The 71229-nt window shown below is 42.9% G+C and overlaps 3 protein-coding genes and 1 long non-coding RNA gene across 7 annotated transcripts in view; 2 read left to right on the top strand and 2 right to left on the bottom strand.

Moving 5' to 3' along the window:
• Positions 1-1640, bottom strand: part of TNFAIP6 (TNF alpha induced protein 6) — an 18169-nt gene extending 16529 nt beyond the window's left edge. Inside the window, exon 1 of the mRNA XM_073304731.1 lies at positions 1459-1640. Coding sequence (XP_073160832.1) covers positions 1459-1552 — 94 coding nt within the window. The 5' untranslated portion in view covers positions 1553-1640. The remainder of the gene's footprint in view (positions 1-1458) is intronic.
• Positions 1641-26969: 25329 nt separating this feature from the next.
• On the bottom strand, positions 26970-52702 carry LOC140895538 (uncharacterized). Its single transcript, XR_012154248.1, has 6 exons — positions 52559-52702; positions 51577-51670; positions 43071-43152; positions 40313-40453; positions 40063-40149; positions 26970-27545 (listed from the first exon to the last, which is right to left on the bottom strand). It is a non-coding gene; the product is annotated as an uncharacterized LOC140895538 (long non-coding RNA).
• NMI (N-myc and STAT interactor) lies at positions 29650-48623 on the top strand. 4 transcript variants are annotated; one of them, XM_073305449.2, is made up of 10 exons: positions 29650-29912; positions 37658-37708; positions 39386-39463; positions 39631-39789; positions 42066-42173; positions 43269-43431; positions 44612-44718; positions 44840-45029; positions 45654-45760; positions 47273-48623. In XM_073305449.2, exons 2-10 carry the CDS (start codon positions 37664-37666, stop codon positions 47471-47473), a joined length of 1158 nt encoding a protein of 385 aa, XP_073161550.2. In that variant the 5' UTR covers positions 29650-29912; positions 37658-37663; the 3' UTR covers positions 47474-48623. The 4 variants fall into 4 exon arrangements, with proteins under 4 accessions (XP_073161550.2, XP_073161551.2, XP_073161547.2 ...); XM_073305450.2 differs by lacking the exon at positions 29650-29912 and adding an exon at positions 30029-30216; XM_073305446.2 differs by lacking the exon at positions 29650-29912 and adding an exon at positions 30263-32186.
• A 34-nt stretch (positions 52703-52736) lies between the features above and the next one.
• Positions 52737-64282, top strand: RBM43 (RNA binding motif protein 43). The gene is made up of 4 exons (XM_073305451.2): positions 52737-52884; positions 60538-60736; positions 61207-61301; positions 61384-64282. The coding sequence occupies exons 1-4, from the start codon at positions 52864-52866 to the stop codon at positions 62137-62139; spliced, it is 1071 nt and encodes a 356-aa protein (XP_073161552.1). The 5' UTR covers positions 52737-52863; the 3' UTR covers positions 62140-64282.
• The last annotated feature ends 6947 nt before the right edge of the window (positions 64283-71229 follow it).

Below are 71229 nucleotides of genomic sequence, written 5' to 3'. Positions count from 1 at the left end.
AAGTGGTGCTGACACCAGTGTTTTTGGTTTAATAGAGGGAAGAGTAGTAATCCATGGTGCCCTGATTCAGTCCAGTTAACACCTTGCTTCTTCCTTTTAAAGAGAAAGGAAGCAAAACTAGAAGGAGACTAAAGCACTCCATTTCCACTCAATCCATACAAAAGGCAGCTGCTGAGATTATTTTTGTCCTTACCCTAAAGGCTCTTCACAGCCATCTGAGCCTACTTACCCTGGTGTCTTATCATGTCACCTCTCCACCACTGGTCAGCCAGCAGTGCCAGTCTTAACTGCTTCTCACACAAATGTCTGATAAGTTGTCCCTTAGGCATAGTATACCCTCCTTTTGGTGACCATAGAGACACTACCCTCTCCTCCTTCATAGCCCTCCTTCTCTGTGATATCTCAAATACATTTAAGAAAGAGTGGCTATGCTCAGGACTTGGTGGGGAGGGGAAGTACTTAAAAATGAGTATTTGTATAGAAAAGATTAGTGAGCGAGAGAGAGAGAGAATGAATGTTTCCGTTCCCCCACCCATATTTCATATATCACTTGTCATTTAGTTTTCAAGTTTTTTTTTAGGGAAGGGACTAGATTTACCTATGTGTATGTTTAGCACCTAATAAAGTGGTCCAGATCTTAAATCTGGCCACTATGCAATGACTAATAATAAACATGAATTAAACTAACTAGAAATCTTTTAAAGAGATCATAATGTACTGTAAAAGATAAAATAGTGTATAACTATTACTCCATAAATCAGCCATTTCAGACACACATTTGCTTGGTCGTTCTTTATGTTAATGTGTTTTGAATTAGTGTTCTTTCCATTGCATTTGAAAATGTATGATTTTAAGAAGCCCTTTTACCCATATATGAAAGAATAGACTGCTGCCACAGTATTTGTACATACTTCATTCTTTCATAATTATTCCCCACAACTGCTTGATGATGCCAGCAAACCATAAGAAAAACCAGTACACACTTTCCAAGAATTTTTACTGAAAATGTAGGAAGTATTATATCTGTGGGGAGAGCTATTACCTCAGCATTCTTTAGTTTCACATGTAGGACACCATGTATTTGTTTTATGTTCATGCAAAAACTAGTGTGCTCCTTTTACAGCTCTTTCCTTTTACACTTTCATATTTTTCCTTCATTAAAAGAATTGTCATTTAATACTCAGTTTTTATTTCAGCTCATGCTTTCACATAATACACTCAACTTACATAGTTCATGGATTCTTTTCCTGGGTAGCCTTTAGTTAGAAAATAAGTGTGAAAACATTAAGAAAATTAGGCAAAAATAGTAATTACTCAGGTAAAATTCCTATTGATTTCAATGCAAGATTTTGCCCTTATTGATGTACAGTACATTTTTATATCATTTTAAATAACTGGTTCTTTCCGCAGCAAAGTGAATGAATAAAAATGAAAAGAATGAATGCATATTGTTCTTACCTAACCAAATAGAGTTATGCAGTACTCCATTCTTGAATCCCCAACTTTGAGCTTCGTTCCACAACAAGACAAAGAAGAAAATTAACACGATCATCTCTTCTGTCTGAGCTATTAGATTGTAAATGCTCTCCGTTGAAGCAGTCAGGGTAACCTCTGCTAGCAGCTGCCTAAATTCTGTTGGAGCATCTGGTAACCTGATCTTAAATAGTACGTTTCCATGTGAGGTCAGCAAGCCTGCTCCAATTGAACTTTCTGTAGTATTGTTACAGAATTAAATGTGATGTCGGAGTTGGTTGGTCTGACTCATTTTATGGCTCCCTTGCTGATGTGTCTGCTCCTCAATGTATCCATAACTACCAAAGCACATGTGAAAACTTATGTGCCAAAATTTTCTTTAGCGCTCACGCTCTTCAAATATATTCCTGCCTGTGCTAAAACTAAGGAGCAAATCTAACAGGGGATGATGATTTTACTCACACAATACATTTTCTGTTGTCATTTAAACATTCTAAAAGTCTGGTCTGGTGGAATTTCTCGGGGACCCGACTGGGAAAAAGCAGTAGTACAGGTAATGCTTTGCCTTAGATTTAATAATTTTATTAAGACGTTGAAGTAAAAACAAAACAGTACAGAGTTCAAGCATAGACGTTTCTGGGGATCAGGGAATAAGGTAAAGATTATCAAGGGGTGTGAAATTTGGTTTAGGAATGGGTGGCGTAAGGAATACATAATCTGCAATCTCCCTGATTGGGCGTAAAAGTTTAACGGGTCAAAGTACAGACATTGAGATATGGGGGTATGTTCAGGTGTGGAGTATAATGAGTGGATATGATGATGAGGATCGATTTACCCTCATTTGGTGGGATTTAATGTTCAGTGAGTTTATGGTTCCAGTTCATATGGTCCAATGGAACAAGTCTCTCAGTCCCTTTCCCATAGTTGATGAATGATGTCGTACCGGCTCACACCTCCTGGTACAGTCGGTGGCCGGTGATGTGTTCGATGTAGATGTTCCTGGACCATCAGATGGTTTCGAGACCATGAGGTGCCATATGAGCTGTGCGTAGCGTCGATCGATCTCAGAGGTCCACACCACATGCTCGTTGCAGGGGTCCCAAGTGCCCAGGACTCAGACGATCAGGGCATCCATCTGCACCTCGTAGCCCTTCGCTCTCAGGGTGTCGGCCAGAGGGGTATATTTTTCCAGCTTTTGAGCTCGGGCTTCACGGAAGGCCGGGGTCCTGTTCTCAAAGGAGACCGTGACGTCGACGAGGATGATCTTTTTCTGGCCTTGTTGGTGACTACCATGTCAGGTCACAGCGGGCTGTCAGTACCGGGGATGGTGCAGTTCACGGCGACCTCCCCCAGGAGCAGCGTGATGGCTTTCACCAGGTGGTTCTGGATGGCATTATGGCGCAGCTGCCAGGCTCTGGAGTGGGGCTTGCAGCTGCACAGGACGTGCGGCAGGGTCTCGTTGGAGTAGCCGCACTTCCTGCAACGCTTGTCTCAGTTCCCGTGGCGGACAGCTCCTTTGAGCAGGACGCAGTTGAGTCAGGCACAGTGGATGAACCGCCAGTTGGCAAAATGGGTGAAGCAGCCCCCAGCGAGGAAGTGGTTGCTGGCGTCCCACTTGCTGGTCAGTTCGAAGGCTTTGGTCTGGTTTATGCTTCAGGGTTTCCATGTACAGTGAGTAGATGGCTGCCTTCAGGGTCCTCTCCAGCATGCCCCTGGCGCTCGGGGTGACAATGGTGTTGTCGTCGGATCTGATCTGCAGCACCAGGACTCCCAGCTCCTGGTGCTCCTTGCACCACTCCGAGCGGCAGCTGATGTGCTTCCCCAGGCAACGGGTGGTATTGCGAGTGCGGGACCACAGTGAAGTGATGTCATGCCCATCCCGTCCGAATTCGCTATCCAGGGAACCGCTCAGGAAGGTGGCGGGGTCTTGGTTGGAGGAGGCTCTGCTGATCTGCTTCTTTGGTGCGTCATGAAAGGTGTTTGCCGCGATGTTCCTTACCATGGTGTCGGGACATGTCAGCGGGCGGAAGGCATGGGTGATCACCGCAATGTCACACAGGTCGCCCATGCTGGGGACATTGGCACCGCCATGCCTGTGGGCGATGTAGACCAGCTTGTTGCTGGCTCTCTGGGGAAGGAACAGCCACTTCAGCACCAGCTGCTGAATGATCTTGTCTGCCTTGTTGAGGGGTACCTTTGCCACGGCGGATCTCCTTAGTACGAACGAGTTGCAGGGTATCAGGAAGGTGTTCAGGGCGTTTATCTTCTGCCACGGTGCTAGCAGGAAGGTGTCGATCTTGGCGGCATCCTGCAAGATCTCCTGGATGGTGTCCTCAGGTGTCTGCCAGACATGGAAACCCGTCGGCGTGCCGAGGTGCTGGTATGCCTGCCCCTCTGCCAGGGGGATGATGGGCTCACCCTGGATCTGGAACCCCGTCGTCTGCACTGAGTCCCTTTTGCTGCTGTCGATGTGGAGAGCTGCGCACTTCTTTGCATTGAAGCGGAGCCCCATCCAGTTGGTAGCTTGACTGGTGACATCTAGCATATGTTGGAGATTCTCTGGGTCGTCTGCGGTCAGGACCAGGTCATCCGTGTAAGCCAGGATGCTCACCCTCTCACCGTGGAGGTTGAAGCCATCTGTGCCACTGGAGATCACTTGCAGCAACGGCTCCATGGTGAGGTTAAAGGTGATGGGGCTGAGGGGACAGCCCTGCTTAACTCCGCTCCGGATAGGTATCTCAGCAGTCTCCCCTTCAACCTAGCGAATGGTGGTGCTGCATCCCTTGTACACCTCTCGGATCACATGAAGGAAGTTCTCTGGCATCCCATACTCCTGGAGTGTGGCAAAGATGTGGTGGTGGGGCATGGAACCAAAGATGTTAGCCAGGTCGAGCCACACTACTGTGCACTGCCTCCGCGCCCTTCTGGCTGTTTCAATGGTGGTTTGGAGGACAAAGTTGTGTTCATAGCAGCCCTCGCAGGACATGAAGCCTTTCTGGATGGAGCTGATGGCTCCCCCGCTCACCAACCAGTCTGTGATCCTTGACGCCAGGCAGCTGGCATAGAGCTTGTACATTATGGAACAGAGGGAGATGGGCCTCTAGTTGCAGGGGTCATCCCGCTTTCCATTCTTGTATACCAGTACCGTCATGGCTTTCTTCCAGGAGCTGGGAGTCCAGCAGAATCGCTTGCACTGGTTGAAGAGCGTGGCGAGGACCAGGCAGCAGGGATCTTGCTTTTTCAGGAGGCTGTAGGGGATGCAGTCTTTCCTAGGAGCTGTGTTTTTTGTTTTTGAGAGTCTGGCCATCACTTCCTTGGGCATATAGTCAGTTTCCAGGACACCTGCTTCATTAACACGGGGCAGGGGGTGGAGGCACTTTGGGCGCTGCGTGTCATTCCGGGCTATGTGGTCGAATACATCCTTGAAGTAGCTGTAGAGATGCTCAGATGGGATCATGCAGTAGGTGGAGGGCCTGTCTAGGATCTCCCTCATGGCCTTGGAGCGGTTTGCCCGGTACAGCTTTTGGATCCTTGAAGCTGCTGCTGGATCGTAGTGGTGACTGGCATCTCTACTTCTGGCTCCCCTGGTGGTGGTGGTGTGGTTTGGAGCAGGCTTTCTGTGGACAGGCAGGGTATTCTCCTGGTTCGAACTTCTCCTGGGAGCGATTTCCGCAGACAGTTCTTGGGTAAGTCTGTCTACGAGGAGGCCGAAGTCGTCAAAGGAAGCTGCCACTTGTAGCTCCTCAGTCCAGGCAGTCTGCCATGGAGTGGCAGCCCTCACCATCGGCTGCTGGCCCTCATGGACCTCGACCTTGTCTGGTGCAGGCTCAAAGCCTGTGTGATCGGCCTGCCGTCTATCTCGTGGGTCAGGATTCCCTTCAGTTGGGTGCTGGGGCGGGATCTCTGGTGGGATGCTGGCGTTGCTAGTGGTCGGAGAGACGCGGTCTGGCTCGGGCGTTGCTGGGACACCGCTGGTCCTTCTATGAGTGGCTGCTGCTTGGGCGGTTGCTGCTGGAGCGTGAAATCTCCCGTAGGCAGTGTCCTGCAGAATGGACTTGGGGGCCGCACTGGGCCATCTGGCGATGAAGGCCTGGTGCTTTGGTGTGGCTGCAGGGCTGGTTCCTCCAGTAACTTCTGGAGTTTGTAGGGCAATCTGGGGCATGGTGTTGGCTCCTCTGGTGGCTGGAGCTCGCAGGATGGTCTGAGGCTTGGCACTGGGTCCTCTGGCTGCTGGAGATCGTAGGGTCTGAGATGTGGCTCTGGCGGTTGGAGTTTGCAGGACGGTCTGAGGGGCAGTGCTGGCTCTTCTGGCAACAGGATCTTGAGCAGCTATGTGCGGTGGGGCGCTGATCCTTCTGGGGACGGTGACGTGCTGGACAGGTGGCAAGGTAGCACTGAGTCGTCTCAGTATGGAGATTTGCTTGGCGACATGAGAGGGTGAGTCGGGCCTCCTGCTGGTGAGGACCTGGGTGATGTTCCCTGAGGCAGCAGGTACCGTCTGGTTCACAGAATCCCGTTCCACTGGCCTGGAGACGGGGGCAGGCTTCTTGATGGTAGCTTGCAAGGTCACTTTTCTTTGTTGAGGCTCAGGAGCAGCGGGCCGGCGTGCAGCAGGAGGGCTGGGAGCCGGGGCAGGAGACTGTGTTGTTCCCTTGAGGCGTTTCCTGCAGGCGACTTGGTGCATCTTGTATTGCTTCTGTCATAAATATAAAGGGAAGGGTAAACCCCTTTGAAATTCCTCCTGGCCAGGGGAAAGCTCCTCTCACCTGTAAAGGGTTAAGAAGCTAAAGGTAACCTCGCTGGCACCTGACCAAAATGACCAATGAGGAGACAAGATACTTTCAAAAGCTGGGAGGAGGGAGAGAAACAAAGGGTCTGTGTCTGTCTATATGCTGGTCTTTGTTGGGGATAGACCAGGAATGGAGTCTTAGAACTTTTAGTAAGTAATCTAGCTAGGTATGTGTTAGATTATGATTTCTTTAAATGGCTGAGAAAAGAATTGTGCTGAATAGAATGACTATTTCTGTCTGTGTATTTTTTTTGTAACTTAAGGTTTTGCCTAGAGGGGTTCTCTATGTTTTTGAATCTAATTACCCTGTAAGATATCTACCATCCTGATTTTACAGGGGGGATTTCTTTATTTCTATTTACTTCTATTTTTATTAAAAGTCTTCTTGTAAGAAACTGAATGCTTTTTCATTGTTCTCAGATCCAAGGGTTTGGGTCTGTGGTCACCTATGCAAATTGGTGAGGCTTTTTATCCAACATTTCCCAGGAAAGGGGGGGTGCAAGTGTTGGGAGGATTATTCATTGTTCTTAAGATCCAAGGGTCTGGGTCTGTAGTCACCTAGGCAAATTGGTGAGGCTTTTTACCAAACCTTGTCCAGGAAGTGGGGTGCAAGGTTTTGGGAAGTATTTTGGGGGGAAGGATGCGTCCAAACAGCTCTTCCCCAGTAACCAGTATTAGTTTGGTGGTGGTAGCGGCCAGTCCAAGGACAACGGGTGGAATATTTTGTACCTTGGGGAAGTTTTGACCTAAGCTGGTAAAGATAAGCTTAGGAGGTTTTTCATGCAGATCCCCACATCTGTACCCTAGAGTTCAGAGTGGGGGAGGAACCTTGACAGCTTCTGTGTCTCAAAGGGCAGGCTGCAGAGGGCACAGCTAAAGGCGACCCTGCTTGCTGTGGCATCTCTTCAGGTGTCTGGTGACACCACCGGGAAGGTGGAAGCTTCGGGGCGGAGAGCAATGGGGCAGATGAGCATGTCCGCAGCGAGGGGGTACTGCGGGTAGATGGTGTCCTCATTACCTTGCAGTGGGGGCGTTCCAGCAGCATCAGTGGTATCGCTGGCTGGTTCATCCTGGTGTGGGTGGGTGGGGTCGAGCGGTCCGGCTGGGTGGGCATCCGGCAGGGTCCTGGGGTCCCTCTGGGTGGTTTCTGAGGCTGGGCAGGCATCTGGCGAGGCGCTGGTGACGCTCTGGGTGGTCTCTGGAGAGATGCTGGTCCTATCTATGGAGATTCCTCTCTTGATGGTGTGTAGAGCAGTGAGAGCACCACCAGCGTCAGGGACCTGGGCAGCTGCGGGGGTGGGAGGTGGTCACCTCAGAGCATCTCACAGCTGTAGAGTGCGGGGGCTATCCATTGGCAGCTGGTGTTGCTGGAGAGTGGGGGGGCTCTCCGTCGGCAGCTGCTGTAAGGCGGGGGGGCTATCCCTCAGTGGCTGGTGCTGCTGGGGAGCGGGGGAATGTTCCTTCTGGTTGTGATGTCCTGACAGGCCGGCCTCAGGATGCAGGATCTTACTGGAACAGCATCTCGGAGGGGGTCCTTCGAGCAGCCACCATTCCTCCCCTTCGTGCTGCTGGTGTGCAATGTCCTGGAGGCACCTAGGATCTTCTTTGTAGTCATTGTCCAAGAGACTTTCTGTGGAGCAGCAGCGGTGGTACACAGTGCAGCTGGGGATGTCTCAGGAGCAGAGAGAGGATTTCCTTCTAAAGTAGCAGCAGCAGAATACATCTTCAAAGCAGCATCAATTTTAGACTAAATAACCCCACATAATATGTTTAATTCAGGATAAACCAGGTCCTCCCCCAGGGTCAGCATAAAACTAGAAGTGTCAAAATGTGAGGAATGAAGCTCTAACCACACCTTAGAATCTGATTCATGGCATGGTAGCTGTCTGGCTGTCTCCCTACTGGCTGCAGGGTGAGTGCTGCATAAGCAGCTGCTCCTTGTGAGCAGGACTACATTGGAATAAAAAGGGGAAAAAATGATAGTGTGGAAAAATTTTTCTACCCTACCCATGCTCTTGAAGAGCCTAAGGTGGAGTCCAGTCTCCTTTGGTGGCACAAGAGACTTATGCATATTGTTTTGATAACACCCTTGAGTCTGGAGTCAGAAGTTACAGCTAAAGATCAGATGTGTTCATTTGCCATGACCTCAGAAGTTAATGAAAACCAGCAATGACAAGAAAAGGGTCGAGAACTAACTTCACACTCAGGCTGGTTTTTGACATAAATCTCTGTTACATTAAGGGAAGAAAAGATTCTTAAATGCCATTGAATCCTCATCAGCTGGCACAGAGGGGTTAATACACATATCATATTACAAACATACATGCAGGGGTGCTGGAACAATTTTTATAGTGGAGGTGCTCATGATGGAAACCATGGAAACCATATATTTGGTGTTTGTTATTACTAGTTCAAGCCAGGGGGTGTGGCAGCACCCTCTGCACCCTTTGTTCCAGTACCACTGCACATATGCATGAACCTAGTCACCCTGCTCCCCCCAACACACACACACCTGCCAAGCAGGATTGGGAGTGTTAGGGGAGCAGAAAGGAGTGGGGAACTCCCTTCTCTTTTAGCAGAGGATGGAGAGATGCACCACCCCACCCACATTAACCCCTGAATCTATTCCTATTATATTCGGTGACAAAAAACTCCATTAAAGCAGAGTTAAGATTACTTGGTGGTATGTTGACCCCTTGGATATTTTTAGTAAAAGTCAGGGACAGGTCACAGGAAATAAAAATTCACGGCAGCCCGTGACCTGTCCCTGATTTTAATTAAAAATGGGATAGGTGGGTTCAGCACCCACTGCTGCTGGGGCTCCTGGGTCCCCCACCGCTGCGGTGTGTGGGAGCTCCAGGGTGCCCCTGCCCTGGGGCTGGGTGACTGCATCAGGTCCTGCCTCCCACAACTGTTCTGGGTCCCCCCCACCAGGTTGAGGACTAGGAGCTGTGAGAGTAGGGCTAGCTGGGAGCTCCAGCCCCAGGGCAGAAAATGTCAGCGGTCAATAGAAGTCACGGATTCCATGACTTCTGTGACATAATCATAGCCTTAATCATAGCATGCAGCATACCTCATCCAATGCATCAAATGCCCCAACAACAACTATGTGGGTGAAACCAGACAATCACTGTACTCTTGAATGAACTCACACAAAAATGATGAGACAGAAACATGATCGCTTTTCACAAAGTGATTATTCCATAGCTGATCTTTCAATACTGGTACTTAACAGAAACCTGCACAACACCTTCAAAAGATGAGCCTGGAAACAAATTCATAACTCTGCTTGACACCAAAAACCATGGACTCAAGGGGGACACTGATTTTATGGCTCATTACAACAGTTTGTAACATACCACATTGCCTGCTGCCCTTAACTGCCCACTTCAAACCCTTTATGCATAACAATGAAATCCTCAATTGCCCAACTCATTTCATGTGACTGCCTTCAACATGTGTTACCCCTTATGATTAACAATTTGTCCCAACTTGTAGTTGAGCTCAGGCCATCTGCAATACAGACCTATATTGGTAGAAGTACGTTGCTCGAGGGTGTAAAAAATCCACACCCTGAGTGACAGTTATACTGACCTAACCCCCCCCTCCGCCCCCTTCCCCCCCCAGCGTACACAGTGTTATAACAGAAGAGCATCTCCCATTGACATAGTTACTGCTTCTCCCATCAGCATAGTTAGTGGTGTCTTCACTAAAGCACTACAGTGCAGCTGCACCACTGTGGTGCTGTACGTGAAGACAAGCCCTCAGATATTCTGGTTTCCTTTCCCAGACCTGAAGAAGAGTTCTGTGTTGGTCAAACAGTTGTACCTGCCACCTACAGAAATGTGTCCCATAAAATACATCTCACAGACTTTGTCTCCCTGGCACCAACACAGCTTCCACACGGCTAAGAACTTTTATACAACACATCTGAGAATCTAAGTTTTTGAATCAGACACATCACAACTTCTTTACCAAATAAGGTTACTCTTTCCAAGCGTCAGTATTTGAGACTCAGATGTCAGGTCCCCTGGGACATGCTGACTGTGGAGGTGATATTCTACGCATTATATGTAGCGTGGGAATGGAGAAAACAGTACTATGTTAATTACTTTGCAGCACCTCTTATTGGCTTACGGAGATTGCAAGGCCTGTTTGTCTGATTAGGCCTGTGATGTATTGGTTGCATGGGATGGGGACCTAGAAACACTAGAGGTGGAAGGAGGAACTGTAGGAGGGTGCTGCTAATGTGAACGTGCTTCGCCGACACAAGGAGCATAGTGTGGACATGCACCTGTGGTTTAATTACAGCGGAGGCTATACATCAACGTAAATTAAGTTTGTACTGTTGACAAGCCCTAAGAGAATGTGTTGGAGGCAGTGAGTAAGAGAGGAGTGGGAAGAGTGGGTAGAGAATTCAGACTAGGAATTTTTTGATGTAAGTAAAACTATATTACTGTAAAACAGAGCGGGAAAGACAAATCTACTAACAACAGAAGAGGGAGGAATTTAAAACAAATAACGATTATATGTTGAGAGAAATCTATTTTATTTTGTATTAGCTTGTAAAAGGCAAGCAGAAAACCTTTTTTCATTACTCTTCTACTCTGCCAATGGGTGAATAGAGTGAAATTTGTTTTTCATGAACAAAAATGTCAAGCTGGGACAATTTGAATCAGTGAGATTTTATTTAAAAATAAAAATAGTTCATTGAAATTTTTAACTAATTGAAATGCACAGCAAAATTCTTCTTTGCAAGAAGCCTAAGAATCACCCAAAGCAAAAGTGTCTGCATCTCGAATGAATCAGACTTGGCAGGCCTACATGAAAGTAATACAATTGGCCAATAAACCTGACAATACATTAGATTTGGGATTTTCTTGGGTCTACTGGTTGTGTTGAAAGGTATCAGTTTGTGTGGAAATTTTGTGATGTGGATAAGAGGCCAAACAACTTTTTCTGCTTACAACTTTAACTAGCGTGATCCTATTTCCCTAGAGGCTAAAAGGTAAATATACTTTACCAATACCAAGTTTTGGTAATTTATATAATATTTTTAAATGTATTTAAACAGATAGTTGAATTAAGTTCTGAACAAATTTCATAATTTTTTCAAAAAGAAAAGGAGTACTTGTGGCATTTTATGAGCTCACGAAAGCTCATGCTCAAATAAATGTGTTATTCTCTAAGGTGCCACAAGTCCTCCTTTTCTTTCTGCGAATACAGACTAACACGGCTGCTACTCTGAAACCTGTCATAATTTTCAGTTCTGTCTATGTTCCTGATAGAACAGTTTAAGAATAAGGATTAAAACTATTTGTTTTTATTTTCATTGTTTATTGTATCCGTGTCTAATTTATCCATCGCAGAGTATATTGCTCGTTTTTTAAGGTTTCATTTTAAACAGTACCCTCCTTTGTTTTCTATGACCCTCATCCAACTCCCACTGAAGTCAATAGCAGTTTTATTAGTGACTTCAATGAGATTAGAATCAGCTCCTCTATGTATAATGGTGTTTTAGTTTAAAACTAACTTATGAAAAGAGAATAAACCAAAAGCATTTTGGATTATGAAGAGCAGATGTTAGGAGAGGATAATGGATTCACTTACTAAAAAAACTGAACATTTGCCAAGGTAAGATATTTGTTAACAGGCAACATAGTAATTACAAATAAAATGGACCTATTCCAGTAGGACCTTTTTAATGCAGGCATACAATTCAGCAAGTGTCTCATGAACATTTTTCTCCATTTACATTTTGTGAAATAAACACATGTCCAAAATACAAATAGTATTTACACTATAATCCAGAAGAATGGGTAAGAACCTTGAAAACATGTGTGTTCCAAAGCAAGCAAATCCAAATTTCTTAAAGCAAAAAACCTGAGGGGAGCCACTGCAAGGCAAAGTAAACTGGAAGCAATATATCAGTATGTCCACTTACATATCCGGTTGCAAAGTTAATCTATACAATAGAGTAGAAATACTTTAATATTTTGGCGCAGATTCTGATCACATTTACATTTGAGTAAGTCCACAGTTACTCATTTCAATAGCTCAGTTATCTCCATTGGAATTACTGTGAATTTATATAATTGAAAATAAATTAGAGCAGAATCTGACTTTGTTTTTGCCATATATTCAATATAGAACTTATATATAAGTAAAACCTTGGTTTAGTGGTAACTTTTTAGAGACACACATGCATTAAAATAATTGCAATACCTTTTATTTACTGAATGTAGTCCCTTGCTTCCCAAAGCGCTTTACAAACTTAATCTGATGTACAAACTATACACAGGGATCATGAAATTCACCATCTTTGGGAAGGAACAGTACACAACAACACTAGCAAAAATTAATGTGGATAGGAAGAGAAGATTAGTGCAGCCAAATGAATCTGTAGGGAGAAGTTAGGGAGACAATGTAATTACCTGAGCTGGAAGTTACTGGATATCAAGGCTAACTAACCAACTCTTGCAAAATGTTGAGGACTTCACTTTCTGCTCAGTAAATCATTGTTAATTTCCATTTATAGACAAGGTGAGTTCTCTTTAATCAGCCTCTCAAATGGCATGAAAGCAATTTCCTGCCCCATGTAATAATTTATTTCTTTGTCAAAGAAATCGAGAAAGATGCAGCTTAGAAAAAAATGTATTAAACATCTACCAAAGTCTTCTGTGCTGTCAGAAGTTAAAACTGGACATATGCACTAAATTGCTAGAGGGCAACATATGGTCAACTCTCCTGTATGGATGTGAGAGCTGGACACTTAAAGACTCGGAACATTCTAAATTTGATGTTATAAAACAGTGGTTCCCAAACTTGTTCTGCTGCTTGTGCAGGGAAAGCCCCTGGCGGGCCGGGCCGGTTTGTTTACCTGGTGCGTCCGCAGGTTCGGCTGATCGCGGCTCCCACTGGCTGTGGTTCACCACTCCAGGCCAATGGGAGCTGCTGGTTGGCACAGCTTGTCCATCGCAGAGCAACTCACTTCCCACATTCACACTATCAACAAGATCTCAGACAAAGGAGAGTGGAAGTTTTACAATTATGTCAGGACTGGAAAGGGTGGAAGGTGTTGCTTGAGAACCTCTGCATTGCAGTCATCACTTGAAGAAGAAATTGTAAGAATTCTGACATGTCAGGCAAGCTATTGCACAACAGTGGTGCCCTTTCAGGTGTCAAACACACTCCTCCTGCGTATAATGTGGTTAGCTATTATCAAGACCTCTGTGTTTTTAAGGGGTTGAAAAATGTAGCTCTCAAATGTACCAAGCTGCATTATATTTCTGCAGCTGATAAGACTAAAGACATGTCCTACTTCGCAGGCAAATTGTTTGGCTCTGAGAACAAATCATGCCAACCAAAATGCTAAGTTTCATTCATCCATGTAGGCATTTATACTGTGCTTACTACCATGGTATGTAGAAGATGATCTATAATGGCTACAAACTACTATTGAACAAAACAACATAACTCTGGTTTTAATGCTGCTACGTCAGCTTGATTCACTGTAAGGAGAGACAATTATAGACTGTTTGTTGGGTCTTATACAACAGGGTAGTTGGTCATTTAAAAGGGTAGTTGGTCTCAATCAGAAATCTTCAGACTGTAAATGTTCCTCTAATGGTATTAGCCACAGGGCCAAACCAGAGTCTCATCAAATTAACACAGCCTGTGGTGTTTCAAAAGTCTGCAAATCATCATTTCTGTCACATTTACCCAACAAGATTTTTTAATTCTACTCAAAGGGTTAGAAGAATCCATGTGATGCTTTGTAGTAAATGTGTCCAAAAAGTGCACATGACTTGGCAAAACTTACTTACATGAAGTACTTACAAGACAATAATTTATATTATGCACTGCGTGCCGAATAAAATATCCCTTTACGTATATCATATTAAAAGGATTACACATGCTTTTTATTAACTTAGTATAATGCTACAAAAGAGAGCAGTAATTTGGAACATTTTCCAAATTTCACTACCTATCTGCAGAACTATGTTACTCACTGGATTTTCACTGTTTCTAACAAAATTTAATGAAATTCAGTGATAAATTTCCAATATTCAACCCCAAAAATCTATGTTTTCTCCTAAAGTTTCTGGGGTTAAGCTCAGAATCAATTGCTCAGAAAGAACTTGACTGAGAAATATGGGGTTAAATTCCATGCAACTCTTTGAAATTGTACAGGAGTTACTGGATAAAGTAAGTCTGTAGGAGTAGGGCAGAATACAGAATACCTAATGACATAAAGGGCCAGATTCTCATGTGGGAAATATTGACATAGTTGTACTAAAGTCAAGAGATCTGTGCTGACAGAGGCCAGCTGAGGATCTGGCCCAGTGTTTTCTCTGGATCCTGAGGAACATTTATCCCATTTCAAAGTTTGTCCAAGTTCTTGTTCATTTAGTCTATATCTTAAATTGTGCCATGAAAGGCCAAAAGATCTGTTACACATTGAAATAAGTGGCAGTTTGATTTAACTTAAAGATTTTGATCTTTATGTGTCAGTTCACAAGTTAAATGCATTTTCAGTTAAAATACATAATGGGGTGAAATCTTGTAGTACACAGTCAAAGCTTCAACTGAAGCTCTTGTTGGAGTATCATACCCTCATCAGCTGTGCTGGGTGCTCCTTTGCCATAGCAGCGAACATGGCCCAGAGTATTTCCAAACAAACCTAACAACACATGCACTGCTTTAGGGCTAAATTCTAAGCTCAGACACACACCTACAATTCTATTAAAATCAATACATATCCAACCGCAAGATTTTTCTACATATCTGCAGAAGTTCATAGATTGACAGGGCAGATGCTGATGTCACTTACATCAGTGCAAATCACTTCAGTGATGTTGCATCAGTGCAAAACTGGCGTAAAAGTTATCAGAGGTAGGCTACAGTGATCATTCTGCAATATGTACTCAACTTTTGGGAAAAAGTGCTCTGTAATATAAGTGCACTTAATTACAGTATGATGGGAAAGCAAGAGTGCTACAAAAAAACCCCCACACCAGATTATTTAAGTTTATAAAAACATGCAATTGTCTGGAATGTATGCTTTCTTTAATGTATGAAGTAGTCATGCAAGTTATGCATGCTCACAGAGGACAGAATATAGTTCACAGTGAGTAATTACTGATGCAGAAATGTAGGAATCTTTTCCCTTTCCCATAGTTTACATCCTGTAATGGGGTGGCATGCACCTCTCACGAGCACCTCCTGCTGGTGGAATGCATGTGCCTGCACACTCATTCTGTGGTAACCTCTGTTGGTGTTTTTTCAATCAGGTTTTCAATGACTCAGCCCTCCAGCCAAGTCTCACACACAGTCTGTATGGGAAACAAACAGATCCCTTCCAGGGCATACAGTCCAACAGGGGCCTATCTCTGTAGCCCGCCCCAGGCTCAGTCTTTAAAGAGTCCCAGCCCTGGTATGGGGCCATACCCCCAGGGCTTCCTCCCTGGAAACCCTGGCTTCCTGAAGCCTTCCTTTGGCTCAGGCCTTAATCAGTCCTACAGCCCCTTCTGGGATAGCTTCAAATAGATCCTCAACTCTGGTATAGGGCCATGCCCCCAGGGCTTCCTCCATAGAATCATAGAATATCAGGGTTGGAAGGGATCTCAGGAGGTCATCTAGTCCAACCCCCTGCTCAAAGCAGGACCAATCCCCAATTAAATCATCCCAGCCAGGGCTTTGTCAAGCCTGACCTTAAAAACTTCTAAGGAAGGAGATTCTACCACCTCCCTAGGTAATGCATTCCAGTGTTTCACCACCCTCCTAGTGAAGAAGTTTTTCCTAATATCCAACCTAAACCTCCCCCACTGCAACTTGAGACCATTACTCCTTGTCCTGTCCTCTTCTACCACGGAGAATAGTCTAGAACCATCCTCTCTGGAACCACCTCTCAGGTAGTTGAAAGCAGCTATCAAATCCCCTCTCATTCTTCTCTTCTGCAGACTAAATAATCCCAGTTCCCTCAGCCTCTCCTCATAAGTCATGTGTTCTAGACCCCTAATCATTTTTGTTGCCCTTCGCTGGACTCTCTCCAATTTATCCACTTTATCCAATTTTATCTCCCTGGAGACTCTTCACCTTTTTTGGGCCTTTCTGGCCCCACCTCTCCAGCTAGGCCACTTAACAGTTCAGATCCCCTTCCAGGGGAGGTGTATCACAGTTCAATATTTAGGCCACATCCCCAGTGGCTAAATGGGGGGACGGACCCAGGCCTGCCCAAAGACCCTACTAATTGCAGCCTCCTGCTACACCCCTTTAAACTGTGTTGTTGCTACAATTCCCTGGAGCACTTCCCCACAGCCTCTAGAACCTTCAGAAATGCTTACTCCTTGCCATAGGGCTGAAGGCTTGTACTCAGTCCCAGCAGCCAGCAACTCTCTCTTGCTCCTGCAGTCCCTGCCAGCAAGTGTTTGCCTCAGTCCCAGCAGCCAGCCAGGAGCACTTTCTCTGCTCCCCCAGTCTCTGCCAGCAACTGCTCTGTCCATGGTCCTGTAGGTCCTTCAGCCAGCCAGGAACACCAGTCATACTCCTCTGGCTCCAGGCAGCAACAGATTGTCTCTACTACTGTAGCTCCTTTTATGTGGCTCTCCTGGGCCCTTATTGGCTGCTCCCTGTAGCCTCTCTCTCCAACCAGTTGCTTCCCTCTGCAGCCACTCTCGGCAGCTTGGAGGACTTCTCTACTGCTCCTTTCTGGGATGGGGTGTAGTAGGTCCCTGAGGCTTCCAGCAGGAAGCCTCTGGGCCAAGTGTACCCCACACATCCCTATGCCAATTATTTGACTATTCAGTTTTTATGGCACCATAAACCAGAATGACACCACCCCCACCAAATCTTAAAACAGAACAAACTAAAACAAAAATGCCCCTTTCCCAAACCCAATATTTAAGCAGAAAATAGAGAAAAGAAAACAATACATTTTCATTGAAATGTTGCACAATTTTATAACATTACTGGCATAGTGTAAGACATAATGGTAAGTAGTTGTGTCTCTATTGTTCTGTTTTTTAAAATTATAGTGTGCTTTTAAAGTTATAACTGGGCCTTCAAAACAGCTTGTTTTAATTTTCTATGCTTTTTGTCATTTCAGTATTTATTTGATTTAACATAATATTGTAAGCTCTTTGGGGCAAGGACTGTCTGTTTGTTCTGTCTTTGTACAGTGATGAGCACAATAGGGTCCTGGTCTTTAACTAGGACTCCTAAGCACTATGATAATACATATAATATAAATCTAGGTTATATTTCGAGGGACAAAAAGAACAGGAGTAGTTGTGGCACCTTAGAGACTAACAAATTTATTTGAGCAGAAGCTTTCGTGGGCTACAGCCCACTTCATTGGATGCTTAGAATGGAACATATTGTAAGAAGATATATATATATATAGATATAGATATATATATACATACAGAGAACATGAAAAGGTGGAAGTAGCCACACAACTGTAAGATGCTAATTAATTAAGATGAGCAATTATCAGCAGGAGAAAAAAACTTTTGTAGTGATAATCAAGATGGCCCATTTAGACAGTTGACAAGAAGGTGTGAGGATACTTAACTTAAGGAAATAGATTCAATATGTGTAATGACCCAGCCACTCCCAGTCTCTATTCAAATCCAAGTTAATGGTATCTAGTTTGCATATTAATTCAAGCTCAGCAGTTTCTCGTTGGAGTCTGTTTTTGAAGCTTTTCTGTTGCAAAATTGCCACCTTTAAGTCTGTTACTGAGTGACCAGAGAGGTTGAAGTGTTCTCCTACTGCTTTTTGAATGTTATGATTCCTGATGTCAGATTTATGTCCATTTATTCTTTTGCATAGAGACTGTCCTGTCTGACCAATGTACGTGGTGGAGGGGCATTGCTGGCACATGATGGCATATATCACATTGGTAGATGTGCAGTGAACGAGCCCCTGATGGCATGGCTAATGTGATTAGGTCTTATGATGGCGTGGTATCACTTGAATAAATATGTGGAAAAACTTGGCATCGGGCTTTGTTGCAATGATAGGTCCCTGGGTTAGTGTTTTTGTTGTGTGGTGTGTGGTTGCTGCAGAGTATTTGCTTCAGGTTGGGGAGCTGTCTGCAAGTGAGGACTGGTCTGTCTCCCAAGATCTGTGAGAGTGAGGGATCATTTTTCAGGATAGGTTGTAGATCTTTTATGATGTTCTGGAGAGGTTTTAGTTGGGGCCTGAAGGTGACAGTTAGTGGCGTTTTGTTATTTTCTTTGTTGGGTCTGTCCTGTAGTAGGTGACTTCTGGGTACTCTTCTGGCTCTGTCAATCTGTTTTTTCACTTCAGCAGATGGGTATTGTAGTTGGACAGTAGAAGCTATATAAAGAACTGATCCAACACCCCTTGAAGTCAATAGACTCCCATTGATTTCAGTGGACATTGGATCAGGTCCTAAGTAATTATGTTCATTAGAGAGAGTGGTGAGGCCATTAAACTCACATTTTGCTGTGTTAGGTCTCTAACTTGAAGCCAGAACTCCAGAAGTATACAACGAGTGCCTGAATGACTTTTTTTTAAACTTGTATTTCATGCTTCTACTTGTCCATTCCAACATTTTGTTTGCCTATCTGACAAAAGATACAAAGAGTACTAAGGGCCAACTTTTAAATGTATTTATCAACCTAAAGATGCGACGGGTATCTACTGGGATTTTCAAAAGTGCCAGCTGCAATTTTAGATTCCTAAATACTTTTAAAAATCTGATCCTTGAACTTTTGTGGTTCTGTCTCTTCCTGTGGACTATTCCTATTTACTATACACATTCTGCATTCTTGTCTTGTCCTCAGTCTTATATTCCCAAACATGTCTGAACTCAAAAATCATGAGCTATTGCCTACACTTTTTTTCTCATTTTCTCTATGTCTTTGTAACTGATCCTTTCCCTTATTATATGATTCACCTCATTTTGTTTTGTATATAAGATCATGTATCCCACAGATAGGACTTTCCAGTTACAGACTAGCGAAGAGCCTGTGGTAAACCAACTGCTGCTTTCCCTGCCTTGAATCACACTTTCACAGTACTGTTACAATCCGCCTTTGGTTTCCCAACCACTTACTTTATTAGCTAAGGACAGTGCCTCCCATCCCATAAATATTAATCATAGGCATTAGTTTTCCTTCTAGTGATAACCCAGATTCCTTTTTGAAGTCCAAAGCGATGAATACTGTGATTATATGTTCAGTGGAGTCATCGCAGCAGACTTGGCTTAAGATCTCCCTATTGGCCTGGAACACTCATTTCCATTTCCCACCACATATTCATTTCCTTCTTCACCCTCCTCCTGTCTGTCTTAACTCCCACCTAGAGAATAACAGATTTCTCAGACATTATTAAGTCCATAACAACTCAATATTTTTATCAGCTTTGAGTGTGTATGTGTGCCTTATGAGTTTATTCCACGTAGTGTCAGACACTGGTGTCAGATTGACTGCTTGCTGCCTTGCTCATTCCAGGTCTCCACTTTACTTCCTTTCTTAAAGAGTTGTTATGTTAGCTAATATTCAGTTCCTTGGAACATCTACCTTGTTTTTCAGAAATACTTCTTTTTTTAGACTAGAACTGTCCTATCCCTCCTAAGTTATTTTGGTTTACACAACACACGTTTTTGTGTGACTGCTAAAGCCCTAGCTTTGTTTCTTTCCTTCCATGGAAGCACTGTTTCCATTTTCTGGCATTTTATCTCCAGTTTTCTTCACTAACACTGGAAAAGAGAAAGCAGTTAATATTACTGCTATATTCTGGCCCTGTATTTAGCTCTCACTGTTTTCCCTTTGTGACTTGATTGCTGACTGGATCTCCTCCTCTTTGTGTGTTTTAAGGGAATTTTGCTTGGTATTGTTGAGATCATTGGCAGACTGTGTCTTTTCAAATCATATTTTTATAGTATTTCTTATTTTTCCATATTTTTAACTTTTGTTCATTAAAAGCAACTCTGCCTATCTTAAATCCAGCTTTATACAGTATTCATCAACAAACTGCCTACATTCCTCCCATGCTTCTGTGGTCTCTCTGTTTTCTTTGCCAGCTCCCAGTTTTGTGCCTTCTTTCATGCCACCCATTTTGCTTCAACAGCCTCCTAGTAAACAATTACTACATGCAAAAATATCATCTTCAAAAAGATTCTGAAGACAGTGAAGTAAATAGGGTTCTGAGCATTTGAGAGACAGAGAAATCTAGTAAAGTGAACAGTGTTGAATGAATCATCCTTCCTTGGAAGCTAAATTTCACATAAATCCTACTCACTGAATATTACTTCATGCTGAACATAATCCCACAGACTGATGCAAGATATTTGTTGCCAACCCATTGGGAAAAAGAATTACTGGGAAATATTTGTAGAAACAGAGATTCAAATTTTTTTAAACTTAAATAAATGATCTTGGGCTGAGAATAACACTGTGACACTTGTATCATATAATTTTGTGACAGATCAATATTAGTTTGTCAATCACTCATATTTAAGACAAAACAGGACATAAAGTTGCGAGAATTATAGGAAAATGCAAGCCATTTCTGTAAGGGCAAAGTGAGATGGATTAATAAAAATACCTCCAGCCACGACCCTTAACATGCAAAAACATAGATAAAAGATTACTCTTGGGGTTAGGGATTTTTTTTTTTTTTTTTTTTTTTTTTTTAGAAATAAGATGTAAAAATGAGCAGGGGGCCAACTATTGAGTGCATATACATCTTCAAAAAAAACAAAACAACTCTGTTCCAAAATACTACAGGAAAAAGCAGGAACCAAAGTTGTTCATCTAAAGCAGTAAATACAATTGTGAATGGTTTCAGAGTAACAGCCGTGTTAGTCTGTATTCGCAAAAAGAAAAGGAGTACTTGTGGCACCTTAGAGACTAACCAATTTATTTGAGCATGAGCTGTAGCTCACGAAAGCTCATGCTCAAATAAATTGGTTAGTCTCTAAGGTGCCACAATTACTCCTTTTCTTTTTACAATTGTGAATGGATTTGAGAAACAGTCAGTGGAGTCTTCCCTATCCTCCTTGGCAAATCCATCAAAGGAAATATCTTTATGTAGAAGGTACTGGAGTGGGGGCACAGTTCAAAAGTAGTAACTGAAGACTCCAAAGGCCCCTGAGCCTCTGACCCTTATGTCAAGAAGCCTGTCTACACTGCAATTAGATATCCGCAGCCAGGGCTGGCCCTACCATGAGGTGAACTGAGGCGGCCACCTCAGGTGCCAGACTGTGGGGGGGGGGCACCATTAGGACTCAGAGTGTAGAAAATTGTGTCTGTTGCTGGTGCATATGTATTCTCTCTGCTCTAGATGCACAGAGATGGTGGAGTGTTGTGCTGGAGGAAGGAGGGCACAAGAGACATAACAGGCAGGCAGGAGAAAAGGTGAGAGGGAATAACAGAAAGCAGCAGGAGCTGCAGGGAGAGAGAGGAGAAGGAGCCTCTTATGTACCTCTCTATTACCCCCAGGAGCCTAGACTGATTAACACCAACTTCTCGGGGAGCTTCCTGTTTCCTGCTGCTTACCTGAACCTGCTTGAGGAGAACAGGCAGTCAACTGAAGTAGTAGGAGCCAGTTAGGCCCTTAAGACGCTGATATCTTCCTTCACTCAAGCCCTGCTACCAGCCTGCTTATTTGTCCCCTTCATCTGAGTGTTGAGAGCCACTATAGCTGGTACAGAACAGCAGTCATGAGCGAAAGAAGAAAATGCCCCTCAGGGGCAGCATTCAGAAAAAGAAAGAAAGCAAAGGAAGCTTTTCTATCTAAGCAGCAAGGAGCTCTCCTGAGATACATAGACACAAATGTTCACAGTGAGCCTTCCGGCCCCAGTGAGGATGTGAGTGGTGAGGAAATGCCTGATCTTCCAGTTAGTCAGAATGAAGGTGACCTGGCAGCTACTGGAGCATCCATATCTCCATCTCAAATGAATGTAACCATGCACATTCCTGAAGAAAAGTGTAGATCAGAGAAGAGTGTGGTGGAGGCACAAGAAACAGCTCCTGCTGAGTTTAGTTTCTTAAGTCTAGATGATCCAGGACTGTGAACCCATTTGAGCAGTAGCCTGAGGGACTTCCTTGTCCTGCATGGGCCACAGCAAGTGAAAAACTTCATGTTCCCCAAAGACAGTGAAAATAGAAGTTTCCATCCAACACATTACTGGCGTGAAATCCCCAGTGGTGACAAAGTGGAGAGGCCATGGCTTATGTACTCAAAAACCCAGAATGCTTCATACTGTTTTTGTTGCGGACTCTTCTAGTCTAATGTTCCAGCCACATTGGGTTCTACGGGAACAAAGGACTAGAAAAATCTGGCTAGAAATCTGGCATGCCATGAGAAGGCAGCAAATCACCAGAGAGCATTCCATAGGTGGAAAGAGCTTGAGATGAGACTAAGGTTAAAGGCCAACATAGATGATCAGCATCAAGAGAAGATTGCATCAGAGTCTCTTTACTGGCAAAATGTTCTGAAAAGGCTCATTGCCATTGTGAGAATGCTTGCTACCCAAAACCTAGCACTGTGTGACACTTCAGATCAGCTGTATGTGCCAAACAATGGAAACTTCCTTAAAATTGTGGAGCTGATGGCTGAGTTTGATGCTGTACTCCAGGAGCATCTAAGAAGAGTCACCACCCAAGAAATGTACACACACCTCTACCTTGGAAAAACAATTCAAAATGAGATCATACAGTTACCGGCAACAAAAGTCAAATAGAAGATTGTGGCAGATCTGAAGTCAGCAAGATATCACTCTGTTATTCTGGACTGCACACGTGACATCAGCCATACGGAACAAATGACTTTAATGGTGCATTTTATAACAACAGAACCTAGTAAAAATGCCCCTGCAATGGCGACTGTCAGAGAGCATTTTCTAGAATTTATTGACACTGATGATACTACAGGAGCTGGTATGACAAATGTGCTTCTTAAAAAGCTGGAAGATACAGGAATTGCGATAGCTGACATGAGAGGTCAGGGCTACAATAATGGTGCCAACATGAGAGGAAAGAACAGAGGAGCGCAGACGGATCCAAGAGTTCAACCCTCAAGTTTTTTTTGTCCCATGCAGTTCTCATTCATTGAACTTGGTGGTCTGTGATGCAGCATCAGCTTCTAGTGAGGCTGCTGAATTTTTTAATGTAACTAAGAGCATTTATGGTTTTTTTCTGCCTCAACTCATTGATGGCAAATTTTGAAGCAACATCTGGGAACATCCTCTCTGACACTGAAACCACTGAGTGCCACACGATGGGAAAGTCAAGTGGAGGCAATAAAGCCTATCAAACACCAAATTGGGAAGATAGATGATGCCATAGTTACTGTATGGAGCATAACACTGTGAGAGGAACTGTTCATGGGAGAACAGTGGCAGAGGGAAATGGAATCACCAGAAACATACATAACTTCAAATTTCTGTGTGGCTTAGTGTTGTGGCATGACATACTGTTTGAAATAAATGTTGTAAGCAAGAGACTCCAAGGTGTTGACCTTGATATATCAGGAGCAATGGAACAACTGGACAAAGCAAAGTCATACCTACAGTCTTACCGGTCAGATGCGGGACTCCAAAACATTCTGAAGAATGCACAGAAGTTGGCAGAGGAACTTCCCACTAAAGCTATTTTCCCACCCATTCAAGAATACAAGAATCACCGAAGAAGAAGACATTTTGATTACAAGGCACGGGAATATCCCATAAGAGACCCCAAACAATTCAAAGTTGAATTCTTTAACCAGGTGCTAGATTGTGCAATACAGTCAGTTGAAGAAAGTTTCATGCAGCTCAAGGAACACAGCAGTATATTTGGGATGTTGTATGATATTCCAAAACTCCTCACTATACCTGAAGAAGACCTACATTAGCAATGCAGGGCACTAGAGACAGTGTTGACACATGATGACATGTGTGATATTGATGCGAGTGATTTAGGTGATGAGCTGAAAGCCCCTTCAAGATACATTTCAGCAGGATCAACTCCAAAGGCTGTTCCGAAATATATGTGCACAAATAAGATGACCACCCTCTTTCCAAATGCTTTTGTTGCTCTGAGCATACTTCTAACACTTCCTGTAACAGTTGCCAGTGGAGAATGCAGCTTCTCCAAGCTGAAGTTAATAAAAACACATCTACCCTCCACAATGACACAGGAGAGGCTGGTCGGCCTTGCAACCATCTCAATAGAGCATTAGCTGGCCCAGACTGTGGACCTTCAGCAGGAAGCAGTTCAAATCTTTACAACCAAGAAGGCACGGAAAGCACCACTTTGATTATTCAAACAGATAAAAATGCCAGTGTTTACTATGCAGACAAGAAAAGTTACATTTGCTGTTCAGGTGTTTGAAAGTTAAATGTTACTTAAAATTTTTGAACAAGGCATTTTAAGTTGTTAGTTCTCCTTTATTGGGGTAGGTAGCAGAGCAGTACGATGAGAGGAGTAGAACAGGAAGAAAGCAGAATTGAGACCTTTCAAGGTTTTGGCCCAAGCGAGGGGGTATAGGGGCATCATTTGAGCTCCCCATCTTAGGTGCCGAAATGTTGTGGGCTGGCTCTGCCCGCAGCTGGCCCATGCCAGCTGACTCAGGCTCACAGGGCTTGGACTAAGAGGCTCTTTAACTGCAGTGTAGACATTCAGGCTCAGGCTGGAGCACAGGCTCTAGAACTCTGCCAGGTGGGAGGATCCCAGAGCTCAGGCTGCAGCCCGAGCCTGAATGTCTACACTGCAATTAAACAGCCCTGCATGCCATAGCCCCGCAAGTCCCAGGCAGCTGGCCTGGGCAAGGCTCGCATGTCTGATTGCAGTGTAGACAGGCTTCTTGATGAACGGGTCAGGGGAAAAGAGAGAAGCTAGGAAGAAAGAACAACCTGTGATACATGCTTAGAGACCAGAGTCTGGGTTATGTGACTTGGGACCTGTCAAAAGGGTCAAGAAGAAAAAGAAAAACTGGAGAGAGAAGCTGTGCTCTCTAGAAATGCAAGTTCTCACTTTTGCATTGTAACTGGCCCAAAAGGATACCTGTGTAGACTGTGGACTTTGGAGTCTACAGTCGTGGAGTTTAAGACTAGCTAAGATATGCATATCATTTTTAAAATCAATTTTTTTCTTTTCTTGCTAAACTTTGCTTTTAATGAAACCAAATGAGTCTTACATAGTTTTTGGGGTAAAATGGACTGTGTTACATTTCTGAAGGGAAAACCGCTTTCTGACTTCTTGTGAGAGGCAATTTGGAGAAAACAGAACCTATCCTGGAGCACTTGGTTGAGACAATATCCTAAGAAGTGGACAATGGATGCAGCCAGCAGAGGCACAAGGAAATCCTGCTGACTATAAAATTTGGCAGGAGCAGGAGACCAAAAGCAAATATTTTTATAATTATAGCTTTAGAATCCTATAATTCAGGATTTAAACTAGTTCCAAGAGGCGAAGCATGCACTTCAGAGTTCTAAATTACATACAGTGACTGCTGTAGCCCTGTAACTGCAGGCTGGGGACAATGCAGTCCAGCGGTGGGTTTTTTAAACTCGTGATTTCAAACAACAAGCAAATTCTCTCCATTTAGCAAGAAAGACAAAAGCACAAGCAACCTCTGGGTCGGAGCTCATTTTTTAAAAAAAAGTATGGATATTTATATGCACATTAGACGTAGCTCTTGAGCTCACTGTAATTTGCTAATGCAGCCCCCAGTGTGTGTTTTGTTCTTCCATCTAGAAACTAAATAACTAATACTAAGAAACTACAGAAACTTTCTGTGAAAACAGTGTTTCTTTGTGTGGCTCACAGATTTGTCCGATATGTAGCCAAAGAACCAGGATTTGGCTCAGACGTAACATTGCATCTCTTAAATTCTATTTACTTCATTGTTTTCTTTTTAGTGGCTATGCTGGGGCGGCTGGACTAACTCACAGCCGTTCCACACAGTAAGGTTCCGAGACCTTAGTCCCAGGGGAACTGAAACATTCCAAAACTGTTAGGACATATTTTGTAAGCTTTCCTGTAAATAATGCAAATCAGTATTGACTGTTTAATTCATAACCATTTTGGGGTGAAAAATGGATCCTTCCAATCATGCTCTGTAGTATAGGAGAGAGGTATCTGGCACCTAAGTACAGCTAGATTCTCCCACTCAGATATATTTCTCTCGTCTGGCAAGAATTAAAGTGAAAAAGGATAAATTGAAGATGAATATCAGAAAACTTTACTTCTCCAAAACTGCCCTGGGATCTTTAATTACTGTTGTGATGGGTTTCCCCCAGGTGCCACCTGGAACTGGGGTACCACTGAGCCCTCTAACCCACCAGCCTGCGATCCCTCTCACACTGTGCTGCTGTGATAAGCTGCAGACATGCTCCCAGTTTTACACTTCCACCAGCATACATGCAGGCAGGGACACACCCAGCTGCAGTTACATGCAGGCTCTCTGACCAGCCATTGCATGTGAACCAACAATAGAAAGGCTACAGCCAAAATAACTCCCAGGTTTCCAGCCTAGGACCCCAGAGCAGAACCATCCTGCCCAAACCAGTCTGAATTTATTATCCAGTTCACCTCCCCCTCAATGTGGAGAGGAATATACAACAGTCCCTCTGAGCTAAGATTCCCACACACTTCACTCCAAACTCACTGATTCAGATAAAGCAAAAACAAGTTTATTAACTACAAGAGTTTAAGTGATTATAAGTGATAGCAAACAGATCAAAGCAGATTACCTAGTAAATAAACAAAAACACAAGCTAAGCTTAATATACTAGATAGATTGGATATGAATTAGCAGATTTTCACCCTAATTGATGGTACAGGCAGGCTACAGATTTTTAAGGGGCAAGCTGCACTTGCTTTACAGCTTAGAATCCCCAGGTCTTTTATACACAGGCTAAAAATCCCTTTAGCCTGGGTCCAACACTTCCACCAGTTCAGTCTTTGTTCCCCAGGTATTTCCAGGAGTCTCCTTGTGTGGGGAGTGAAGAACAATAGATGATGTCACTCTCTGCCTTATATAGCTTTAGCATATGGCAAGAACCCTTTGTTTCAAAACTTGGTTCCCAGACTGGTTTATGGAAAATACTGACATCCCAAAATGGAGTCCAGAATCATGTGGCCTGGTCACATGTCCTTGCAGTGTTATAGCTGCCATTGCTTACAGGCTGTGCAAAATGCCCACAGGTAGGTTAAGCTATTCCACAGACCATTGTCTTTGCTGATGGGCCATCAGCCACATCCGGCTTCTTCATTGTTGTTCCTGAAAGGCTGGCTGTGGGTGTTTTCCAGAGTAAGCCCATCTGAAATACAGATCCCTAAGCAATGTTCATAGCTTCAGATACAAAAATGATACATGCCTACAAACAGGATAATCAGATTCAGCAAATCATAACTTTTTCAATGACACCTCACAATTTATCTTGTACAAAATATATCATAACTATGCCATAATCCTAACATAATAATATCACTGTGAAGAATATGGGGTGCAGTGTTTCAACTGTGATCCAGATCCTGAGCTGTGGTCAAGCTGTATTGGGCACAGCTCAGTGGTAGGGGGTCCTTTTAAGCACTTACAAGCACCTTTGAGCCCCTGCCCCCCTGATCCTGGAGCTGTCCAGCAAAAGGAAGGGCCAACACCCATCTGAAATATCTAATATTTCTTTAGGTCTTTCCCACCTCTAATTTTTAGATATATCAAGAGGGTTCATCATGCTGAAGAACCAATTCAGCATCAATCCAGGCTTCTCAGAGAAATTTTCAGATTTTCATAGGTCTTTGTATCTAAGCTACATTTTATCACCTCAAAAAGAAAAGGAGTACTTGTGGCACCTTAGAGACTAACCAATTTATTTGAGCATGAGCTTTCGTGAGCTACAGCTCACTTCCCTTTATCTATGTAAGGTTCTTTCCAGAGTCACACGTAACAGCTCCATTTATAATTTACAAGTTATATTTTCAAAAGAGTGGATTGACTATGCACTATAGGTTAAATCCACTCACTATACACAGAGCCCAGGTAAACATTCTTTGTGCAGGGAACTACACAGGACTTGGGGGAAAGAATCTGCTCCCACCCTATGGGGGGAAGGGGAAGGGGAGAGAGAACATGCAGCCTCTCCCACAGCCACATGCCATGGCCTATAATTCTTGCTGCAAACCAAGCAGGTCACTCTCCCTTGAATGCTCCATTACAATATATGCTAACTACTTATGCTAAAAAATCTCTTTCACCATGCATTTTGCTGTGATGCTGGGAGTACCTTTCTGAGCCCTGAGGAAGAGCTGTGTGTGCATAGGTGCCAATTTTCTTCTTTCTGGGTGGGTGCTCCCCCCCCAGTTTCTGCCCTGAGGCCCCACCCTCCTCCCACTGCTTCCCACCCCATTCCCTCCCCCTAGCGCCTCCTGCCCACTGGTGCTGCCAAACAGCTTTTTGGTGGGGCCCGCCGAGCAGCTGATCACTGGGTGGCTGGTGGGTGCTGAGCCCTGGAGCACCCATGCAGTTAGTGCCTATGTCTGTGTGGATCAAAAGTTTGTCTCTCTCACCAACAGAAGCTGGTCCAATAAAAGACATATCACCCACCTTAACTCTCTAATATCCTGGGACCAACACGGCTACAACTACACTGCATACCTCTTTGCTGTGTGGCAATTAGCTCTGCATAGCCATGGACCTTCTACTGCATTGCTCCATTCTCAGTCTACTCCCAATCTTAGGGTTTGTGTAGTCTACAGGTTATGCCAGCATAATTTATGTTGTTCAGGGGTGTGAGTAAGTACCCCCTTCTCCCAAGTGACGTAAGTTACACTGATCTAAGTGCTGGTGTGGACAGTGCGAGGTCTGCAGAGCTTCTCCCATTGACAGTATCACCTCTGGCAGAGGTGGTTTTATTATGCCAATGGGAAAGCTCTCTCCTGTCGGCATAGAGCATCTAGAAGCAGTGGCACTTTAGCCATTGGGCCCACATGGCCCACGCCCAGGGCCCCGGCCAATGGGGGGGGCCCCTGAAAAATGGGTGCCCCTGTGCCTCAACCTGCTCTGCCCACCCGGCACTTCTGCCAGGGAGTGAGGTTGGGGCGCTTGGGCTTGCCCCTCTCCGTCTGCCTGGCGCTCCTGCCAGGGCGTGAGGTCAGGGCACGGGGTCTTGCCCCGCTCCCTGGCAGAAGCGCTGGGTGGGGAGAGCAGGTTATGGTGCAGGGGTGGCAATTTTTCCAGGGCCAGGGGCACTGGGCACAGGCCATGTTGGCCCAGTGGCTAATTCACCACTGCGCCTGTGCACGGCCTGGGTAAAACAGGGGCACCCCGACCAGCGCGGCGGCTTCCCGCTGGAGTTTGTTTCCGGAGCGCGGTACAAGGCTCCCGGGGGCAGGGCGGAGAGTCATTCCCCAAGGCGCCGGGGCAGGGGTGGGGACGCTGACGGCTGAGAGAGCCCAGCCCCTGCATTCCCCCTGGGCTGGCGCGCTCGGGCTGGGCGGAGGGGAGGCGGCATTGCGGGCAGCCTGCCCCTGGAAACACCTCCCCGGCGCGTCATTGCCGGGAACGGGAGACCAGCTGCGGCCGCTAGTGCAGCTGCCTGCTCGTCGGCGACTCCGCAGGCCCGGGGCTGGAGCGCGCCGGGGGACCCGATCCACGCACAGCAGCGCCGGTCTGGCCGGCCCCCGCCCCTGTAAGTGCAGCCTGGGCGCGCCGCGCCGCAGCCGCCCCCTCCCTGGCCCCCGGCCTCCGCTCCGAAAAGCGAAACTGAAAGTGAGCGCCCAGTGCGATGGCAGCCGGGAGCAGGTGGGGGCGGGCTCTGCCGGTGCCTGGGGGACCGGCCAGGGGCCTGCAGCGCCTGCCTCGTCTGGTTTCGGTTCTCTCAAAGAGCTGGGTCTTCATGGGCCAGCGTCTAAGGCCAGGGAAGGATGCGAGCGCAAATTCCAAGCTGGCTTCCTAAGGGCGGGTCGTAAAGGCGCACGCACACCGAGGATTAGGTATGATGCTGCCGCTCTGAAAAACACCTCTGGGTTATTGACCATACACATGATGGTAAAGGATCACTGTCACCAAGGTTTTAAAGAATAGCACAAGTTACTTTGTCCTTGGGATCAATGGCCCTTTAGGCACCATTTTGTTTTGCTATAAAGAGAGTTTGGTGCCTTGTAAAGCGCAAATATAAAGAAAACAACACACATTTTCTTCATTATAAAGTATTCTTGTTTATGTGCTTTTCAGAGACTTGGTGGGATAATATGCATGACTGGAATATTGGTATAGAAGGGTACAGCTTGCTCAGGAAGGACAGGCAGGGGAAAAAGGGAGGAGGTGTTGCCTTATATATTAAAAATGTATACACTTGGACTGAGGTTGAGATGGAAATAGGAGACAGACTTTTGGAAGTCTCTGGGGGTAAGGATAAAAGGGGTAAAAAACAAGGGTGATGTCATGGTAGGGATCTACTACAGACCACCGAACCAGGAAGAAGAGGTGGATGAGAATTTTTTTAAAACAACTAACAAAATCATACAAAGCACAAGACTTGGTGGTGATGGGGACTTCAACTACTCAGACATCTGTTGGGAAAATAACAGAGCAGGGCACAGATTATCCAAAAAGTTCTTGGAATGTGCCAGAGACAATTTTTTATTTCAGAAGGTTGAGAAAGCTACTAGGGGAGAGGCTGTTCTAGATTTGATTTTGACAAATAGGGATGAACTAGTTGAGAATTTGAAAGTGCAAGGCAGCTTGCATGAAAGTGATCATGAAATGGTAGAGTTCACGATTCTAAGGAATGGTAGGAGGGAGAACAGCAAAATAAAGACAATGGATTTCAAGAAGGCAGAGTTTAGCAAACTCAGGGAGTTGATAGGTAAGATCCCATGGGAAGCAAGTCTAAGGGGAAAAACAATTGAAGACAGTTGTCTTTTTTTCAAAGGGACATTATTAAGGGCACAAGAACAAACTATCCCACTGCATAGGAAAGATAGGAAGTATGGCAAGAAACCACCCTGGCTTAACCAGGAGATTTTCAATGATCTAAAACTCAAAAAAGAGTCCTACAAAAAGTGGAAACTCGGTCAAATTACAAAGGATGAATATATGTAGGGACAAAATTAGAAAGGCCAGGGCACAAAACGAGATCAAACTAGCTAGAGACATAAAGGGTAACAAGAAAACATTCTACAAATACATTAGAAGCAAGAGGAAGACCAAGGACAAGGTAGGCTCATTACTCAATGAGGGGGAAAAAACAATAACAGAAAATGTGGAAATGGCATAGGTGCTTAATGAATTCTTTGTTTCCGTTTTCACCAAGAAGGTTGGTGGTGATTGGATGTCTAACATAATGAATGCCAGTGAAAATGAGGTAGGATCAGAGGCTAAAATAGGGAAAGAACAAGCTAAAAATTACTTAGACAAATTAGATGTCTTCAAGTCACCATGGCCTGATGAAATGCAGACTCAAGGAGCAGACTGAGGAGATATCTGAGCCATTAGCGATTATCTTTGAAAAGTCATGGAAGATGGGAGAGATTCCAGAAGACTGAAAAATGGCACTATACAGTACAGACCCATTTATGCACGGATGTTGGGAGTCAAGCCGTCACAACCGCCTGTTAACAGACCATGGGTGAAGAGGGCCATGCTGAAACAAGTGTCTATGATTCACTTAGAAAAAAATGTCATTATTTTCTGCTCTTTCTGGCTTGCATTTTTTTTCCTTTCTTATGAAATCTGTTATTGCCGCAGATGAATGATTTCGATATTTTCCATATTTTGCTCCTCCATAAGTCTTACAACAATTTCTACAGCACTAAGGGCTTCTGTGGGTGAAATTTTGACATTTTCAATGACATCCTCGCCATCACTTTCGCGGTCTGACGTAGCCTTGCAGCCCATTAATATTTCTTCCTCGGACAGAAATTCAGAAGTCGGGCAATCTTCATCCATCTCCAGCCACTCGGTAATGATTTCCGGCGACGTATCCAAACTAAGCCTTTCCTGAGCAAACCCCATGCGCATGGCTTTGTCTATTGTGGGTTTTGCTGAATAGCGCACATGTTTTTGCTTAAGCCCTGTGGCAGAATCGATATTTTGTACAAAGCCAGTCAGTTTAGATTCGTTTTTTAGACATCCTGTGAGAGTCGATTCGGCAATCCCAATATCTTTTGAAATTTTGGCCTGGGTTTCTCCGCTATTTACTCAATCTATTGCAGCTAGTTTTTCTTCTACAGTGTAGGAATGCTGACGCTTGCCCTCTGTCATTATATTAGGCCTACGGTTAAAATTTTCTAATGTCGTAGATGTATTATTATATAACTACTATATATTATATCTCTCTCTAGCATGACGATGACTAAGAGTGCATGATACGTCTTTACCAATAGCGGTAAAGACGTACAACACATTTCCGTTCTGCACTTCCTGTCGATTTCTATGCCAGTGAGTTAGTGAGCCCAGCTGTAGCGCTACATAGCAAGTTCCTGTACCGCCTGTTAACGAGTCTTGTGTGTTAAACAGGTAGCACTGGGAGGTATGGTGCTACCACGCGTTAAGCGGATTCGCGTGTAAACGGGTCTGTACTGTATTTGTCCACCTATAAAAAGGGAAATAAGGCTAATACGGGAAATTACAGACCAGTCAGCTTAACTTCTGTTCCTGTAAAGATAATGAGCAAATAATTAAGCAACCAATTTGCAAACATCTAGAAGATACTAAGGTGATAAGTAACAGTCAGCATGGATTTGTCAAGAACAAATTGTGTCAAACCAACCTGAGCTTTCTTTGACAGGGTAACAAGCCTTGTGAATTGGGAGAAAGCAGTAGATGTGGTATATCTTGACTTTAGTAAAGCTTTTGATACTGTTTCGCATGACCTTCTCATAAACAAACTAGGGAAATGCAACCTAGATGGAATTACTATAAGGTGGGTGCAAAACTGGTTGGAAAACTGTTCTGAGAGCGTAGTTATCAGTGGTTCACAGTCATGCTGGAAGGGCACAATGAGTGGGGTCCCCTGGGGATCAGTTCTGGGTCCGGTTCTGTTCAATATCTTCATCAATGATTTAGATAATGGAGTACAGAGTTCACTTAAGTTTGCCGATCATACCAAACTGGAAGAGGTTGCAAGTGCTTTGGAGGATAGGATTAAAAATTCAAAATGATCTGGACAAACTGGAGAAATGGTCTGAAGTAAATAGCATGAAATTCAATAAGGACAAATACAAAGTACTCCATTTAGGAAGGAACAATCAGTTGCACACATGCAAAATGGGAAATTACTGCCTAGGAAGGAGTACTGTGGAAAGGGATCTAGGGGTCATAGTGGACCACAAGCTAAATATGAGTCAACAGTGTAACACTGTTACAAAAAAAGTGAACATCATTCTGGGATCTATTAGCAGGAGTGTTGTAAGCAAGACACAAGAAGTAATTTTTCCGCTCTACTCTGCACTGATTAGGCCTCAACTGGAGTATTATGCCAGTTCTGGGCATCACATTTCAGGAAAGATGTGGACAAATTGGAGAAAGTCCTGAGAAGAGCAGCAAAAATTATTAGAGGTCTAGAAAACATGACCTATGAGGGAAGATTGAAAAAATTGGGTTTGTTTAGTCTGGAAAAGAGAAGACTGAGAGGGGATATGATAACTATGTTCAAGTACCTAAAAGGTTGTTACAAGGAGGAGGGAGAAAAATTGTTCTTCTTAACCGCTGAGGATAGGACAAGAAGCAATGGGCTTAAATTGTAGCCAAGGAGGTTTAGACACTGGAATAAATTGCCTAGGGAAGTTGTGGAATCTCCATCATTGGAGATTTTTAAGAACAGGTTAGACAAAAACCTGTCAGGGATGGCCTAGATCAATGATGGACAATCTGCGGCCCATGGGCCACACACAGCCCGTCAGGGTAATCTGCTGGCAGGCCGCAAGACAGTTTGTTTACATTGACTGTCTGCAGGCACGGCTTCCTGCAGCACCCATTGGCCATGGTTCACCATTCCCAGCCAGTGGGAGCTGCGGGAAGTGGCACGGCCTCAGGGATGTGCTGGCCGCCACTTTCCGCAGCTCCCATTGGCTGGGAATGGTGAACCGCGGCCACGCCTGCGGGTGGTCAATGTAAACACTGTCTCGCAGCCCACCAGTGGATTATCTTGATGGGCCATTTTACTTAATCCTGCTGTGAGTGCAGGGGACTGGATTAGATGACCTCTCAAGGTCCCTTCCAGTCCTATGATTCTTTGATTATTTGGTATGTTACATATAGCAGATTTTTGTGTGGATAATATTATTACTGTTACTTCTTTTGGATGGCACTCGAAGTGTTCTAGGTGCTTTCCAAGCAGAAGCAGTGGTGCTAACTTGTGATTTTATTGCAAGGCTTACAAAAGTTTTACTTTAAGCCCCACCTCCTAGAGAAAAGTCAATGTGTGAGAATTGCAGCTTTGATTAAAATAAAACCAGAAAATGCCGTGCAACTTTCTAGCTCTCATGGTTGCAGAGAAAAGCTTGAAAATGTAACCCAAGTATGCTTGAAAGCTTGGAAGCCAGGAATCACATAAAACTAACCCTTTTTGGGGAAAAAATCCGATACATTTTAAACCTGCCTCATGACTTTTTTGGAACATTTGGGGTTGGCAGTACTGCAGAAGGGAAGGTGTGGTCCTGGCACAACAAGATAAACACACAAATATTAACATATAACAGATAACAAACATATGTGTGTTATAACAAACATCCTGATCCTGCTAGTGCACTACTCACATGTAATTAAGCAAGTGCATAAAATATTTGAAAGATAAGGGGACAACTCTGAAAACCGTTTGTAGCCCCCCGCCCTACCCTGTCCTGACATCACATGTGCACAAGTGGATCCTTGCTCTTATATGGAACTTCACTACCTCCAGGATAAACATTTTCCAGTGTGTTCATTACTATGTTTATGATCATCCTAATATTATTGTAATATTAAATATAATAGAACAGGGGTCGGCAACCTATGGCACGCGTGCCAAAGACAGCACGCGAGCCGATTTTTAATGGCACGCTGCTGCCTGCTGGGTCCCAGCCGCCGGCCCCGCTCAGCCCGCTGCCGAACCCAGGCTGGGACCCCAGCAGGCAGCAGCGTGCCATTAAAAATCCTGCCCGCCCCGGCCCGCTCTTCTCCGCCCCAGCCCTTCCCCGCAGGGGCAGGGTGAAGAAGCTTGGTCCTGCTGATTGCTGCTGCAGGGCAGGCAAGCTCCCCCCTCCCCCACCTCTTCCCCCAGCGTGCTGGGTTCCTGTCCCTCCTCCTCTCCCTCCCTGCCACTGATCAGCTGATGGCCCTTGCGAGGAGGGGGAGAAGCAGAGCCGCAGCGCGCTCAAAGCAGAGCCGCAGCGCGCTCGCTGCTCCGGGGAGGAGGCGGAGAAGAGGTGGGGGGCCTTGGGGAAGGGGAGTGGAATCAGGGCATACCCCCTCCAGCTCCCTGCCGTGAGCTGCTCTGGGCAGGGGGCTGGGACCACCCCCATGACCCTAGCCCACACCCCCAGCCCTCTGCCCTGACTCCTGCACCCCCCTCACACACCCCTAGTCTTGACTCCAGCACCCCCCACACCCCATGCCCTGACTCCTGCACCCCCTCACATGGCCCAAGCCCTCTGCCCTGACTCCTGAACCCCCCTACACACACCCAGCCCTCTGCCCTGCACTCCCAATACACCCCAGCCTCCTGCCCTGACCCCTGCACCCCCCCAGAACCCCAGCCTTGACTCCAGCACCCCCACACATACCCAGCCCCCCCACACCCCATGCCCTGACTCCTGCACCCTCCACATTCTCACCCCCACCCTGAGCACCAAAAGGGAGCTGCTGCACCCCTTGCACCAAATGGGAGTTGTCCAGGTAAGCACTCCATACCCAAACCTCCTGCCCCAACCCTGAGCCTCCTCTCTCATTCTAGCTCCTGGCCAGACCCTACACCCCAACCCTAGCCTGCTCCTTCACCCCCAGCCCTGTGCTCAGTGCACTCCCACCCTCAGCTCAGTGCAGAGAGAGAGGAAGAGAATGGGCTAGAACCAGGGAGAAGGTAGGTACCCACTCTATGTGGGCAGGGCTGGGATCCCAGACCGGCAGCGGGCTGAGCAGGGCTGGCAGCTGGGACCCTGGCTGGCAGGAGCCGGCGGACGGAACCCCAGACTGGCAGCGGACTGAGCCGCTCAGCCCACTGCTGGTCTGGGGTCCCAGCCGCCGGCCCCACTCAGCCCACTGCTGGTCTGGGGTTCTGGCTGCCAGCCCCTTGCCAGACAAGGTCCCAGCCGCAGGCCCCGCTCAGCCGGCTGCCGGCCTAGGTAAACAGAACCCCTGACTGGCAGCGGGCTGAGCGGCTGGCATGAAGCTTCTTAAACATTTTGAAAACCTTGTTTACTTTACATACGACAATAGTTTAGTTATATAATATATAGACTTATAGAGAGAGACCTTCTAAAAAAGTTAAAATGTATCACTGGCACGCAAAACCTTAAATTAAAGTGAATAAATGAAGACTCGGCCCACCACGTCTGAAAGGTTGCTGACCCCTGTAATAGACCACTGGCCTTATAACTCATAATGAAGTATGTTCTTTTTATCTTTGTTTCTATTTTATGAAATAATAAACAATCTTTATACTGAAAAATATCTAATTAACTGTATATTGATCTAAGATGCTATTATTCTGGAAAATAATTATTTTTCAAATTATCATACTGTATGTGTAATGTAGTGAAATAACCAAGAGATGGTTTTATTCATTTTCTCAGTTTCCTCATCGCTAACACAGAGTTAAGTGCTTTACTTCTCTCATGAGATTGTTGTGATTAGTTAGTTAACATTATTGTGAAAACAAGTCCTGCCACGATAACAAATTGTTTTCTCTAACATTGATTCTTTGATAATATGTACTATAATGTGATATGACATCAGCATAAGTGCCTGCATTCAATGCAATGACAAGTATTATGTGAAATCCGGATCCTAATTGGGGCATCTAGCTGCTACTCCAATACAAATAATACATACAAAAGGAAAGGCCATGATCCATTTTTGTGCAAAAATTTCCAGTTGACACTAATAAGAATTCCATTCATGGAGCAAATTTCCAATTAATTTGGAATTATTTTGAAATAATTTGGAAATTTCCAATTTCCTCAATTAAGTTAGTTTGTCGTTTTATTGCATTAATATTAATTTCCTCAAGACTAAATCAAACTTCAGTGTAAACATGAGATGGGTGCAGATTATTTCCATAAATCCCAGACCTGCAAAGATTTATGCACGTGCTTAACACATGCTTAAGTGTTTGCCATATCAAAGCCTTAAGTTGTGCACTGTAGAAATCTTGGCATGTCTTGCTCTCAGGTTATTATATTATCCTATATGTTCTACATATTGTGAAAGTGGTGTATTGTTCTATTTCCTCAGGGTTCAATGGATTTAACAAGTGAACTAGATTCCTTAAAAGATGATTCTATGGTAAGTATTTTCTGTTGTGCCATGCTGTAAGAATCTGTATTTGAAAAGGAGATCTCTAAATGGAGATGTTTAGCTAATGCTGTAAGACATTTTTCAGTAATAAATAGGCATTCTTTTTTTCTGAACAGTTTCCAAGTATAGCCTGTATCTCCTTTCTCTCTCTTTTCCTTTCACAAAAAAAAAAAAAAAAAAAAAAATAGATGGGACAAAGCACTGGAAAATATTTTGTAGGAAATATTTTGTGGACTATCCAGTTTGGCACGGGAACTGACTCGATTACCTAATAGGTCTTTTCTATGCCTAAATTTTATGATTCACATTCCAGTTTTACGTAATCTTAAGTGAAACAAGAAGGATTTTTCTGCAGGTCATTCTGGAATTTTTCTCTTTCAGAATATTGCAATCGAAAATAAAATGGAGCAAGAAGGGTTTTCCCTTCATTCCTCGTGCTTAGCCCAGCTACAAGTTTTCTCTGTATGTGAACTTATGTGTTTTAATTTTTTAATTTTGAAATACTTTTCCCTCCCTATATTATTCTTGGCAATCTAATCATCTAAGGCCCTGCTCCTGCAAAGATTTATACACCTATAACTAGGCTTGGAGGGATTAGAATTTTGTTGGTAAATGTCGATTTCACTGTTCACACACAAAGTGACAAAAAAATTTCCATCAGTAATAATTGAAATTTACAGATAGGCAAAGTAAGGAAAATACTGCCCAAGTAATGATTTAAACTTTTGTATTAGGCTTGTTACAACTGGACTAGTGAAATGAATGGTAAAAACAAGTATGATTTGTTGATTGAAGGACGTTTGCTTTGTATATTATGATGTGATGATGACAAATTGTGTTTTAACAATTATAAAGCTTTAACTTTTTGAATCTCAACATATGCTGGCATTAAATAGTTATCTTACTCCTCCATAATTTTCCACAAGTGTGAAAATTTAAATTGATAAAAATGCTTAAAAATAAACATTAATATTATCCATTGAAATTATTTAAAAAAAATCAAATTCTGCCAAGGCTATCTATATAACTCTATATACTGTGAGTAAACCCATTGACCTCAGTTGACCCCAATGATCTTCGTTCTTTTTGGAAGAACACGGGGCAGCATGCCTCCATGGTGTGTCAGAACTATTTGGATATTTTCCAGTTGGATAATAGTTTCAGTTAGGTCCCCATGTTTAATGACCAAAATCCATTTTCTGAGATTTATATCCTTTCCAACCACAACAGTAGTTCAGTGATTTCTGTCTAACTGTCAAGACTTATTGAAGTGAAAGAGTAAAAATGAGAAACTCGTTGTTATAGTGCATCTGTTATACTCCTGCATGAAAATACTGGGAATATCTAATTCAGCATGTCTCTTATCAGATTTGCCTCATCAGCACTTTCTCTCCATCAGGAGAGGCAGAGTTGCAGAGAAGCAGCAAAAGGCACTCAGTCAAGAACTGGACTGTCATGTACACTGATTAACTCATAACTACAGTGGCAAAATATTTCAAACGAGTGCAAAGTGTTATTCTTCTCAGTTTGCTAGTATAGTTTGAACACTGCTGGTATGATTTGTACAGATAATGATTTAACAAGTGAATGTAGTCTCTCTAGCATGACATATCTGGTGATATTATAAAGTGAAAAATAGTACTGTGCATTTTCTTGTCTTTCTAGGATCTGAAAGTTACTGACCATTCTGGTACACAGACAGATGAGGTTGACAATCTTAAAGAAGAACTAGAAAAATGGAAGGTGCGTATGAACTGCACAGCTCTTAGGTTTTCACTGAAGTCAGCAGCAGCAGCATGAATGTGTCCAAAAGAAAAAAATTGCCCAAAGATTGCTTTTAAACCGACTTTACAATGTTTTGTTTGTTCTAATGAAAATATACTAAAGTACTTGTTGTTTTCAATATCAAGGAAAGGCTTGAAAAAGCTGAAAAACAAAAAGATGAGCTCCTTCTTTTGAAACTAAGTGCTGATGAAAAGAGAGACCAGGCACAAGATGAGCTGAGAAAGCTAATGCATTTCAAAGAGGAGCAATATAAGGAAAGCATTATAAGAAAGGAAAACCAGGAGGTAATAAGAGAATTTACCCATAGCTATCTACATTTGGAGAAGAGCTGTAGATGTGTTCCTTGTAGGTTGGAGTACTTTCCCCTTTCAATCCAAACAGCTCCATCAGAACTACATTTTGTAGGGCCAGAATATTTAGCACATCATTTTATACAAAATTCGGAAGTTACATGATAAAAAAAATAAAAAATATCTTGCAGTAATTATTTGAAAGAATGCAGGCAAAGCTAAGACTTTCTACATCATAGGTAAAAAGTGATGGCTAACAGAATTTACCTTCACTTGGTCCAAGACTCCCACTGACAGCACAGTCTTACTATTCGCTAAAGTCCACATTGTGTTGAGTGAGGTCATTCAGTTGCTCTATCAAATTACATAAAGAACACTTTAAAACAAAACGTAACACTCCTCATAAAAGCTTAGAGCATCCAGGAGAGTTAGTCATTTCTACATAACTGTAGAGAGCTTGCAACCCGAGAAAGCTTGCAGCTAACATAGCTGCATATAGACACAAAAGTTTACTTACCAAGGATGGCAAAGTTATCCTCTGCTTCCTTTTAGAATTAGTTGATAATTGTCCTTGGGGTATGTAATCTAGGCATTTGGAACATGAGTGGTAGGCAGTGAATTCTTCCTAGACTGTCAGGGGCTGATGGTTGTCGCTTATCTGGGAGAGAGATTTGCAATACAGTTTTAGATTTGACCTATCAGCTGTAGCTCAGAGGCTATTACTTCAATATCCCAAGGTATTTTTAATAATGATTTTCATGTAGATGATGTTCAAACCAATAAATGATGGATTTAATTTGTTTTGCTGGTACATTATTAATTTACAGAGAACTTCAGACATAGTAGAATGTAAGTAGCCAAATATATGAAATTCAAGCTCTTTGTCCTCATTTTCATGGCTCTACACAGTTTTGCCTCATTCTACATCTCTGTTGTTACTTCCGCCTTATGTTCCTCCCAGTCCTCTTACTTCACTGTGCCCTTTTTCTTTTTTCTACTCAGCTTTGTGCTTGTAACTACACCTGGAATACCCTGTCCTCATCCTACAAGTGCTGTCACTGTCCTCTTTCAGATCCCCACTTAAAACTCTCTATTTCAAGCAATCCTTTTTTTCTCTTATCAATAATCTATATCCTCTGTGCATTGTCATCATTCTGTGTCTTATCTTATTTGGAGCTTAATCCTGAAAACACTTTACACATGTGAGTAACTTTACATATGTACGTACTTCCAGCCAAAGTCAATGGGATTATTCATTGGTAAAGTCACTTAGATGCACAAGCATTTGCAGAATCAGGCTCTAAAGCCCAAATCCTCTGCTGTACTCATTCTGCTCTTTGGGATGTCTCAGAGAGCTACTGTGGCTCTCTGATCATGGATTCATAGATTTTAAAGTCAGAAGGCACCTTTATGATCACCTAGTTTGACCTGCACAAGACAGGGCATAGACCCTTACCCTGTAATTTCTACATCAAACCCATAACTTCTGTTTTCAACATCAACGGTAGATATTAGAGCAATCTGGGAACTGTTGTAAATGCCATGAGCTGATAATGGCACCAATAGTTCAGGATAACTGGAGCTCATCACTTCTGCCATGTCCCCTTTCTAATCTTGATGTGCTCCCTATGCCGAGCACCGCAAGACAGCTAGCATGGGAGCTGGTTACATTGGCTTTATCCCACTCAGGATTCCCCTACACCTATGAAATCCCCAGCTGTAGAAATGCAGCTGATTTCTGCTCCCTTTTTACCTCTTGAGTGGCATAAAGAGAGTGGAGTGGGAGGGGGCCAGGAACTGGCCCTCAGTTTCTAAACTCTTCAGGACAGGGAATATAGATTATCTAGGACCCCATCCTGCACATGAATAATTTAATGCACACAGTTAATCTCATTGAACTAAACAAGGCTGTTCACATGTATAAATTCCTCTTGTGTATATGAAAGTTCAGGGCCTAACTGTGTAAAGTGCAGTGTAAGTTTATGATGGTATGTAAATGTTTCTGAAATCTTACTTTTCTCATTTAAGTTGAATGAAGCTGTTCCTTGGACAGCAAACTTACCTACTGGATAGTAATTTGTACCATTGCTTTAATCTATCTCATAATTGTTCATGCCATTGATAGTTGCGTGGTTGGTTATTTTTAGCAAAAGATTAAAAACGGAAATTCATTTTCCAGTTTCTAGGGCCTACTACTTTTTACTGAAGTCCAGAGTTTGACTCTTCTACATATTATGCATTTTATATATATATATATTTGTAATCTGCAGAGAAATCTTACTGTAGTAAAGCAACAAAATATTGAGCTGCAGAGGGAGATTCAGAAGCTCAGAGATGACCTTGCAGCAAAGAGTTCAAAGCTTTCACAGGATTTTCGGGTAATTGCTATTTGAAATATTTACAATATAGCTTTCAAATGGACATATTTTACTTCTGAATTTCTAAACTCTACGGGCTAGATCATCAGTTTTGTAAATCTGTGTAGCTCCATTGAGTTCAGTATGAAATTCAGCTATTGCTTTCCTTCTCATTCTCTATCTGGCAAAGTTAATAAATGCACTTGATGCTGAGGGGAAAAATGGAAATGTGAAACTGGAAGATACAAGAAAGAAAGAAAGATCAGGACAAAATTGAAAGAAAAGGAAAAAAGTGCATAACATTTTCATGAGTTCATATTTTATATCTCTGTCAGAAAGGGGTGTCGAAAGAAAAGGGACTTGTCCATTACAGAAAAAAACATGATTGTAACTTTAGTTTTCCCAAATTGCATGTAGCCTAATTTTGATCTCCCTTATAGCATGCAAATCATTTGAAGTCAATGGAGTTATATTGGTATAATATAGGTGAGTTCAGAATCAGAACTCTCTTTTGGCTACACTGCTGCAAATGTTATGAAGCACTGTAACATTCATGTTTATTTGGCTAAGTTAGTAACATGCAAGGCAATTTTAGCAGGCCTCCTATCACCAAAGAGCTACAGTCAGTACAGCACAAACAGTAACCATAAACTGCTTTGTTTATATCTGCTTTTGCACAATATTTTGTACTTCCTTTGGTTCTACAAAAGTTCTACAAATCAAAGCTCTGATCCTGCAGGTAGAATCCCTATTTACTTCAACTGGAGTTTTAGTACCTAAGGACAAGTTTGTGCTCAAAGTTTATTGGAGAGGAAAAGTAAAAGCTTACAGACCAAACTCCTTAGGGGGACATAGGATCCAAGGGAGGTTGGGGAATCCCCATCACTGGAAGTTTTTAAGAACAGGATAGACACACACCTGTCAGGGATGGTCTAGGTTTACTTGGTCCTGCTTCAGTCCAGTTACATCAGTGGTGAATTCAGCCCTACTGTATATTAGCCTTAAAAAAAAAAAAGAATACTGCAGAGTGAGGCAAGATGCATACTGTACATTTTTTCAGTTGCTTAATAAATTATTTAAACTTTGTCATTTCCTGTCTTGATCCTACAATATTAGATTAAAAGAGAGATACAGAAAAAGACAATGAAGTTTACTGGGATGAAAAATGCTGGGAGTGATGACACAGTTTTGAATACTTGCTGCCTTTTTCACATAGCTGCAAAAATTCCATTCAGATTGCAGCAAAGACAAGCTCTTCTCACTTTTGAAGAGGAGGATGGTATGGTCCATATTTTAATTATAACTAGTAATGTATTTCACGTTAACAGCAAGGGATATGGGGTTAAACAACAATTTATTTGATCAGCAGGAGGGCTTACTAGCTTGGGTTTCCAGGGCTGGAGGGGGAACCTGCTTACAGTGAGTAAGAGCACCAGAATCTGGCTCTCAGCCTAGATGCAAACGTTTTCATGGTATCACAAATAAAGTTTAAGAGTAGCAGCCGTGTTAGTCTGTATCTGCAAAAACAACAGGAGTACTTGTGGCACCTTAGAGACTAACAAATGTATTTGAGCATAAGCTTTCGTGGGCTAAAAGCCAAATAAAGTTGAAAACAATATTGAGACTATCCCACTTTCTCTACATTCAGAGCCCAGTCACTCAGATGGATGCACAGAGTTAGACAATTGCACCTTGTGAGAGTAGAATTTTGCCCACTATGTCAGCATCAGCTCTAGTCCAATTAAACTCAGCTGACAGAATACCAACAGTCTACCCTCAATTACATAGATCCTACCTCACAGAGGGATGAGGCCTGATCTACAGCCCATGGAGATCAGTGCAAGTCTTTCTGCAGATTTCAGTGGGCTTTGGATCAGTCAATGTTATCTTTCACAACATTAATGTACAGACTTATAGTCAATATTAGTAAATCCATGCCAATGATATAGGGCAGTTTTCCCTACATCAGCCTCCTTCAGACACAGCTGTGCCCCATTAAAATGCAGGCAACCCGAGCCTACAGTAGAGTTGGAGGTTAGAACTTAGTTGATCCAGATTTAAATTAAACAGAACAGTTTGTCTGCAAACTAGTAAATAAAATTTCACATAAAGCAAGAGCCTGCCTTATTTCTCAATTAACTCTTAGCTGGAATCAAAATGTTTCATACTGGTAGCGATTTAGCCATAATATTGTATATAGGGATAGCATCTTTCATACTGACAATCCTAAAATACTTTACTAGTGATGCACATTACATACAGTGGCGAGATTTTTAAAAAGGTATTTTAACACATAACGAAGCAGATAGGTGCCTAGTGGGATTTTCAAAAGCACTTAGGCACCGCACTCCCATTTATTTCACTTTTAGTGATGCTAAAGAGATTTTTGGCTAAGGGCACTAGGGAGTACTTTTCATTAGTGTAAAGCTACCTGAAAATCTTCTTAATTTCCCTTGCAGTTGCCCAGAAACTGATAAGAAGAGGTAAGCATACTGTGAGCCTGGATAATGAAAAGATAGAGTTGAAAGCAATGCCGGTTACACTAGAAACAGGAGTCAAATTTGAGGTAATTGACAGGTCAATATAAAATCTTTTGAGATACTTCAAGAATATGTACCTTTGTTTTCAAAAACTGTATCGAACGGGTACTGTAGCACATAAAGAAAATAAAGTCTGTTTTTTGTTAGCTCCATGTCACAATTTCTGGAGAGAAGATCAATATTTCTGAAGTACCAGATCTACCAATACCTGATGAGTGGATCAGAGATAAATTAGAATTGAATTTCTACAAATCCAAACAAGGAGGAGGAGAAGTAAAGGATGTGAGATATGACAGAAGGTCTCGCACAGCCATTATTACATTCCTCAAACCTGGAGGTATTTTATGCAACATCTTGTTAGCTAAAGTTACAGGGCCTGATTCTCCACTCATCTATATTGTTTTTGCCCTGGTGGAACTGCACGGACTTCAGCTGAATTATTCCTTATTTATTCAACTATAAATGAGAAGAGACTCAGGCCCATAGGTCTTTAAACACAGCTGTGTTTAATCACATTCCTTTTGGATCAAATATGAATTCATACACAGCTTGTAAGCTTTGATATTTGCCCTCACATTACAGTATTCAAAACTTCTTTTGCCTTTGCATTACTGGACTTCATTTTACAGGAAAGAGAAAAGTGGGAAAATATACTTGTCATGTCATGCCATTGAAAGTTACCCAGATTCTCAGCTGGTGTCAATGGGTGAAACTCCACTAAAATCAATGGATCTGCATTAACTTACATCAGCTGTAGATTTGATCCACGAACTTTAGTGGACAGTTAATTAACATCTGTTTTGTCACAAATGTCAATTCCAATTTCCAAATAGTAAACTTTAAAAAATTGTATTTGGTTTCTAACTATATACTAAAATGATTGGTCTTGTTTCTGATGTGCTTAAAAATACACCTTAGATAGTATTAATTTTATTTCTCACTTTTGAATTCTTTGTTCTAGTTGCTGACAACTGTATGAGACGTACAAAGCATCCTTTCTGCATAAATGAAAAGCGCTTTATGCTTTCTATTTCCCCAAGCATAGAAAAGCACTTGGAAAAATTTCAGGTAAATTAATCTTAATGACGCTACATCCTAAAACAGAGCAAACAATCTGTGCTCTGGGAGGGTGGATTGTGAACAGAATCTTCTCCTCAGGTCACGGAGTGTCAGGAAAACGGCTGTAGTTCTCAGAGCTGCTGTTTCTCCCTCATTTTAGGTGGGTGTATACAAGAACTTGCTGGTGAATTCCCATTGCTGTAGATCTACCAGCCTGGCCTTAGGCTCCTCTGGGGCACAGGAGCTGTGTGCTTTACAGATTGTGGGGAGTGTTCTCTCCTTGCAGAGAGTCCCCCATAGCCTGTTCCTCTGTTGATGATCTTATGACCTACAATATGAGGGTTGTAATTCACTCAGAAATTACAAATGCTTTTTTCATCATATGTCACAGCAGTAACCATGTCTGTCTACAGTCAGGGCAGAGATAAGGTTCCATCAGGTGTTTTATGGCTTAATTGTTCTCATTTAAGTTACACACAATTGATGAATCAGTGTCCATATCAAAAAAGCACTACTAAATCTAGCATTAATTTAACCCCTCTTTGCCTGTGCTGTGGTTAATGGGTATATTATACCAACATTTCCAATCGACCTAAAAGCACCCACAAAGCTTTTACAAACAGTAAGTCCTCTTTGCAAAACCCCACAGTTCATGTATATCAGCGAATTCTCTGTAAGCTGTTTTTCTCTGCATAAAGTTTTATCCATCTACCTATGAGGTTAGAAATGATTTCTCTATGCCCATATTTACAATATGCACTCAAGTGTGTATTGGCCCAGATGCAAATATCCAGGATTGTTTGTCTTAGTATTGTTCTTTATACCTTTCAACAGTACTTATTCTGTAGGGTCAGTACCTTTCCTCCCACCCCTCCCCTGGGCTTGCATAGGGTATGTTAGTAAGTGTACCAGGTTCCCAGTTCTCTCTGCTGAGGTGTGAGCGTGCATATACACAAACCCCCAGGTTAAATCACTGGTCCTAACCTGGCTAGAGAATGTTTTCTCAACATAACTGTCAATAAGGAAAAAACCACAACATGTTATAAACACGGATGCTGCTGTGTCACAGACCTGTCTGAGTGCATGGTGGTTCTTATAGTGTAGATAGATACACGCACACATACACCATCTCAGTTAAAAATGTGCTTTCCAGGTTGCAAGAAATGATATATTTTGAAGTTAATAAGGAATCAGATCCCATGTCTGGCGTAAACTGGTGTATCTGCATTGACTTAAATGGAGCAATGTTGATTTACATCAGTTGAGAATCTGGCTCACTATGTTTCAGTGAAGAGTTTAGGACACATGAGCTAAAGAGGCCAGATCCTGCTTTTACTGAAGTCAGTAGCCTGACTCTATAGAATTCAAACCTTCCAGTGATTTCAGTAGTAGACCAACACTATAGTAGAAATCCTAAAATGAAAGGCAAGCTTGTAGCGATATCTTCACACTGACATTTTAACTGTGCAACCTACCGGTTCCTGAAACTGAACATACAATGTGTGTTTTCCTCCTTACCAGGTATTTTCTGGGATTTCCAAGAGGACCATACTGCTGTCAGAAATTCAAGAGGTTGAGGAGGATGAGGAGAGCATGCAGGATATGATAGAAATTCATTTTCAGAAGCCTAGCAATGACGGCGGGGAAATCGAGAACATCAAATATGTAGCAACAGGAACCAAACTAGCATATTTTGAGGAAGATACTGAGAATGTGGCATGAAGCTTTACCGCTGGGGCTTTTACTTTGCCCAGTGTGACATAGTATAATGGAAAAATGTTGCAGACTTTTAGTCTTTTTAATATCTGTGCTTTTTAATCTTCAAAATTTACACTTGAAAAGAAGAACTGCCTGCCTTTCCTTCCTTTTACCTGCATGATGACAAGACTCTTAGAGTATGTCTACACAGCCGTTAAACACCTGCTGCTGGCCTGGATCAGCTGACTCAAACTCAGGGGGCTTGGGCTGCAGGGCTGTAAAATTGCGATGTAGATGTTCAGGCTCAGGCTGGAGCCCAGGCTCTGGGACCCCACAAGGTGGGACAGTCCCAGAGCCTGAACATGTACACTGCAATTTTAAAGCCCCACAACCTGAGTCAGCTGACCCAGCCTAGCCTCTCGTATTTAACTGCTGTGTAGACATACCTTTACGGTCTCGAGAGCACAGCTATGTGAAACTCACTGGTTCTGGCTTGCTGAGGTTCCTTGTAAAGTTCAGCAATAAATATTACACAAAGCCGAGATCTCCGTGCAAAACTCATCTGAAACCTTAGAGTTTGCTTAATGTACGTGGGTCCACCAAACCCCTTAATCCCTCACCAGCACCTGAAACTTGATCAAGGTTGCTTTCTGCAAATCAGATGTGAGTTTTGCATGAATAACAAAACCCAAAACTTGATAGATTTTTCCTACTTGAGGTTTTTGTTAGGAAAGCTTTACATCACTGCTCAAAAGTAATTTAAAGTGTCTCTCCTTCATACAGTGTATAGCCCAATAGGACTCCAATCCTGATCAGATCCTTTGGTGCTGCCATAATACAAGCAATTGATAATTATTCTGTAACTTTATAGGACTCTATAATCAAATTAGCTATGGAATGTCCATAATGAAGAAAGTGATATGTAGTTTTTCAAATGTGCTTATGATCAAAAAGGGGAGTGTTCAAAAATGGCACCAGTGTACTCATCAGTTGACATCTGATGGGCTAAGTTGTGCCTTTAAGGAACAGCTCAGAGCTGGTAGCAAATGGCATGGAGGTAATCTTACTCCTGGGGGAATTCTGGGCCACTGCACATGCTCAGAATTCATGTGTCCCACAGAATTTTATTTTTCCCCACAGAAAATACTTTCTACCCCAAAAGTGCTGCAGTTCTGCCTTTCGCTCACCAGAGGCCACTGTGGCACCAGAACAGCCAACAGCATGAATGCAGCAGGCTGTTCTGGTGCCACAGCGGCCTCTGGTGGACAAAAGGCAGAACTGAAGCACTTCTGAGCAGAATGTATTTTTTGTGGGGGAAAAAAAATTCTGTGCATGTGCAGTGCCACAGAATTCCCCCAGGAGTAGAAGTTCATCACAGCACCTGGCCCGTGGAGCCAGGTTAGGACAGAGTGGGGCACATGGGGCTGCTGGGGGATCACAGACGAGTTCAGAATGGCTAGTGGGGAGGACAGATGGGGGGGCTAGTGGGCTGTGGAGCTAGGGGGGTGACAGCGTTGACCCAGGGGTTGAATGGGAGTGGGGGTGCATAGCCACATAGGGACGGGGGCTGCAGGGACCTATCAGGATGGAGGGATGCGAGGACAGGGACAGATGTGCCTGATTGAATGGGAGAGGCTTGTGATCAGCCAGGGTCTGCATGGGGGAGGCTCCCTAACAATCCTGCCCTCTCCACCCCCCCAAACAAACAAAAAACTTCTCCCACCCACACCCAACAACCCTTCAGGTTCACTCCAGGCTCCTTCCTGCTTCCTCAGCTCCTCTGTTACTCCTGAAACTCCAGAGCTTTTGCACTGCTTCTGACGGGTGCAGGAAACACAGTTCTGTATTGTAATTTAAATGAATTACTCAAAGTTCTGTATTAATATGCCTAGTAAGGAATCTGTTTATAAAAAAAAAAATAATTACCAGAATCTTTATTCTTTTGGTCTGTATTGTTACAGACATTCTTACTGACATATTTTGAAATAAATTACCAAAATAATTGAAACTGGCATTATATTGTATTATTTTGACAAATAAAATATGAAGAATTTTGCAGAATTTTAAAATATTGTGTGCAGAATTTTTAATTTTTTGGCACAGAATATCCCCAGGAGTATAATCTGCACTGCTGTTGGCATGTTGATACCTCTTCTGGGGCCTGATCCAACACCTACTGAACTCTTTAGTGAGTTAATATGAGGTCTCTCTCTAAGAAGGATGTATTATTTATGAGAGGTCTGTTTCTTAACTATTTGTATCTACAGTTACACTATTCCTCAGTTATACCCATTATTTTGTCTAATTTAAACACATACAGATACTAGCTAAGAACTCAGGTGGCTCTTAAAACTATGTATAACAGATTATTATTTTGTAACCATACTGGAGCAACCATCTAGTTATGATTGCCTTGTCTGAGGATTTTATTTTGTGTGATCATGGCCATAGCCCTCTTTCTGAGGGCAGCAGTAAATGGATGGAGATGGCCAATTGGAAAAGGGGCATATGGAAGGCAGCACAGATTTCATTCATAGCCCTTGAATCAGGGACAAAAGGCAGAATTTATTGTCTTCATTCATATCTTAAATTATATTAAAAGTTCTTTGAACTGAATTGGACTTGCAAAGGGAGGGAGTGTCCTCTCTTCCCAAGGGGGGATTTATTGCCTCTCTCTCTTTTTCCTTCTCCACCCTTGTGGGGCTGGAATAATTTGGCAGTCTGTCATGTGGCAGCAGAAAACCTCTAATGTCACTTAACACGGAGGGAGGGGTTCATGTGAATATCATTTATTTTCATTATATAAAAGACCTTACTGTACAAAAGGGATTTTGTATTATACCCTGCAGGAAGACATTGGAAAATATACATCAGACATTGATTGTAGCTATAATATACAAAAAGTCAGATTTAGATTACACAGCCTTAACAAATGAACAACAAAATACATGGCTGTATATAGAAAACAAAAAATCAAGTACTGTCAAAGTTGGTTTTGTTTTCCTTCTGCTTAGAACAAAGAAAGGAAAAGTCTCCTCTGTTTGATGTGTGGAAAAAGCTTACATTGATTACACTAAATAACCAACATAAAATGCATAATAAACAAAGGCATGTGAAACTATGGGAGAATTGTGTACTTAGCAATTAGCTTTAAAAATGTCTTGATATTTTGAGGAGATGCTCTAAACTGCACAGAGAAAAAAAAGTGCATGAAGATCAACAACATAAACCCTATCACTGAAAAGCATTGAGATGTAAAACCTGAAGAATGAAGGTTTCAGTGGAAATTCTGACAAAAGTTTAAACATGGCAGGACTAGTGAAAAGGTGCAGATAAAAGTAACAAAGTAAAATCAAGAAGAGTTTTTAAGTAATACATCTTAAGAACCAGGTACTATTTGTGAATTTCTCAGTCTATTGATTATCCAGTTTAAAAGTGTTAAGTAGTGATTTTATATAAAGACAACGGGAGATCAGTTTCAAACAAAAAATAAGACCTTTTTCAGAAACAGTCATTTTTGATATTTCTTTCAATTAGGTGCTATTACCACCCATAATATTAAATAATGGTCAGATAATAAATTAAATACAGCCTTAGAAAACATCAGTAATAAATCCTTGTTCCTAAATGTCCTCATTATATGTCAGAATATTTAAAATGGAGAAGAAGAGTTAGAAGCTTTCTTCTCCAGGCAGAAATACACTAGATAGGCCACACAAACAAAATTCCTCCTAGGAAACACATGCTAGAATGGTTCCTCACTGGAGGCGAGTGTATTGCATGCACTTCACTCCATCAACCTGAGCTCTTTCAAGCAGCTGCCAGCAATGGGGGCTTTAGCGGGGAGCAAAGCCTGTATTCCAAAACCACCGTTTGACCTGGCCATGCACTAGGGCCCAATGGGTCAGAGTGGGAAGGCTCCTAACACTTTTGCCTTCTTGCTTACCTATACCAGGGTCAGCCATGGTTCAGCTCATAGGAAGCTAATGCAGCAGGAATAAATTAACAGCTTTCTTCTGTGCCATTGATACCAATGGGAGAAATTAAAGAACAACTTAATGGAAAGGGTTTCCCATCAATCCTACAGTGGTACCTAGGAATATGTTGTAGGTAGTGCTAGTTCAGACCTTATTAGCTGCAAATGTTTGAATTCCATTGGCAAGGAACATTCTTGCTGAGAGGATTCCTTTTCTGATCCATTTAGGAAAGGTGGTGTCATCACTGAGAGGGGTCAGAAACAGAACATATATTTAGTTTTTGGAGACAATCTAAATGATGTGATGGGGACTAAGTAATACAGTGATGGCCATCTTATAAATGTCTGTAATAATAATTAGATAAGATTAGGTAGCCACAGAATGGCTGCACACTCTTCCTATCCACTTATGATCTCATGAAATTGTTATTCTCCAGTGGAAGTTTAAAAATTCCTATATTTCTTCACTATGTTGCTAGGATGCAGCCGGCACCATGTTCAACAAAATGCCATTACATGCCCACCCACTGGATGTCAGAGTACTTCTGGCTTCCTGCACTTCCACATGACAGATGAACAATACCCACAGTCTCTCTGTATCTGTATGTATCTCTGCCATAGCATTCAGTTCACTCGCACTTGATTTATACATTATTTTATGCCCAATTGGTTTAACATGCCTGCCTTGCCTCCTCATGTCACCGCATTCATCCTTGGATTACTCCTTCCCGCCTCATCCCTGTGCCCATCCTCATCCCACTCCCTCCCTCCTTATCGCCTCCCCCTCCTACTTAGCATCCTGATTTTAGTTTCATAGGTTTATTTGTGGATAGATCGATCTAGATAAGCAAAAATGCGCATAGGACGGCCTGTGACAGTTTCACACCTCAGGGCACGTTAGATGACCGCCTGGTGTGCCGCAGGCCAGGCCGATGCTGCATCAGCTATGCCGTGCCCCTGTACCAGTACCTGGTCAGACACCCAGCTCCTATCAGTACCTGATGGTATGCTTCCTCTTTTTAGTTATAAACAACCCATACAAATCAACATGAAAACCGGGCACAGACACCAGAGTTAAAACCCAATCTCTGTGTCGCAAACCCCTTTAGTTTCCCCTTGGGGTTAAGGGTCACCTGTATCTCGGCTGTGTCAATCGACGGATGTCAAGCGACAGAAGCGGGCGTCGCTCCTCAGCGTCTCAACAGAAGCGGCCGCCTGCCCGGGGAGAGCTGTCAGCTGGGACGTGTAGTTGACGGTCCCCTTCCACAGCGCACTGTTCTCCCCCGGTAAGGGGCGCAGGGTACTACAGTTCCCAGCAAGCATCGCGCCGAGACGGGCTGATGAATGCCAAGGCTGTCAGGGAAACCGAACTAAGAAGTGAAAGTAAAGCTGCATCGGGCTGTTGCACGGTCGGGGCCAGGCAGCCAGCGGTGCAGTCATGGCAAGCGGCTCGCACTGGGTGTGTTTCTTTTTATCGCGTGCAGCAGAGGGGCTCCGAGCTGGCCCGGCAGGACTTCGGGCTCGCATTGAGGGTAGCGGGGCTTTGGACGCGGGGGGCTGCGTGATGCATTCGTACCGAGCGCCGCGCTGCACGGTTCGCAAGAGGCTGAACCCGCGGGACGGCCCGGCCGTTCTTATAGCGCGTGGAAAACATCGTGGGTCAAATTCGGCTCAGCCTGCCCTCCAGTGCGCGTGACGCTGGTCTGGGGAAGAGAAATCTCAAAGGGGATTCACCCCGAGAAATCCCCCCACACCGTGCCAGGGCAGGAGCAGGGTTTGCCTCTCACGGGCCTGCGCGCCCCCCCCCCCCCCCCCAACTTGCTGTTCGTGGAGGAGCTGCAGGAGGTCAAGGCCATCCATGCAGAAACCCCGTGCCTCGGTAGCCTGCACTGGCTCTGGCTGCCCCTAGCCCAGCTGCTGGGCCGTGCAGTTGCAATAGGGCCTCGGAGGGGGAGGGGCTGTATTATTTTTCCTGGCTAATTCCCCCTTGTCCCTACCTGCCTCCGTAACCCAGCACAGGAACAATATTCATCTGTTTTATATGCTGAAACAGTAATTATGTGGTTTGAATGGATAACTGCACATGAAATTGCTCCAGACCCGGTTAAATAACAGTCATTCTCTAGCAAGTTCTTTGTAATTTAAGGAAACACATTGAAAATGTGTACTAACCAAAGTGCTGGCTAGCTATTATTCCTTAGCCAAAGTAATCGGTCATCGTGGGTTGTATTAAACCTTTTCGAAGTTAGTGGGTGTAAGAGCCCTCTTTCATTCAGGCTAAACGTAAAGAAGCCATTAAGTCCCTCTGTATAACTAGGTGGCTAAAATAACCCAACACACAAGCACATGACAAAATTTGAGTTAAAGCTGAACTGTATAGCTCAGCGGGTTTCCCTGGGGGCTAGGGTTATCACCTGGCCGGTATTTGACAGGCCTGGCTGTTTAAAAAAAAAAAAAAATTTGCCAGAAAAATAATTAATTATGCCAGAGCTTTTTTTAATGTGGATCTAAAGATTTGCATTATCATCACAAAAAGAAAAGGAGGACCTGTGGCACCTTAGAGACTAACAAATTTATTAGAGCATAAGCTTTCGTGAGCTACAGCTCACTTCATCGGATGCATTTATTTTCCACTGAATGCATCTGATGAAGTGAGCTGTAGCTCACGAAAGCTTATGCTCAAATAAATTGGTTAGTCTCTAAGGTGCCACAAGTCCTCCTTTTCTTTTTGAGGATACAGACTAACACGGCTGCTACTCTGAAATCTATTATCATCACAGTACACTGGGATAAAAGTTTGTGTCCAACTAAAGAGGCTGCAGGGTTCCCACTTCTGCAGTTTAAATAACAGATCAAAACTGTTGAAAACACAGCAGCTGTCTGTCCACCAACATGCAAGCGCACCGCCTGTGTGTGTGAGAAAGAGGGCTTGAGTCATTCAAGGGTGAGGAGACATGCAGTGTTATCAGTCTTATCTAAATGTGTTCTCTTTAAATACTGTAAGTGGCTGTTGAAGGGGGGGGGCAGGGTTGTGGAGTTGCCTTGTGTTTGGGGTTGCAGTGGGCTTGCCTTGGAGCTGAGGTGCCTTTTTTTTTTTTCTTCATTTCAAAGGTGGTAACCCTACTAGGGACGGGTACAGCAAACACCTGTCACAGGGGCTAGGACACTGATTGGTAGAACTGTGGGGTGGGTTGGGGAGGGGGGGAATCTGTCATGAGAGAAACACAGAGAAGGCAGCAAGGGACCAGGTACAGCAGAACTGTTAGCACTATCCTGAGGGAAAAAAGCTAAGAAAGAGTGAGCTTTTGGGCCAAGTGCTGGCTAAAAGAGAGTTGGGACTGTGAGCAAAGAAATTGTCTTTTGCTGCTTGATTCCTGGTCTATTCAGAGAAACAGGGTTTGTACATGTTATTGTAAACAAACAGGATTGCATTAGAGATACCTGAATCCATCATCAATTTCTCCTTCTAGAAGAAACAAACTTCAGGGCCGCAACTTTGGTTAACCACTCAGGTCAAAACCAGGTAACCCTATATATACTTCAGCCAGCCAGAAAGCAGCTTGTTCATACAATCAGTGTCAGTTTAAAACATGTATTTCTGTGCATGAGCTCTCTGGTTGACAAAAAGTGAAAGTCTGTTCTCAAGACGAGCAGAGTGCAATTTATTTATTTAGCGTTCACATATCAAAGCAATAGCATTCTTAGTGGCCAAGTGGAGCTCTTGGAACACCACCACTAATTTGGCTAGCAGGCAGTCCTCAACTATGTGTATCATTGTTTGATCTGCACCACAGCTTGGATTGTCTTGAAGACCCCAAAGCTGCTGATTGGCTGCACAAAGGCCTTGCCCATTCCAGAATCTGTTAAGAAGGACACACTGACGACTTGTCAGGTCAAAGACGGGCAGGCAAGCAGTAAGATGCAATAAGTAGAGTGCAACAAGCTAATGCTACAATAAACTGTTATTTTACTGTGTTAATATTCCATCAGCTAAATGACTAATGACTGCAATAGAATCCATTTGGAAGAATCCATGCATCTGTGTGCAGCACCATTGACTTACATGGGATCCCACTGGAACGTAGGAGTCTACACTTGTAGATCCAGTTGCAAAATCAAGGCTTAAATCTGTGTGTAACAGCATAGCACCCGCCTCTCACAAGTGCCCCCTCTGCTTAGGTGTGTCTGTGGTCTTTAGACAGTCCCAGCCTGGTATCAGGGCACACCCCGAGGGCTTCCTCTCTGGAGGCAATGGCTTTGCCATCTTGGTCTGTTCAAGCCCAAGCTTTCCAGTTGGGCTTCTTAGTCGTTCAGATCCCTTTTAGGGGGAGTTTACCACTGCCCGATTGTAGGCCAGTTCCCCAGTGGGGGGTGGAGAGGGACCCAGGCCTGCCCACTACTCTGGGTCCCAGCCTAAGGCCCCTAAGAATAGCAGTCATGCACAACCATGTCCCTTTAACTAACTGCCTTCAATTCGTGGACCACTTCCCCACAGTCCCAGCCACCACAAAAGCTTCACCCTTATCTCAGGGCTCATCTGTGTTCAGGCCCAGCAGCCAACCAGGAGCTCTCTCTCATTCCCCTGGTCCCTGCTAGCACTGAGCTATACATAGTGCTGCAGTTCTCTTTGGCCAACCAGGAGCTCCAGCAAAGAACTGTCTCTAGCTCTACAGCTCTTTTTTATATGTCCTTCCTGAGCCCTAATTGTCTCTAGCGATACAGCTCCTTTTATATGGCCTTCCTGGGCCCTGATTGGCTGCTTCCTGCAGCCTTTTTGATTGGCTTCTTCCTCTGCAGCCACTCTAGGCTGCTTGGAGGACACCTCTTTTGCTCTTTTCCTGGGATGGGTGTGGCAGGACTCTGAGGCTCCAGCAGGGGTCCTCTGCGCCTAGTTTAGCCCATCACATTGTATCATTCAGATTATTTGATGAATATCACAGGATTAACAGTTTCAGTCTTGCAAATGCAAGTCTTAGCTTTCTCTTGACATTCAGGGCCAAATTCTTTGCTAGTATAAGTTGGCACAACTCCAGTGGAACTGCAGTGACTTATATCAGCAGTGAACCTGGCCTTTATTTTCCATTGATTCTTCTTCTGTAATTTGGCATTTATGTAAAAGCAAGATATTAGAATTTTGTGACACTATTCTTTTCTTTTCTTTTTCTTTTCTGTTCATGCAACCAGACAGCATTCTTTCGATGTACTGTTCCAACATGCATTACAAACAATGAGAGCATCTTTGTCTTGGATACCTTCTCAAAAAACATAAATGAATTAAAAGATGCAGCATCTATAATTGAAATAGCTTCTTACTTAAATATTGTCTTTTGAAATTAATTCCTGTATTGAAAAAATGTATAATATCAAAGTATTAATATTCTCTATGGCAGGGGACTCAAACTCAATTTACCTTAGGGCCAGTGCCAGTCCTCAAATCCTCCCAGTGGGCCAATAATGTCACTGAAGATGGTGTTCAGAAAAGAAAATGTCTATATTGTATTTTTTATTTCAAATTTCTTAGGAATAATAAAACTGTCATACAACTTTATACAATTTTTCGCCTGCCAGAGAGTTTTTAGTGCTTGCGAGACACCTGGTAATGCTTTAGTTCTGTCAGTTTGTTGATGTTTGGCCTTCGTGAGTGAGCAGTTGAAATCTTCAGGATTGCAGCAAGGTGTGCATCAGATAGTTGTGTGCGGTATTTTGACTTGTTTATATTCATTGTGGAAAAAAGTGATGCTGCCTCCATGGCTGACTCTGCCCGGCAACTAGTGATGCTGCCTCCATGGCTGACTCTGCCTGGCAACTAATGATGCTGCCTCTATGGCTGACTCTGCCCAGCAACTAGTGATGATATCTCTGTCCCTCTCCCCCAGCCATGGGAGCTGTGGGGGGCGGCGCCTGCAGCAGACATTGCCCCAGCAGCATGACTGCATGTGTCTCTCCTCCGCAGGCCGCAGTGGGGAGGTTCTTGGGCCGCAGGTGGCCTGCGGGCTGGGACTTTGAGACCCCTGCTCTGTGGTATCTCATTATTATTCACTCATTTCACTTCTTCAGCTTATGATACAATGGGGTCTACATTTTTTTTCCAGTGAAAGTAACATTTTAAAATTGTGTAGAATAGAGATATAAACTAATGGGATTCATGTTTATGCCCCAGTATCAAAATTAAACATAGTCACCTCAGTCCTCCTCTTGGCAGCAGTATACCATTATAGAGGCACAAATTCAAAATCTATTGATGGTGTTGCTTTGAAGAAAAATAACACTACTATTTAACTCTTATATATCCCTTTAGAAACATTATCAGATTAATTCATCCTCATATCTCCTTGTGAGGTAGATGATTCAGTATTGGTAGCTGCATGGTACAGATGGGGAACCGGCGGCTTAGATGTTAAGGACCCAAAGGCACAGAAGGGGTCAGTGTCAGACCTGGAACTTGGGAGTTATTTCCTCTCATTCTTATGGTCATACCACTAAACCACACTTTTTTGTGTGTGAGACCACATATCTGTCTGGTAACCTGGAGTGGCAGGTTCTTTTACGGATTCTTTATCGTAGAGAAGGAGCCAGTTATGGCTTCTTGACCCTCTTTTTGCCACAGTACTGGGCACAGGTTAGAGCAGCCTCAGGGCTGCTTCAGCATGCCAGCTGGCAAGGCCTCCTAAGGGACTGTCTGCCAGATGAAGTGTTCTAGCCATGCCTCCTTCTCGCCTTCCCAATCCTGTGCCAGAGGCTATATAGAAGGTGCCAGTTCTGGCTGCTGTTTGCTTTCTGGGAACTCCCTCTAGCTCGGGAGTTGCCTGTCTCCAGTCCCATTGTGCTGTCTGAGAGTGGGGTAAAAATCTGCCCCACGATTTTATCAAGATGAACAAAAAACAAATTGAAAATCACCATTTCATAAGTAAAACTTATAGCTCTTTAAATGTGAAGCCTGATCAAAATAGGGCTCATGTCTTCTCATATTAAAGCTTTCAGGATACACTGCTACGCTGTCATTGAATCTGGCTTCTGACTCCCTTTGGAAATAATAGACTGGTGGTCCACGTAGCTGTGAATCCATGTCAGTGAAAAGTTATCATTCTGTGGCATGTTTTGCAGGCTTTATAACTGCTATGCTAGCCCTGGCTCTACCTTCTGCAGTGTAGATCCAGAAGAGAGCTTCTTACAGTAGTGTAAAGAATGTCAAGAAAAATTGAACTGGCTCACAGCCACTCAGAAATTATTGACATTTCATTCCTATAGATGGCTCCATGATGAAACACTAAATTATTTGCTTCTCCTTAAATCAGTGAACTGTTACAAAACCTCTCTCTCCTGAACAGTAAATAGTAGTTGTGACACTGAGCTAGAAAGGGTTAAGCAACTTGCAGGCTAAATGACCCAAATTCAACCTTTAGAGATATATTAGTATATAATGATTGTATTTTTTGGTGTGTTGACATATATATTTTTAGAGATTGACAGTGTACCCAAATGGTTCCTGTCTGATGCTGTATTCTGTTAATTCAGAGATCGAAAGGAGAAAACATTTAGATGAACTGTGAATGTAGTAGTATCATTTTCTTCATTTCTCTTTGAAGTTTGTAGTAAACTACCTATAAAGGGCAGGAGATGGGCAGTTGCCTGATGCCAATCTGTGCAGCTAATTATGGGTGGTGCTTAGTAAATAGAAGGTTTTACTGCAAATCCACAATGCTTTATCCAAGGAATGCCTGCTATCAAGAGGCTGCCAGAGAACTATAAGAAGAACTCTAGGGCCCTGATCCTGTAACTCAGATCTGCTTAAGCTTTGTCATGGGAAGTTTGATTTGCAAGACTGAGATCTCCAGTTCCAGTTTGGATCACCCTGAAATTGGATGTTGGAATGTAACCTAAGGAACTTATTCTGAAAGAACTCTTAGCAGCTCTAAAGCTCACCATCTGTACTGTGAAAATGACCTAAGAATTTTATTCAGGTCTGTTTGTATAATGATCTTTTAACCAATACTTCTTTTTTCCCTAATAAATTTTAGTTTAGTTAATAAGAATTGGCTGTAAGCCTTTATTTGGGTAAGATCTGAATATTCATTGACCTGGTGAGTAATGTGTCTGGTACTTTGGGATTGGTAGAACTTTTTATATGATGAACAAGATTTTCAGTTATCCTTGTCATATTTGACTTGGCTGTCTGGGTAGGAGCTCAAGGCTGGATTGTTTAAGGGAACTGTATTTCTGGCTTCTGGGTAACCAGTAAGGTGTTGTAGAAGCTATTTTGTTGATGGTTTGGTGAATCTAAGTATTAGAACTATCCACTAGTTTTGGGGATTGTCTGCCCCATTCTTTGTACTTTGCCCTGACTGAGCAATCTCAGCATGGCCCCCCTTGGACTCTGGTCACAGTAGTACTTTCCAACTCTATTCACACACTCAATGTTGGAATCAGAAAATAGAACAAAAGTAGTCTTATTAATATCACACCAAATTCTGCTCATTTTAGAAACCATTTAAGTCTAAAAGTCTGCTTTTCACTTGCTCTGCTTTGGCATTTGAAGTTGATGTGATTTACACCACTAGTGTAAAAAGGCCTTAGGCCTGGTCTACACCTAAAACTTAGATTGACCGTGCTACATCTCTCAGGGCTGTGAAAAATATCATGCCCTGTGCAACAAAGTTAGGTTGACCAACCCTCCCATCTTGTAGAGGCAGCTAAGACAACAAAATTCTTCTGTTGACCTACCTACCATCTCTCTGAGAAGTGGATTATGTACGCTGTCGGAAAATTCCCTTCCTTTGATGTAGGAAGCCTGTACAATACAGCGCTACAGTGCACAGCTGCAGCACCGTAGCTGTGCTTCTGTAATGTAGACAAACCTTTAATGTAAAGGAAGATTAAGCCTGGAGTTCTTTGGTGAAATGAGGTCTATGGAGAGAATCAAAAGTTTATTCAGCATTCTTCCTGCTGCAGGAATGGAAGGAGGTGTATTATGGATCTCTGTACAGGAGGGATGGTGTGACAGAGTGGATATCAGAGAGGTACTGGGAAATCTCTTCTGGGGAGGGAACAGCTAATGGCATAAGTCATTGCACGTATAACTTGTATTTACAGTGTGTCGTGTCTCTGTCCACAGGCCCCAGGACGAGCTGCCAACTCTAGGAAAACAGTTGTGGTCTCTGGTATTCCAGATGGCATTGTGAAAGATGATGTCATGGCTGACATATTGATGATTCATTTCCAAAAGACAAAGAATAGAGGTGGAGACGTGAAGGATGTAGTTTATCCAACAACAATAAAAGGAGTTGCATACATAATCTTTGAAGATCAAGAAGGTATTCATATTAACAAATAACATAATTGTAACCAAGAAATAAGAGTATGTAATTTAGAACATTAAACTTAAAACACTACACATGAACGCCCTCATATTAATCCCAAATTTTAAGATTTCCTCTTGTTTATTAAGGGCAAAAATGTGAATAGGCTTCATGCAGTGTATTTGTGTCTTTTAAGACTAGTAAAAGAATAAATCTATAACCTGCATAGCAGATGAGATTTTTATAGTCAAGCCTTGGGGAATAAATCTCTGCCAATTAATGTTCTAAGGAGACAGGCTGCTCTCTCTCTCCTCTGAACAATTTTGAGAAATACATAAAATATCAGGCAAGAATACTGAGCAATGGGGAAATTGCTAGGGAAACCATCAAGAGAAACACACGTATGAAGTATTCCAACCATCAGACAGGAAATAAAACATTATCATCCTCTTGGAAAACAAAGTGAGTCTGAATTTTCTTCTCAGTTACAGAGAATGTTCTCCAGAAAGATGAACACAGACTAGAGGACAAGAGGTTGGGCAGGTATTATCCTCTGAAAATATCTCTCTATAGTGAACACGTAAGTGCTTCCATCATAGCGTCCTAATGGTGTGGTCATGCCTCTGGTGCACTTATTAATTGCTTTTATTTTACACGTATAGGTCTTCACCTGTGTCTCATCTGTTCTCGATTTGTCCATTTTTGGAGATAAATACATTTTGGAAGATCTGGTGCAGGAGCTTAAGAAGACTATCCCAGCCTTGAGCTTCAGTCCTTTGCAATCCAATGGACAAATTTCTGTTCAAGGGTCATTCCCAGCAATCAAGACACTAAAAGACAATTTGTTATTAAAAGCAAATTCCCTTTCAGGGAAGGGCAAGAGGGGAGAGAGAAAGCCAGATCAGAGACCTAACATCAGGATCCAGAAGTGTGGACTATTTGTAGAGCCAAATAATACTTTTGTCCATAATGTAAACAGGAAAGAACAAGTGGTTGTCCTTGACACAGATATATACTACTACATGAAACATTTTTTATACAAGGAAAGTCTGGCAAAATACAATGTTGTAAGTCATGGAGTCACAGATGGTGAGATCACCACAGTATATCTAGAAAATGCCAGAGCAAGTTCTGATTCTAGAGAATTAGAAAGGGCCAAAGAGGGAATTGAAGATTTGTCTGCAAAACTTCACTGCAGATTACGTAAAGAAAGATTCTCTCTTGATGGCAACACCAGACCTGAAAGGCAGAAATATAAACAGGCATGTGAAAGCATAAAATCCCGATTCCCCAAAGTTCTGGTTATTCCTTATGATACTCACATTGATGTGATAGGAAGTTCCTCTGAGACATATGAATTTACCCAAGAAGTGAATAGAACAGTAAAAAGCCACTTCCAAAAGAGATTCAGGAGGTAGAAGTCATTTAGGTGCTGTAGGTGATGCCTGCGAGCTAGGAGTTCGTGAGAATGACATCTCTTACACCAAAGTACAGTCTCCCAAGGGCGTTGATAGAAGCCGTATTACTGGGGACCTTTTATAAAGGATGTTTTGCACTTCTGTAATTTCCAGCTGAGGATTTCAAAGCACTTTGCAAACTTCAATTAATTAGGGCCCAATCCTGCTCCCATTAGAGTTTTGCCATTGACTCCACACAGCACCCTAATAGTATTAGGAGCCTCATTTCACACACTGTGGCTCCTCTATCACTAAAAGAAAATGCAGGCTCTTCTATATCACAGGTGATACAGTCCTACAATATGTGCACAGGCACTTCTCAAAGCACAGGAATCATGGACACCAAGACAAAAGTCCCAAATACTAACTTAAATTTCAAACAAGTAGCAAATGTCCTCTTCATGCATCTGGTGAAATTAAAGTGCGCAGAAGTTAGTTTTCATAGTGAATGGACCATCCTTGTTTTATGGTCTCTATGCATCACAAACGAGTGCCTCTTGTGGCTGTATTAACATACACTCTTTTTATGCAAGTTTTTGTTTAATAAATCACTTAGTTTTACATGTAAAACATGTTTTGATAAACTTTTTTCTTTCTATATGCAGCAAATTTAAAGTAGTTTTATTTAACCAATGAAAAAAGTAAATGCTGTTTTTGTGCATGAATTGAATTCTAATTTCCATCCACATATATCTTGACAGAAATTATAAGTAAAAAATTAATCATAATCTAGTAAATAAAAAACATGCACCAATCACTATTTTGTAACCAAAAAATGGTGCAAATTAGGAATCTGAATAAATTTATGTTAAGCTACATAGGCTTATTGACTCATAGACTTTAAGGCCAGAAAGTACTACCATGATCATCTAGTCTGACCTCTTTCACATTGCAGGCCACAGGACCTCACCTACCCACTCCTGTAATAGACCCATAACCTCTGGCTGAGTTACTGAAGTCCTCAAATCATGATTTAAAGCCTTCAAGTTACAGAGAATCCACCATTTACAGTAGTTTAAACCTGTAAGGGACCTGTGCCTCATGCTGCAGAGGAAGATGAAAAATCCACACAATTCCTTAAATAACTGTGTAAAGATACAGTGTATCCTCCTGGTTAGCAGAAAGAAGTAGCAAATTTAATGTAAAGGCTCTAATTGCAAGTTGCAAGTAAACATATTTTAATGGTTTCCAACCAACAAGAATTAATCTTTCTTTAGGAAAATAACTAAGGTACAAATGCAAAAAAAAAAAAAAAAAGAGATTAAAATCACTTATTTAAATCAAGGTTTCCTTCTTGGTGGTTTAAATTGCTTTGCTTTAAATCAATCCACCTTACCTGAGGCAGAGAGTATATCGAGGGCAGGGAAGAAGGGATTTTTAAGTGTTTAAGGAATAAATAAGAGGCCATTCAGATACTATAAGGGATAAACCAAGTAGGTATTGATTATCAGAGAGGAACCTGGGGATACTGTATATTTGTTTGTGTTAGCAGGTAGCTACAGAGAACGGGAACATTGTTACCTGCCTTTGGTGTTCTCCTTGCAGGAGAAGCTCCTTGTGATAGAGACACACCCAGAAGGTGGAGCTTTTATACCTGGGAAGGGTGCATGAGCTCTGACCCCAGAAATGTAGTTTAGTGATTGGTAGTCATTTTGTAGAAACGTTTCCTGTTTTTTCAAAAAAGAAAAGGAGGACTTGTGGCACCTTAGAGACTAACCAATTTATTAGAGCATGAGCTTTCGTGAGCTACAGCTCACTTCCTCAGATGCATATCGTGGAAACTGCAGCAGGCTTTATATATACACAGAGAATATGAAACAATACCTATTCCCACCCCACTGTCCTGCTGGTAATAGCTTATCTAAAGTGATTTCCAGCACAAATCCAGGTTTTCTCACCCTCCACCCCCCCACACAAATTCACTCTCCTGCTGGTGATAGCCCATCCAAAGTGACAACTCTTTACACAATGTGCATGACAATCAAGCTGGGCTATTTCCTGCATAAATCCAGGTTCTCACATCCCCCCCACCCCCATACACACACAAACTCACTCTCCTGCTGGTAATAGCTCATCCAAACTGACCACTCTTCAAGTTAAAATCCAAGTTAAACCAGAACATCTGGGGCGGGGGGGGGGGGGGTAGGAAAAAACAAGAGGAAACAGGCTACCTTGCATAATGACTTAGCCACTCCAAGTCTCTATTTAAGCCTAAATTAATAGTATCCAATTTGCAAATGAATTCCAATTCAGCAGTTTCTCGCTGGAGTCTGGATTTGAAGTTTTTTTGTTTTAAGATAGCGACCTTCATGTCTGTGATCGCGTGACCAGAGAGATTGAAGTGTTCTCCGACTGGTTTATGAATGTTATAATTCTTGACATCTGATTTGTGTCCATTTATTCTTTTACGTAGAGACTGTCCAGTTTGACCAATGTACATGGCAGAGGGGCATTGCTGGCACATGATGGCATATATCACATTGGTGGATGTGCAGGTGAACGAGCCTCTGATAGTGTGGCTGATGTTATTAGGCCCTGTGATGGTGTCCCCTGAATAGATATGTGGGCACAGTTGGCAACGGGCTTTGTTGCAAGGATAAGTTCCTGGGTTAGTGGTTCTGTTGTGTGGTATGTGGTTGTTGGTGAGTATTTGCTTCAGGTTGCGGGGCTGTCTGTAGGCAAGGACTGGCCTGTCTCCCAAGATTTGTGTGATTCCTGTTTTTTCAGTCAGCTAACCCAGCCTCCCACATTCAAAATGCATATTAGGCACAGATAAGTGATAATTGGCCTTATTTTCACAGGACTATTGAACTCTCACTGACAGGCAGCTGCAGCTGCTCAGCATCTCTTACAATCAGACCAGTTATTTGAATATCTCTAAGTTTTGGAATGAAAGTGTTGGTCACTGCATTTAGACTCCTGGCTTTGCTTCTACTTACGCAGTTATTGACAATGCAGTGAAATGGACACTGCACTGGGCAGCACAGCATGGGGAAGAGGTGACCAGCCCTCTGTGGAGAAAGAAGTGGTTCGGGACTATTTAGAAAAGCTGGACGAGCACAAGTCCATGGGGCCAGATGCACTGCAACCGAGAGTGCTAAAGGAGTTGTGGATGTGATTGCAGAGCCATTGGCCATTATCTTTGAAAACTCATGGCGATCGGGGGAAGTCCCGGACGACTGGAAAAAGGCTAATGTAGTGCCCATCTTTAAAAAAGGGAAGGAGGAGGATCCTGGGAACTACAGGCCAGTCAGCCTCACCTCAGTCCCTGGAAAAATCATGGAGCAGGTCCTCAAGGAATCAATTCTGAAGCACTTAAAGGAGAGGAAAATGATCAGGAACAGTCAGCATGGATTCACCAATGGCAAGTCATGCCTGACTAATCTAATTGCCTTCTGTGACAAGATAACTGGCTCTGTGGATGAGGGAGAAGCAGTGGATGTGTTGTTCCTTGACTTTAGCAAAGCTTTTGACACGGTCTCCCACAGTATTCTTGCGAGCAAGTTAAAGAAGTATGGGCTGGATGAATGGACTATAAGGTGGATAGAAAGTTGGCTAGATTGTCGGGCTCAACGGGTAGTGATCAATGGCTCCATGTCTAGTTGGCAACCGGTATCAAGTGGAGTGCCCCAAGGGTCGCAGATAACACTAAACTGGGAGGAGAGGTAGATAAGCTGGAGGATAGGGATAGGATACAGAGGGACCTAGACAAATTAGAGGATTGGGCCAAAAGAAATCTGATGAGGTTCAACAAGGACAAGGGCAGAGTCCTGCACTTAGGACTGAAGAATTCCATGCACTGCTACAGACTAGGGACCGAATGGCTAGGCAGCAGTTCTGCGGAAAAGGACCTAGGGGTTACAGTGGACGAGAAGCTGGATATGAGTCAACAGTGTGCCCTTGTTTCCAAGAAGGCCAATGGCATTTTGGGATGTATAAGTAGGGGCATTGCCAGCAGATCAAGGGACGTGATCGTTCCCCTCTATTCGACATTGGTGAGGCCTCATCTGGAGTACTGTGTCCAGTTTTGGGCTCCACACTACAAGAAGGATGTGGAAAAATTGGAAAGAGTCCAGCGGAGGGCAACAAAAATGAATAGGGGACTGGAACACATGAGTTATGAGGAGAGGCTGAGGGAACTGGGATTGTTTAGTCTGCAGAAGAGAAGAATGAGGGGGGATTTGATAGCTGCTTTCAGCTACCTGATAGGGGGTTCCAAAGAGATTGGAAGAGATCTAGACTGTTCTCAGTCGTAGCAGATGACAGAACAAGGAGTAATGGTCTCAAGTTGCAGTGGGGGAGGTTTAGGTTGGATATTAGGAAAAACTTTTTCACTAGGAGAGTGGTGAAACACTGGAATGCGTTACCTAGGGAGGTGGAGGAATCTCCTTCCTTAGAAGTTTTTAAGGTCAGGCTTGACAAAGCCCTGGCTGGGATGATTTAGTTGGGGACTGGTCCTGCTTTGAGCAGGGGGTTGGACTGACCTCCTGAGGTCCCTTCCAACCCTGATAGTCTATGATTCTATGACACATATTTCCACAGCAAGTCATCACATTCAGCAGTGAATCCTGTGAACAAGAGAGGAGTAATAATTTCCTGTACAGATGTAAGCAACCTCAAAATTGTACTGAAAAGCAACCAATCACTCTAATAATTAATTACAGAAACTAGGGATGGAAAAGACCTTCATGTCATATTGTCCGTTATCCCCCATGCCAGTGCCTGATTGTTTCTGGCTGTGTTTTACAGTTCAGTTTTAAGTGTTTCAAATAGTGGTGTTTCTACCACATTGCCAAGGAAATAACTCCACGATCTAATAGAAAATTAGTTAATATTTTAACATTTAGTTAAATATTTTCTGGGTCAAAGATCCTAGGAGCAGTAACTGCCTCTCTCTGTGCATTTGTACTTTCCTAGCAAAAGGGGATCTCATTCTGATAGTTGTCAATGCATATAATTAACAATAATCATAATATTTGTATAGTGCTTGGAATGTAAAAAAACTGTACAAGTGCTTACATTGTTCTATGATGCCTGTCACCTTGGTATCTGAGGCTAAGTATAAGTCTTAGGTTAAAACTGTGTCAGAGCCATTACTAAACCCATCTTTTAGGGCTTCATCATAAAAATTAATGGACTTTGTCACTTAATGTGGTGTAATGATCTTTTGCAAATTTGGCTCTCTCAGTATCCACTGTAGTGGAGAAGCAGGGGAGAGTGAGTTAGGTTTTTAAATAGTTTTATACTATGTAATATAGGAATGTACATAATGGTTTGTCACAACAAGACAAAACTACCCAGTGTGTTATATTTTATATCTCTTTTATATTATTTTGAGGGTGCATCTATCGGTAGATACTCAAATTATTAAAGACAGTAACTGTGCACTTTTAATGGAAAATAAAATTATTTAAAATCCTGTGGGCATTTCCCTTTAAAAGAAACAAATAAACAAACAAACAAAACCCCCCTAACTTTGTGCTTTTGGTATTTTCTTGCCATGACAAACTATCAGCCTTACTTATCATGAAAATGGAAGGTCCAGTTATTATGTTTTATTAAACCAATGCCATTGTGGTGCATGACAATTTACAGTCAAGGAAGAAGACAAGGATAAGAATGAGCTTAAGTACTTTGCTGTATCACAGTCTCAGCAGGGATGGAAATTATAGAATGTTTTGAAAAGATAAAATCCGTTCATATTTGTGCTCATTTCCACTACTCAGACTGTAGTTGTTTTTCTCTTTTTACATAATTTTTAATATATTCATTTTTTCTCTACCGTAATTTATATAGAAAACCTATCTTAAAATTTCACGTTTTTGTCTTTATGGCATTCCTGTTTCTTATTTCAGTTCATTGTTTGTGTAGAGGTGTTTTCATTGTATTTAACTTACATTATAAAAATAATTTAAATTCCTTGAAAAGAATAAAGAATTTAATAAAAATTGCTACTTCAAATAACTGTGGGTCAAATCCAAACAATATCAGTGATTCTGTCTCCCTTACAAATCAGATGTCATTTGAACTATGATTTAGAAACAGTTGCATAGCCCATCCTGCTGTCTTTATGGTCTTTGTTACATGGTATATATTTATTGCAATTATATATAATAGGGTTTTCTTTTTCTCTCTGTACATTTGAAAATAGTAATTGAAACTTTTGAACAGACAGCAAAAGGGATGCAATCAGCGGAGACAAAGGAACTAGAACACAAGGAATGAAATTCACCCAGGTAGTAAGGACCAGAGAAAGCCCTCCGTGAAGCTGAGATGAGCGTGTGGGGGGGTTGAGGGAGGGAAGTTCCATTGCACAGAGGGTGAATGGCTGAGGAGTTGGTATAAGAATGGCCAGACTGGGTCAGACCAATGGTCCATCTAGCCCAGTATGCTGTCTTCTGACAGTGGTCAATGCCAGATGCCTCAGAGGGAATGAACAGACAGGGCAATTTAATGAGTGATCTATCCCGTTGTTCAGTCCCAGCTCCTGACACTTACAGGCTTGGGGACACTCAGATCACGGGCTTGCACCCCTGACTATCTTGTGTAATAGCCAATGATGGACCTATCCTTCATGAACTTATCTTTTTTTTTTAACCTGGCTATAGTTTTGGCCTTCACAACATTCCCAGGCAACAAGTTCCACAAGTTGATTGGTTGGTACTTAGGTGGATTCTGCAAACCTTGTATAATAGTAATAGCTACCTCATTATTCACCTTTAAATCTCTTCTTGAACCTCTCCTTTGCTCTGATTCCTAGGGAAAACTTGACAGTGGTTAAGAAGCTGCTGTGCTGTGAGCACTGCTTATCAAACTAACCAGTATTATCTCATTGTTTCCTTGTATTCCCCCATCAAACTGTATCAATCTGTTGTCTCTTGACTTATATTTAGATTGTAAACTCTTTGAGGAAAGGGTCATCTTTTAGTTCTGTTTGTACAAGTGCCTAGCACAATGGGGCTGTGGTCTCTGATTAATAAAATTACTAATATAAATTATTATTGTATGTTTCAGATTTTTACACATAGTCTTTATAGCAGTTCTGCAAAAACAACCATAATGGAAGGGGACAGGGTGTTCATGAAGGGTCAGGGCCTTGAGGTCAATGACTACAGACCATATGGCACTGACTGAGATGTAGGAGGTGTGTAGAGGGCAGGACATGCATCTACTGTTTCAGCTTGGGAACTGGAATAGTGACTGGAAAGTCTATGGAGCTGGCTTGTGGCTTAGAGAGTGACTACCTTCCCACTCAAATCCCTTATAGGCCCTGATTCTGCAAACAGATGTACACAGACACCTTGTGCTTGCAGTAGAAAATGGAGAGCATTGTCTCTGTTGTGACTCAGTATGATACAGTATTGTTTGCTGTACAAGATAGCGTTTTTAAGAGAGGGAACTGTGAAACCAAACAACAGTTCAGTCCGGTGTTATCCATATTCATCATTCAGGTCCCATTTCAATGCATGAGAAACAATAATAAATGTTTAGAAAAAGGGTTTCATAGATTCCAAGGCCACAAGGGACCATTGTGATCATCTGCATAACACAAGCCATAGAACTGCCCCAAAATAATTCCTAGAGCATATCTTTTAGAAAAATTGTCAGTGATAAGAGAATCCCTTGACCCTTGGTAAATTGTTCCGATGGTTAATTGCTCTCACCATTAAACATTTACATCTTATTTCCAGGCTAGATTTGTTTAGCTTCAGTTTCCAACTCATGTTACACCCCTCTCTGCAAGATTGAAGAGCCCATTAAATATTTGTTCCTCATGTAAACACTTATAGACTGTGATAATTTCACCCCCTTAACCTTCTCTTTGTTAAACTAAATAGACTAAGCTCTTCGGGCCTATCACAGTAAGGTATTTTTTCTAATCCTTTAATCATTCTTTTGACGCTTCTCTGAACCCTCTCCAATTTATCAACATCCTCTTGAATTGTGGGCACCAGAACTGGACACAGTTTCCATCTGCCAAATATAGAAGTAAAATAACTTCTCTACTCCTACTCGAGATTCCCCTGTTTATACACCACAGGATCACATTAGCTATCCCACAGCATCACACCAGGAGCTCATGTTCTCCTGATTATCCACCACAACCCCTAAATCTTTTTATCTTTTATCATCCCAATCCTGCCCAACCCTCTGGGTAAATACCTGGGTGGCTAGCCCGAGCGATCACCCATGCTGCTGGACCACACTGATATTTTTACTGTACTAGCTTGTGCAGTACAGTATGTCTACACAGCTGCTAGGAGGTATAATCGGGTAGACATACACTACAGCAGTACATTTCCCTTTGTAAACAAGGCATTACTTAGTCCCTTGATCTAAGCTCAAAAGGGACTGGAGGTCATTATCAGCTCAGTGAGTTTCACCAAATAGGTTTTTTTGCAAAGATCAATGCACACAATAGGGGTTGGTAGCTGTTTGCATCCCCCCACTCCCCCGGTGATTGTCTAGTGTTGGGAAGAAGGTGATAAATATTAAATATCCATCTTTCAAATGACTAACTTCCTAGCTCAAGTATAGCATTTCACAGATCATTTTGCCTGGCTGTATCCATTTTGTCTTCCCAAACAGACAGATAGGATTTTCCTCAGTACATTCCTCTTAACTATCTTCCCTTGTTATAAAATATAATTTACTGTCAAATCCCAGATCCTCTATCATCTATTAGCCTAGATGTCCTGTCTATCTTTGATTATTACATATTTTCCTTTTCCTTGCTGTTTTGCTGTGACAGCAAAAACCCAGGGATAATAGTATAGAGTGTGCCTAATTGGGAAACCCCAGTTGATAGCCTTCCATGTGCTCATGTTGTCCTGTAGTGGCTGACCCCAATCACTATAACAGCCAGCTACTTAACGAAGTTATTCCCTTAGCTGAAGTGGTAGAGGACTGTGCTTTGATGTTGAAGGTCTGAGGGTTGATTTCCACTGGTTACTTTGTTATTCATACATGCGTGGCCATGGGTTGATTGCTGTTCCATTATTATCATCAACATTTATTTGAAAAGCACCTAATGGCCTCAACCAGATTGGG

This window comes from Lepidochelys kempii, chromosome 11, assembly GCF_965140285.1.
Source record: "Lepidochelys kempii isolate rLepKem1 chromosome 11, rLepKem1.hap1, whole genome shotgun sequence".
Taxonomy (NCBI): Eukaryota; Metazoa; Chordata; order Testudines; family Cheloniidae; genus Lepidochelys; species Lepidochelys kempii.
Note: the sequence above shows the minus strand (reverse complement) of the source record. Positions and strands in the feature narration are given on the sequence as shown.

Excerpts from the sequence above, each read along its gene's own strand:
- NMI (XM_073305446.2), top strand. The coding sequence starts at position 31,977 with ATGATTTCGATATTTTCCATATTTTGCTCCTCCATAAGTCTTACAACA. Across the intron at positions 39,464-39,630 it reads AAGAACTAGAAAAATGGAAG|GAAAGGCTTGAAAAAGCTGA; the intron begins GTGCGTATGAAC and ends TTCAATATCAAG. Across the intron at positions 43,432-44,611 it reads CACTTTTGAAGAGGAGGATG|TTGCCCAGAAACTGATAAGA; the intron begins GTATGGTCCATA and ends TTTCCCTTGCAG.
- RBM43 (XM_073305451.2), top strand. The coding sequence starts at position 52,864 with ATGGCAAGCGGCTCGCACTGG. Across the intron at positions 52,885-60,537 it reads TGGCAAGCGGCTCGCACTGG|GCCCCAGGACGAGCTGCCAA; the intron begins GTGTGTTTCTTT and ends CTCTGTCCACAG. Across the intron at positions 61,302-61,383 it reads TATCTCTCTATAGTGAACAC|GTCTTCACCTGTGTCTCATC; the intron begins GTAAGTGCTTCC and ends TTACACGTATAG.